The 72,089-nt window shown below is 36.4% G+C and overlaps 1 protein-coding gene across 1 annotated transcript; it reads left to right on the top strand.

Annotated features, from left to right (window-relative positions):
• The first annotated feature begins 30,967 nt into the window (after window positions 1-30,967).
• LOC139126591 (E3 ubiquitin-protein ligase XIAP-like) lies at window positions 30,968-46,797 on the top strand. Its single transcript, XM_070692657.1, has 6 exons — window positions 30,968-31,112; window positions 31,477-32,982; window positions 44,124-44,312; window positions 45,421-45,439; window positions 46,255-46,397; window positions 46,732-46,797. The coding sequence occupies exons 2-6, from the start codon at window positions 31,813-31,815 to the stop codon at window positions 46,795-46,797; spliced, it is 1,587 nt and encodes a 528-aa protein (XP_070548758.1). The 5' UTR covers window positions 30,968-31,112; window positions 31,477-31,812.
• The last annotated feature ends 25,292 nt before the right edge of the window (window positions 46,798-72,089 follow it).

Below are 72,089 nucleotides of genomic sequence, written 5' to 3' on the forward strand. Positions count from 1 at the left end.
TTGTTTCAAATTACAGTGACTGACAGGCAAAAATAACAAAACAGCAAACATGGAATTTAGCCATTTCATTGGCCATTAAAGGACAAAGTCACTCATTTTTGACAAAATTTTGGTTTTCCGTTGAATAGGTATATGCTTTTCTGCTGCTCACTGAAATGGGCTAAATTGCAACCTCTGGTAGTCACAGCTCAACTCATATGCATGCATGGATATAACATGTGGTCACTTAATAATTTAATTTAAGGTATGTACCAAAATTGTCACAGTAAATTTCACATGTTCATGTGCCTTATAAAAAGTGAGAATTGAATTGCAATAACCAGAGAGTGAGCATATTTCAGTGAGAATAATCTATCAAAAGAAATTTTAATGGCAAAATAATGTCAATAATGAGCAACTTTGTCCATTTAATTTGGTACATATCTAGTAGAGATTCTTTTAATTCAAGTGTCAAGCATCATGACCATTGCACTATTGAAGTATTAAAATGGTGGCAATGAATATTTCTATACTTGGTGCGTTGACAAGATAGTACTGTAAAATGTTGCAAAAATAGCTTTGTCCAAAGTATCATAATATTAGCCATTTCTGAACAGGGATGTAAGATTACACCACCATGTGAACTCACAAGTATTTCCAATATGAAAGTGCAGTCCTCTGCCGAGTGTTGAATCAATGTACCGGTATGTTGTACACCGTGGAGGTAGACACCAAGCATAGCATTGCACCTGCAAGCTTAGTCTGGCAGAGACCCTGCGATTCGCGTTCTTCCCTGTTGGAACACGCGCGCGCCCTTCAGAGACGCGACGCGAATCCCAGGGTCTGGACGTTCTTGCAAGCGACCGGTCGGATTTCTGCCTGATCCGGGTACTTTATAGAACTCCACACATCCGTTAATCAAAATAAAATGACAAGTATCATAGCCAAATAAAATTAAAAATGAAAAATAAAAACATACCGCCTATATAAGTGTACCAGCTACTAGTATATATTCTCTCCGCCCAGTTAGAAAGGTGTTTCTTTTGACGACACTACCTTATGAATATTCATATACTTGCAAGAACTGACAGTCGCTGTGTCTGGCAGCGCGTGCTCACAGCTGTCACAGCTGCACAGCCTTCGAATGCAGGCCCATGCATCGCGGCGCGCACAAAACTAGGCACAGCGACTGTGGAGAGTCTACTGCAAGCTTTGTACGTACATGTATTCCGGAAAATGACAGTTCAACGTCATTTTAAGTCAGAGATTCGCCATGTTAGTCATTAATTTCACTCAATTATTTCTGTCCGTTCTACCTGACTGTCAAAATTGATTGAGGTCAAAGTATTGAAAGTACTTAATTTAATGATGATGTTCGCAAATATGTTTCACTTACATCTTGACTAAATTGTCACTTCTTCCAAGTGTGACTGTGAACATCATTCTAAAAATATTCAAATACCTTCCACGCATACAAGTTTGTTTACAACTTTCGTGCTGTACCAAGAAGTTCCCTGGATGTACACTGTACATTTTAGCCTATCATTTTCAAGAAATAAAGGTCTGTATGTTTAAATGATTGACTTATTGGCTTATGAAAAATATATTAAGGATCAGAAGGATGTTGATATTGCAATTCACAAGTCTCGGTGTTGTTTTCCCAAGCAGGAGCGTATCAGTATCACCATGGACCTTGCTCTGCATGGCAGGGCTGTGTGTTACCAGCGTATTACGTACCACGTACCAGCGTATAACGCTGGTAACACACAGCCCTGCCATGCAAAGCTAGGAGCAGTACCACACTCTTTTGGTAGTACCGTGGTATCATATATTGCTTTATGTAGCTGCAGTTCTGAAACTGAAGGGTTCGCCTTTTTTTGAGTTTAAGATTTTAGATTTAGGGTTTGATCAAGTTGACGTCCTACCTAAACAGCAGTCCAAATATTGAGGTACAACGGCAATATTGCCGTTCGCTAGGAGAATATGTGTACCACCGTCGCTACGCCAAGACTACTTACCCAAAGAGCTCTCTCTACCGGTGCATAGGCCTTCGCGTTGCGACTGTGGTTGCACCTGTGTGATGAGTATGCTGTTGTTGGAGGCAATCAAAGCAGCCAATAGCTGAACACTCTTACCATTCTCGTTGGGCTTAGACTGCTACACCAAGTCAATGGCATATATCATGTAAAGTAGGCAGTAAATATGTACCCTTTCATTTTGGCTTTGAACTACAGATGTGGAATGTTATGATTCAACAGACTGTCCAATAATTCCAATAATAAATGCCCAAATTGGCTCATAATGGAATACAGCACACTTATACTCCATTAAGAGTGATTGTGATAAGTAATGCTCTTCAAATGTTTTCTTTTAAATTAATGCACATGCATGTGCCTGCCATTTTTCTAAGGAATTATAATTTAATATTTATCACAATATCAGTGAAATTCATAATTTTGGAATGTATCACATTGACAATTGAGGGAATACTGGAAACACAATGTGACACTGATCTCCATAACAATGATATGTGGTCATGTACAATGTATTGAACAGTTCAGTCTCTACATGGGGAGGAAATATGGGAAAGTACAACATATGTTTAAAATGTGTTCCTGGTACAGATATAGAACTACATGTGTGCATGAACCTATTATTCACTGGATTTTATAATATTCCTGATAGACCTGTGCAGTCAGAGAACTGAAAATACTTGTAAATGTACTGTAATGTGCTCATGCACTCATATCAAATCCAGTTTTACAAAATGTACTATTGTGTTCCAGTAGACAATGAGAAGTTTTGGTCATATTGCCCTGTTTGTGGGGGAAGGTCAACAGAAAGGCTATGCCTATTCAAGCAATAATTTAAGCAAACAATTCAAAGTATCGTAATAGATTGAATGCTATAGTGTGATATTATGGTGTTTTAACATTGACAATACTTTGTCAATTTTTGTGCCCCGTTTCTTTGCATTTTAAACATATCACAGGAAGCAGCCTAGATAAGAGAGGATAGACTGATCCTGATTTGACACAGAAGTGGCAAACACTATTTCATAACCAATCAAGTCTCTATATTCTGAAATGACATTGGGATATCACTGTATTTAATCAAGTTCAATTGTGAATACGTTATCAACATGGCTAATTCACTGTATAAATTACCCACATTAAATTTCAACAAATGTCATATATCCTGCCTTCACAACACAAATGAACACTATCCATTCCAAAGATAGTACCCACGTGGTAAAGCCAATATAAACTTGAAAATGCCACAAGTAGCCATACCAATCAGATGACTGTACCTAAATATTAAAATCACTTTTCTGGAATCAAATTATTATCGCACCAAAGCTTACTCTTAATTTCAAACATAGTATCTCTAAAAACTAAAATTCATGTACCTAAAAAGTGACTGATGCAGGGTGGAGCTTGGCCTTAAACTTTAAAGGGAAGTGGCTTATGAAAGAGAGGGAACTTTTGTTGATCAACAAAAAGTGGAATGAGAAATAATATTGTCAAATAGTGTCAAGATTGACTACATCAGTGGAACAATGTAAGATATTGTGGTAATATTCAGCAGTGTTTTTGTAAAGGGCGGTACCTAGGTAAATGTTACCGGAGTTCCTCGGTCATTTTACCAGGGTTAGCCTTGGTATATCTGTGCAGTCTTACTAGAGGACAACAGAAATTTTACCAGGGTTCCCAATGTTCCCCAACCTTAGCAAAAACACTGTCCAGTGTTTATTAACAAAACACACTACATGTAGGGAGGCCAACTGAAATTTTGAAATGTTCAATCTGCATTTTAATTAATGTAGTTTTTTAGATTTCAATGAGAGAGGCTAAACATTTTTTTAATTTTCGAAATTGGATGAACGGTTACAATTTTATAGCTTTTTAAATCATTCACTTTTACTCTTTCTGTAGAAAGACAATACATATAATAACAATGGGAACAATGGGACAAAAATGAAGGAGTTTTAGCTGAAATTTACAGTAAATTTGCTGTAACTTTGTTAATAAAACATCTTTTTGTTGTACCAAATGTGGCATGGAGATAGATTTCAATGGCACACACAAATGTATCCTAAAATTACGCGATTACGATGGTGGCCATATTGGATTTATCCATGGCAACGGATGAACGACACTTAACGAGAAATGACAAAATGAAAATATTAAGCGCAAATGGCATAAGTGATATATCAAATTGAAGGTCTTTTTGAGCTGATGACACTTTTGAATAGCTCTACTGCATTAAAACTACCTACAAAAAGTATTTTATCCAAATAAAGGCTTTCAAACATCACCACTGGGGCATGTGGAGTTTTGACATTATTTGGTAAAGGCTTCTTCAATTTTATCAGTTTCTGAACAATTTGAAACTTAGAATTTAATTTAAGGATTATTGGTTAAAACTATGTTCCAAAATTATTGATCATCTTTAAAATTCAGGAGTAAATTGAATGAGAAGTCGATGTTTGGAGGTGCTAAAAATTGCATACTTGTCATGGTAAAGTTATCAGCAACTAAGATGGTCTCATCATACCACCTGTCAGACATGCAAATTTCCTTTGTTACAAACATTTAAAAAAATCAATACCCTTTCTTTTGCCAACACAGATGCAACTTATTCCCTTAGTTTCCTTGAAAATATTGTGTATGGCTGTCAAAAATCTATGTCGACAAAATCACAAAATTGCTATCTCCTCTGCGCAAAAGGGATTGATCTTCTCATTATTCACCGTGAGAAATTAGAGAATTATGATTATCAAAACTATGGTCCCAGAATTTTGATATATGGACCGAGCTGTTCTGTGTACAGAAGAAATTTGCTCCAGTTCAATGAGTGATCTCCGTGTGTACGGATCATGGAGAATTGTGGGTATAGCCTCACTTACTGTGAAGCGTGGTAGGGAAGAAATGCACAGAGAGTTGGGAATGAGCACTTAATAGAAAGTAAGAGGCAGTGTGCGAGTGATGTCATGTGAGCACAATTGTCTATAAAAAACAATTTTGCTTTCTACCTTTAGTGCACCGACAACAAGCCCAAAATTTGTGACCCTCCCCCTTAGAGGAGCTCAAAAAATTGTGACCCTCCCCCAAACAGAGGCTCAAAAATTTGTGACCCTCCCCCAAATCCCCCCGGCCCTCCCCCCCTGCTAATTTACGTCCAGTCCCTAACAATTCTGCGACAAATCCGTGGTGTTTCTCCCCGTGAACGTCCTTGAACCCGTAGCCGCGATCATTGTTTTTTGATGTGTTCCGTGCTTGATGATTGGTAGAATTAATGTATCAAAATTTGAAGACACATGTGACTGAATCCTGTGATTGTTAGACAATTGACGGTGTGTAGGGGCGAGACGGAAGGCAACAATCCAAGGACCAAGCTAGGGAGCATCATGCATTGCATGCTTTCTAACAATGAGCCGCGTGTTTCCATATCTATATACGAAATCCGGCTTTGACCGATGTTCCTGTCCTGTTTCGGAGGATAACTTTCGAGCTGCATAACCGATGTTGAGGTTCAGATATCCGAATATCTTTCGTGTTCGAAAGGCTTATTGATTTACAGTGAATACAACTTTTGTATAATTAGTTTACGTGTACATAACCCAGCACACGGGGCAAAGCCAAATACTTAGGTTGGAAAATTTCAGCGAGTCGCTCTCATCAGAGGTCGAGGAAAAAAAATATGTCGGTATTCGTTGCTCCGCCATGTTTATTGTTGTTTGTGCGACTAGTTTGAAAGTCATAGACTTTCTTAACGGTGAAATTCATATTGCCATTCAATATTTTACACACGAAGTCACCTGTCACCTCCATTCGGAAGCAAAAACGTTATAGACTGTTTTTATAGTGAAAACTAGCTCCAGGCCGTGACATGTCTCTAGTTACGAAGAAACTTCGTAAATCAAAATCGACATCAACATTGAGCGGTGATCGTGAACCGTTAAATAAATGCAAAATAAAACATCAAATGGCTAAACTTTTGGGGGAGAGAGAGAGAGGGGGGGGGTTTCTGCAGTCGCGAACTGATCATGGTCTTTAGGATGGATAAATGCAGGGTCGGTTTACACATTTGCGCTGCACAGATATCGAAAATGTACAGATACTTTCCCGAAATTTGACTTATTTTATAACATGAGTAGAACAAAACCAAAAATATTGACGTTACTCTTCGGATGTTTGACTCGCAAGTTTGCTAAAGTTAGATTACATGTATACTTACAGAAAATGGACGCCGTAGTCTTCTGTTCAAAAAATATATGTTCTTCAACACCACGTTTCTTATGATCGGTGATGTCACATTTTATTATTTTTATAAATATAAATTAATGCACCGATTTCAAACCGTAATTATTTTTTCTTGTCGAATTGAGAGAGTTTTTAGTAGTTCTGTAGACAAAACGATCGGAAACAGCAGAGTATCTTGGCAATGGCACAACATCTACGCTATCGTTTAGCTGCAATAATTGTACAGTTGCAGCCAGAGCCCCGGGGTAAGCCGAATTCGGAACGTAATAACGCCAGTTGCAGCGGCGTCGTGGATTGACTGTACCTTTGTCATTTCAGTTGAAGTACACCTATTATTGCTACAAGCATTGTGGGCTTCATGAAACCACAGTCCCTCGTGGATAGAGGGACTGTGATGAAACGTTGTTTCTTTGTACATGTATACTGGTCTTGCCGTCATATTCAGTGTCGTATAATCTGTTGTTTGCATGTCAACACATTGGCCTGTGTACAACCTCCTGTGCACACTAATCCACGATATCTACCGCCAAGTGAGTGTAATCCGTCCCATACAAACATAACATGGTCTCGTACCTCCGAGACTCCGTGAAAACATGTCATATCATTTTTCGAGCTGCATTTTTTAGGGCACGGATATTAATATCCACAGTCTACACTGCTAAAGCGTCCTGCTACGCAAGTGCGACTACTCGATGTTGTGACACTCGGAAGTGTTTTGGCGCAGAGTAAGGGCGCAGTTTGGGCGGCGCAATATACCGGCGCAAAATGGGGGCGCAGTTTGAAATGCGCCGGCGCAGATTGCCGGCGCACTTTGGTGATTTCAGACCGCTTACATACCTGACCTGGGGATGAGAGGGGTTTAACCTCAGAAAATGTGTTGCACACATTATAGACTCTAATTGAGTTGATGAAGAAATAAAGCCGGTGGGCTTAGATCCACTTTGACCACTTTGACCTCACGTTTTCTTTTCAATTTGAAACAATCTGACATTAAATGGCCGTCTTTCTTACAATAATTACAAGAAAGTGTACCGAACTGTTTGTCAGAAGGAGATTGAGACTTGGGATCTGATGATGTGGGAGTGTTACTTGAACTCTGTGAACTGTTGTCATTTGATTTCCTACTGTCCTTTGAAAAATTCTTGGATGAAAAGGACGAGTTAAATTTACCTGCATTGTTTCTGTAGGAAAAGGACTGGATGGTTTGCTGAGAAATGAAGATTTGTGGGTCAATGAATAATCATCGGCCAAACGTGCAGCAACCTCCAATGTATCTGCCTTTTGTTCATTGATAAACGTCTTGATGTCACTCCGGATGCACCTTTTAAATTCCTCAATCAAAACAAGTTGTCGTAATTTGTCATAATTCTGACTGACCTTTTCAGAAGAACACCAATGGTCGAACAGTTGTTCTTTTGTCCGAGCGAATTCAACATAAGTTTGATCCTTCACCTTCTCGCAATCCCTAAATTTCTGACGGTAAGCTTCAGGCACCAACTCATAGCCCTTGAGAATTAATTCCTTCACAGAATCATAATTTGAAGCCTGCTCTACTGACAACTGAATGTAAATTTCTCTGGCTTTACCCACGAAAGCACTCTGCAAAAGCATAGACCAGGACTCCTTAGGCCAATTCAGACTCTGAGCAATTTTCTCAAAATGAAGGAAATATTTATCAACATCCTTTTCTTGGAAAGGGGGAACTAACCTGAAATGCTTAGCTGGTAAAATTGTCTGAAGGGAAGAATTTTCCTGACTGTCCAAGCTCTAAAATTTTATTTCTACCTGTAGTCGCTGTTCTTCTAATCGCATTCTTTTTCTCTCTGTCTTTCTTCCATTTCTAATCTTTCCTGCCTTTCTTTTTCTTTCTGTCTTTCTTCCATTTGCAATCTTTCCTTTTCTAATGCCTGTCTCTCTTTTTCCATTTGTAATTCTTTTTCTTTCATTTGTAATTCTTTTTCTTTTTCTAATGCCAATTTTTTTAACTCGAAATCTGCCTGTATTTCCAATTCTAATTTTCTAAGTTCAAAGGAAGACTCAGGCTCATAATCATGTAAGACGGATTCCTCAAATTGGCCTAAATTAACTAAATGTTTTGCAATGTGGTACTGTATTTCCCGCTTGCGCATAGATCTTTTGACATCTACTTTAAGGAAATTGGCCAGTGCTATGAGGTTGTCTTTTCTAAGGGAATTAAATGTGTCCTGATCAAGGTCATCCATAAATTCGTCTGGCTTGAATTCCGCCATGATTGAATTTCGCTGAGTTCACAGTATACAGTAGTTTTGAAAAGGCTGTCAAAATGTTGTCAAACGGCTCAAAATATTCGTATCCCGGACAAGCCCCCAATTTTGTTACGTGCAGAGAAAACGAACAAAAGGGTGAACTCAGCAGTTTCCGTTTAAACAAAATTTATTACGAAAATAAAACTAATTGCTAAGTCAGGAATAGAGTACAAGCTTTAAAAGTGTACAGACTACTTATCTCAGCTGGGACGGCAAAGCTCCAGTCTCAGAGTTGTAACAGTCAGTCCGATGAATGAATGAACAGTCCTTTGGCTTGCAGGCGTGAAGTTGCACAAAGTCCACAGTATAAATCCAGCGTTGGCAGTGAAGGTCTTGAAAAGTCTTGAGAATGACTACTGCTGGAGTTTAGTAACACACAAGAGACACGATCCCAAAAGTCTGACTGGAAGCTGAGCACGTCCCTTTTATAAAGGCATATAAGAACAATCTAGAACTTTTATTGACATGCTAATTACTGTTCTAAAATTATCTCCCTTACACAACTAATCAACTTTCCAGAACATTCCAAACATGACTAATTGAATTCAAGGTCGTGAGGTCATTAAGGGCAGTGACCTTGAGAATGTTCTAGACTAATTGAACTCAGGTCATGATGAGTGTGGGGGAAATGACCTACATAACAACTGTTATTCTTATTTCTGAATTATTTAACTTTTTTCCACATTGAACTATCTTTAGGCAGTTTATACTGTAGCTTAGAATTATTTTGATTGATGTATTTAATCATCTTTTGGGTTCTTTGGGTCCATAGCCCACCTCATGCCCTACATCATCAACTATTTACCAACAACTCCATGCCAACAACCAATTACCTGACCTGGCCACACATTAGAGAAGGTACAGCGTCATTGACGGTATTTTTATGAATCTCTACTGTCTTTCATCGATACTAACGATTTTATCCCCTTTTCAATAAACATAGGGCCAAAGTCCCTGAAGCTACTGTAGACACGGATACATGACTGTATGAAATTATCTCACTAAGGTCATCCTAGGGACTTGTAAACCAAATATTAAAGCTGTCTGACCGGCAGTTTTGAAAAAACAAGCGACTCAACAGTTGACAGAGCTCTGCTGCGTTATGTAGAGAATAACCTTTTGTGACACATGTATTGATGAAGAAGGTGGATATCTTTGATAGCTCATTTCAGGATAGCCTCACCAAAAATGGACAAAAAAATTCCGTAAAAATACAGATTTGTTTCATCACATTTGAACAAATCTAAGTTGGGTTATCCCTAGGGACCTGTATACCAAATAACAAAGCTGTCTGACCAGTGGTTATGAAGAAGGAGATTTTTTACCAAAAACGCCTTTTTTGGTGCTAATTTGCATATTTTCAACAATATCAAAAAATTAATAAAAATAGTTTCTCAAAATCATATATTTTATCCACACAACAAATATCAAATCAGTAAGTACTGCAGTTGTCAAGATATTTGAGTGGACGGACGCCTAACAAACGGACATACATACATACATACATACATACATACATACATACATACAGACTGACGGTGCACGCCGGACGGATACCCATCGCAATAGCTTTTATAGACTATATTAGTCTATAGTAGCTAATAAACGAGAGTTAATTACATTCTAATTAAAGTAAACAAGACTTGCTTAAATCAAGATTTACGTCATAAAAAACAGCATATATGTATCTGTCAGGTTATAAAGAATCTTAAGCTGGTTATCTTTATCAGTATTTCCATCCTATTAACAAAGCACATTTTAACTTTCAAATTAACATTGTAAGTAAGTTCTGTTGAATAAGTTGAGACTGTACGTACTCAGAGAAAGCACACTGAAGAGACAAATGTTTGAAACTTAAGAAGTTCAAGGTCATCAAAAGCATTATAAGGAATCATGTAACACTTTCATTGTACTGTTTACACAGATTGTATAATTGCTATAAATAGCACATGAGGAATCATACAGCCCAGCTTTACCATAACAAGCGACCTAGCGGCCGATATAGCTCCGCTGTGTTTATGTAGAGAATAACTATTTTTGATACATGTTGATGAAGAAGGTGGAAATCTTTGATAGCTCAATGCAGTGGCCAGAAAAAAGTGGCTAAAATAAGCTGCAAAAATACACAATTGAAGATTTCATCATACTTTGAATATATCACATCGGATCATCCCTAGGAACATGTCAACCAAAGCTATCTGATGAGTAGTTTTTTGAGAGTAAAATTTTTGACCAAAAATGGCAACAAAAATTGCAGATTTCATCATAATTTCAAAAGATTAAATTTGGTTCATCTATAGAAACCTGTATACCATATTTCAAAGCTGTTAGACCAGTACTTTTTGAGAACACATTTTTTGACCAAAATGGAAAAAATTGCCCCAAAAATTCAAAATTGCAGATTTCATCATAATTTCAATAAATACTTTTAAGTTCATCTATAGAAACCTGTATACCAAATTTTAAAGCTATCAGATGAGTAGTTTTGGAAATACACATTTTTTTACCAAAAATGGCAAAAATTGCCCAAAATTAAAAATTGCAGATTTCATCATAATTTCAATAAATATCATTAAAGTGATATGTAGGACCCTGTATACCAATTGAAATGCTATCAGATGACAAGTTTTGGAAATACACATTTTTTGACCAAAAATGGCAAAATTGCCCCAAAAATAAAAATTAAAGATTTCATCATAATTTCAATAAATATCATTCAGTTCATCTGCAGGAACCTGTATACCAAATTTCAAAGCTATCAGATGAGTAGTTTTGAAATACACATTTTTTGACCAAAAATGGCAAAAATTGCCTGAAAATTACAATATTACAGATTTCATCAGAGATTCAATATATATTACTTAGTTCATCTGTAGAAACCTGTATACCAAATTTCAAAATTATCAGACCAGTACTTTTTGAGACATATATTTTTTGACTAAATGGCAAAAATTGCCTTAAAAATGCAAATTTGCATATTTCTCCACAATTGGAACAAATCTGAAAAAGATCATCCCTAGGGACATATGTACCAAATATCAAAGCTATCTGACTGGTAGTTTTGAAGAAGAAGATTTTTAAAGATCTTTTTACCAAAAATGACAAAAATTGCCTTAAAAATACAAATATGCAAATTTCACCACGATTTGAACAAATCTGACTGAAGTCACCCTAAGTCAACTGCATATCAAATTTCAAAGCAATCGGACAAGCGGTTTCAGAGAAGAAGAGTTTTTTACCAAAAACACCAAAAAATGCCCCAAAAATACAAATATGCAAATTTCACCAAGATTTGAACAAACTCAAGTGAGGTCACCCCAAGTGAACTGAACATACAATTTCAAAGCAATCGGACTTGCTGTTTTAGAGGAGAAGGCAATTGTTGACGGACGACGACGGACAACGACGAGCCTGAGTCTTCCTGTATGCCGTGAAACAATCCTCAAGTCATTATAGCAATCATAGTAACATTGGATTGCGTGACACAATTGAAATCATCCTCAGTTACATTACTTCCGCTTTCAGCAGAGAAAACAAAATTTAGTGCAGGGAGATTGAATTACGGTACATTGAGGCATAGTTATTGGAAAAATATTTTCATTTTTTAAGGTCTACTCATAGGTATGATTTATCACGGTCTGACCGGTACCAATGTGATCTGAAACTGATTACCGCGGTACATGCATTCGAGGCAGCATTTACATTTTTCCAATCTCCCGGCATCTATCAACATTTTGCACTTTTGGACAACATAACGTCTTTTCAATCTAGTCTAAAGTGTTTGGCTTTGTATCACTCGTTACTTCAACTGCTCCCCCCTTCAGTTGACATATTTTTATGTAGGCATGAACAAGATTGACTATCATGACTTTAAAAAGTATGAGCCATCTCGGTATAGGACTTACTGATTATATTTCACAAACGGCCCATGGCCCATAACGGGTGTGACTCTGACCTAAAACTGATTACCGCAGAAGTTCACGTTTAGAGAACCATTGAATCTCCCATCGCCTATGGACATTTTTCACTATTAAACAACATAATACGTCTTCAACATAGTCTAAACTTGTTTCTCATTAAGTCATTTATTGAAAACCTAATGGAATAAATAAAAGAAAGTCGGCAGATACCATGCTGAAATTACCCAGCAAGTTAAAAGTTCAATGCACTTTCTCTCTTGCCACACTTACAGTAACACGCTCGAGAGAAGGTTTACTATTACGTTAAGAAATACAGCTGGACGTCCCTCGGTATGAGCCAACTCTCTATTATAGCCGTATAATTTCCACTAAAATTTGTTTTTGGTATATAAGGCCCGGCGTAAATATTGCAGCTATTGAACGAATCTTCCACGGAAATTCACATCAAACACTACCGTAGCTGGGTGCCAGTTTATTTCCCGATGCCGTAAGCTTAAACCGACTATTTTTTTAAATCTTTACTGTCTTTCATTGATACAAACGATTTTCGCCCTATTGCAATACAAATCATATGAAACCGATATCTGCAAAGCGCAAGTGCCATTTTCTAAGACAACATCAATTAAGCAAATATAACAAAGTGTGTTATGTGATCACACAGAAATGAGGTACTGTATTAGGTAGGTCGGACATGTGTGATAGTAGTCATCACAGTCGCGCCGGACTGCTCCTATGACATAGCGAAGTGGCCTTTTCTACCATGTCATAGGCAGTCCTGTATGCCGTGAAACAACGCTCAATTTAATCATACTAACATCGCATTGCGTGACACAATTGAAATCATCCTCAGTTACATTACTTCCGCTTTCAGCAGAGAAAACAAAGTTTAGTGCTGGGAGATTGAATTATTGGAATCGTATTTTTTCATTTCATTTCTAAGTTTTACTCACAGGTATGATTTATCACGGTCTGACCGGTACCAGTGTGATCTGAAACTAATTACCGCGGTACACACGTTCGAGGCAGCATTTACGGTACATTTCTAATCTCCTGGCGTGTATCAAAATTTTGCACGTTTGGACAAATAAAGTCTTTTCAATCTAGTTCAAAGTGTTTGGCTTTGTATCACTCGTTGCTTCAACTGCTTCCCCCTTGGATTGACATATTTTTATGTAGGCGTAAACAAGATTGACTCTAATGAATTTGAAAGTATTGATCCATCTCGGTATAAGACTTAACTGGATATATTTCACAAACGGCCCATGGCCCATAACGGGTGTGACTCTGACCTAAAACTGATTACCGCGGAATTTCACGTTTAGAGAACCATTGAATCTCCCATCGCCTATGGACATTTTTCACTATTGAACAACATAATACGTCTTCAACATAGTCTAAACTTGTTTCTCATTATGTCATTTAAATCAGTTTACTCAAGTTACAGTCATCCCCGTTGTCGAATCTGCAAATGAAATTGTTAAGGATTTTTTCTATAAAGTTAAATCTTCGAAATATGAAGGTCAATTCTGATCCATATTGACAGACGTGGGTGAAATCGGGAGAGCCAGAACTTGGACATCTCGGGAAAACACGACCTTTGAAGATGACCGTAGTAAGAAAAGCAAGCATTTTAATAAAAAGTTCTACAAGACTGCATTCCTGATGAGATCATGAACTAATAAAGTGTTCTGATGCGTTCATGTACCATGTATCTCGTCCGGTCTGAGTTATCATCGGCCGGTTGGCTGAGCCTTACCTTTGTATGCGTTGACAATTACGTGTTGTTCAGTTTTGCAACCATTGGTCAGTTTGCATGTGAAAACTTGGTAATTTATCGTATATTTTATCTAATATTATGTGAGAATTTTTATCAAATACTTCAAGAAAAAAATTTATTCGATTATTAGTTCGGTTACCATTACATGTCATCTCCATTATCCCTATGACAGCAGATGAATTTTTTAAAGTTTTGTTAATTCCTCGAAATGTAAAGTCGGAAAAGATTTCAGGTTCAGAATAATATATGGCACGACATCGGAACATTTCTTGTGATACTAAAAATGTACAGAGCACCGTCTTTTTAGAAATAAATGCAGTGATGGCAACGTCAAAAGGAAATTTTGACTCATAAAAAGTTATTACAATGTCGGTACATTTGTCCTGGGTGAATATCGAAAAAAGGCCTATGGATGTGTAAATTAAATGCGTCAACAACAAAGTTGCATGCCATTTTCCTTCCAAAACAAATTGCGACATAGGTTAATTGATACCAAACATTGCAAACATGAAGGCCCATGGGTTTGGAAATTAAATACATTGATAAAGTCAGAAGAGATAATTGAACATTTGAACACGCGTCCAGATATCAATTGAAAAGGCCCTTAAAGCTGTAAATGAAAAAAATTGATGTCAAAGCCGGCAGAGGCTTTTTTGGTTCAGAAAAGATAATGCGACACAATGATTGGTTAATTCACCCCACTTGAAAGTAAGTAAAGGCATGGGTTTGTACATTTACTACATCGATAACAATGTTGGGAGGATTGTCTGTTGAAAAAATGACAAGCTTTTGCGACGTGGGTAACTTTTTCCGAACTGTGCCAGTAGAAGTAATTTTCGATAACTAAGGTCGGAAATCATCCATGTTAAAATAACACGTTACTTAACACTAAACCGTCAAAATCCAAAGACAGTGACGTTCCCTCTGCGTGAAATAATACAGACAATAAAAACAAGCATGTTACGTTCATGTATTTTATTTCTTTGATCACACGTACCCTGCCAAACTGCTCAAGATGTGCACTCTTCGCAATTGTTGACATGTCGTAAACTCGTAAACTTAGCTGCGATGATCGTAGAGGTAAATTCATCTGAACAAAGATATTATCGGAGACAGACGCAGATATACTTTGAGACAGTCGCTGTTGGGACTTGCGACAAAAGACTCGCGAGTTCAGACGTACCAGTCGAAGATAGAATTCTTAGGCACTCTTATCTGACATAAACGCAACACGTGTGCAACGTGATCAAGTGCGGTACATGGCCTACCGCACCACCACCTACGCAGGGTAAAAATGGTCCCACGTAGCCTACCCATTAAATGGGTGAAACTATCGCCCATGGCATGGACGGATCTTACATTTAAGAAGTACAGAATACCAACAAACTTCATAACATTAAAAACACTTCAGTAACAAAATGAAAAGGAGCGAAATGTGTTCGTAAAATGCAGGGCCATATCTTCCAGGTAGATTTAGAATGACAACGGTATGAACGTTGAGGGCGTGTTCCACCAAACCTATACATGATTTTATCACGCAGGTAATTGTTCCGCGGTATCTTGTAATCTCTCGTGTTTACATATTTGTTCACGCGGACGTTACCGCTAATTGATCTATATAAACATGGGGTATTTCCGCGTGACGTGGTCAACTTACATCTGTCCGGTAGGTAGTCTCTGCAGGTGTACCGGTAGTAGTCTCTCCCGGAGCAGCCGGGAGAGAACCACTGGCAGCCGGTGACTCATCATCATCGTCGTCGGGAGAACGGTTAGTCTTACGTTTACGCTTACCACTGGGTTTTCAGCTGGCATAACTTCAAATAAACAAATAAACTATGAAAATGAAAGGTACCGGTATGTCACAATTGTCAAAGTCAATGTCCAGATTAAAACAAAGTAGCTGTGTATTGGTAAAGCTGTGTAGTCAACGTTATGACATCCTCTTTATTTCGAAATCACTAAATAACTACTAACATTGAGTCCTGGTTTAACTCTTTAATTTGATAAAAAATTTGAGCCAATTTTCTGCTTAATAATAAAGCTCCATAACTGAAACTCACAAAAATTGTAGTTAGTCTCATGAAAACAAATTGAAGCTGGAGCTTCATGTTGCCAACACAGTTTTTTCAAAGCAATATTTCTCATCAAAGATGACAAGGACACCCCCTTATACTAACTATATACCGTATATTTTCAAAAAGCAGAGACTATAGTATGGTAGCAGCACTTTACTTGAAGGATGAAGTGGGTGTATATTTTGGGTAGAAAACTTCAATTTTGGTATTAACAATAAAAGTTAATTTGAGTCAAAATCTTGACACTCTTTCTGAAATGTAATATTTCATTTGAAAGAAGAGTATACCGTATATGTAGGAAAGAACTATTATTTTATTTTGCATTATCTGTCCTGATAAGTTCTAAAATGGCAAGGGTTGAAAGACTGACACTCAAAAAAGGGGATTAAAATCATAATTAGCAAAATTAAAATGCCTCTCATTCAAAATGTAAGAATTTTATTGCCAAACAAAACCAGATATGAACTGAGTATGCTCACGTGTTTTACAACAGGTTCATTAATAGTAGTACGCTTCACAGAACAATGAGATATATGTTATCACTATATGTAGCAGGTTTTTTAAACTTCGCACAGTACTCTCAGAGTTTAATCACTAATTACAAAACTTTATTTAATATGCAAATGAGCTGTTAATTAACTTGACACTGCTCAATGCTTTATGGGACAATTAGATAACCATCAGATCAACATTTGTAGCACGTTTTATTTAATTTAATGCTGTAATTTTAGAGTAATGTCACTAATTACAAAGTTCATTAAATATGCAAATAAACCTTAAATTAACTTGACACTGTTCAATGATCCATAGCACAGTTAAATATTTATCAAATCAATATCTGTAGCACGTTTCACAAAATTTTAGTGCCGAAATTTCAGAGTTATATACCTAATTACAAAGTTTATTAAATATGCAAATGAACCCTTAATTAACTTTACACTACTAAATGCTTTACAACACAGTTAGATATCTGTCGTATCAGTATGTGCAGCAGTTTTCATCACATTTGATGAAGTTATTTCAGAGTTATATGACTAATTATAAGACTTCATGAAATATGCAAATGAGCTAATTATTAACTTGACACTGCTCAATGCTTCTGAGTACAATTGGATATTTATCAGATCAACATCTGTAGCAAGTTTCATCAAATTTAACGCTGTAATTTTGGAGTAATATCACTAATTACAAAGTTCATTAAATATGCAAATGAACCCTTAATTAACTTCACACAACTAAATGTTCTACACCACAATTAGATATCTGTCGGATCAGTATCTGCAGCAGATTTCATCACATTTGGTGCAGTTTCTCCGATTTAAAGATAATTCTGAAAATGATAGGATCAATCTGAAAATGTTTTGCGAATATAAGCAATATAAAAAAAGCATTTCTTAACTGCCACATTTTGTTTACAAGACTGAAAAATGTAAGGTGGGTAGGATAGCCCCATTACAGTAATTAATAAAACAATGGCCCATCAACTTCAAAACGTGTCAAGTTTGTTTTGATTTGCAATGGTAAAGTTTGATTTATACAAGAAAAATTCAAATCCAGTACAACACATGTATTGTTTAGAAGGTAACATGGACAATGCCACTTCAATGAAGACAAAAAACAAAAAGAGGGGTAGAAAAATTTATCAGCAAAAGGCATGACAGAGGAAAGGGTACAGGCAGCAATAGAGATAGGGGTCAACCATTTCCATAAAAAGCTATGTTAGAAAACTATATCGTCAAATGCGCCCCAGAGTGCTAGTCATACTTGAGTAATTTTTCACAAGAAATTTTCATTACTAGATGTTGATCAGTGGTCTGTACAAATTGTATCTTCTCTATGACTTGACAGTTGTTGAGAAAAATCTTGAAGAAAGATTAGAATCTCAGAAGACAAGGTTTGCACATCAGTGGTCCGTAAGTGTTATGTGCATCTTTATACATATCTTTACTGTGGCTTGTAGTATCATTCAGGTCAAACTGCATACACATTGATGGTTACATAGTATGATAGCACATTCTTCCTGTTTCTTGCTGTACCACTGAGTAACACGTAGGTATAATCTACTGTGTTATCTTTTGAGCTGTCAGCTGACATTTGCTATACCTATATAATTATATGGTATGTCTGTCATAATTCAGTCACCATCGACCCATCGTTTTAACATCTTGTAATGGTTTCTTTGAGCTGAAAAGTAATTTTACCAACTGTAACTACCCATCGTACTTGCAAACCTATCTGTATTTGCAACTAAAAATATTTTTCCGTGTTCCGGAATCATATTCTTTACCATAATTCCTGTAACTCAGAGCAAAAACTTTACAGCACAATATTTAGACAGAATAATGCACCCTTCATCAGCCTTCTGTATTTGCATTAAACTAGGGAAGGGCCTTATTACGGATGTAAGCATTTTCAACAATCTTCTGAAATTAGTGGGTCTTATGCATGAGCAGGGGCTTATATTTTGATAAGTAATATAAGAAAAAGGTTATTGCAATAAGTCTTCCTTTTTCCTTTGTTTATCTTTACTGTCACCTTCTGATGATATGACAGCATTGGAGCTTTGTTGACATAGTACCCCATACCAAAGAGGAAAGATTGTTTGAGTCAAATTTCTCTAGATCAGAAAAAGGAGAAGAGGAAAGATTGTTCCAGTCAGAATTAAACTTATTTCAATCAGACTCACAAGGATTATATGAAGAGGTAAGTAGATTAGCACTTCTGTCACTGTTGTTTTTGCTTGATGATGTGTTATCTTTTAGATGAAATTTCATGGGTATAGAAGGTGCAATATTTGTAGTGGTCCTTTGAGTTACATTCTTTGATTTTTAGCTACTATAGACTATAGTCTATAGAAGCTATTGGGATGGGTATCCGTCCGGCGTCAGTCTTTATGTATGTATGTATGTATGTATGTATGTATGTATGTATGTATGTATGTATGTCCGTTTGTGAGGCGTCCGTCCACTCAAATATCTTGAGAACCGCAGTACTTACTGATTTGATATTTGTTGTGTAGATGAAAAATATGATTTTGAGAAACTGGTTTTTTAGCTACTATAGACTATAGTCTATAGAAGCTATTGGGATGGGTATCCGTCCGGCGTCCGTCGTTCAGTCTGTATGTATGTATGTATGTATGTATGTATGTCCGTTTGTGAGGCGTCCGTCCACTCAAATATCTTGAGAACCGCAGTACTTACTGATTTGATATTTGTTGTGTAGATGAAAAATAGATTTTGAGAAACTATTTTTTTTAATTTTTTGATATTGTTGAAGATAGGCAAATTAATGCCAAAAAAGGTGTTTTTGGAAAAAAATTTTCTTCTTCATAACCGTGGTCAGACAGCTTTGTTATTTGGTATACAGGTCCCTAGGGGTAACCCAACTTAGACTTGTTCAAATTGTGATGAAATATGCAAATCTGTATTTTTAAGGAATTTTTTGTCATTTTTGGTCAAAATTTGACTTACATTGTATGTAATTCTTGTACTGTATAAACCCTATCAATTCACCCAGAAAAAAATAATTAATATGATTTTAAATAATGAATTAATTAGGAAATCATCAAAGCCAAAATATTTTAGTGTAGAATTATCAGAAAGTTCAACTTTTTTGACAGTTCATAGTGAAATGCTTACCATCTTGGAGGATTAAAACATGTAAAGGCAACTTTCCTGAATCCCAACTTTGACATATTCTGAACCGTCATTTATTGTGCCCTGTATGTTATCTAAAAGAAATTGCTCAAAATAGTCAATAGAGATAGAGATAGAGATAGAGAAAGTTCTAATTTCCATTTATGGTTGACTTGGTAAGGATAAAATAAAATTACTTTTTGAGGAAAAAAATAGAGTGGTCAATTAAAAGAGTGGTCAAAGTGATAGGGTTTTTATGGTAAAGCTGGGCTGTATAAAGATTCCTCATGTGCTATTTATAGCAATTATGCAATCTGTGTAAACAGTGCAATGAAAGTGTAACATGATTCCTTATAATGCTTTTGATGACCTTGAACTTCTTAAGTTTCAAACCTTTGTCTCTTCAGTGTGCTTTCTCTGAGTATGTACAGTCTCAACTTATTAAACAGAACTCACTTACAATGTTAATCAAAGATATCCACCTTCTTCATCAATACATGTGTCACAAAAGTTTATTTGCTACATAACTCAACAGAGCTCTGTCAACTGTTGAGTTGCTTGTTCTTTCAAAACCGCTGGTCAGACAGCTTTAATATTTAGTTTACTTGTCCGTAGGATGACCTTAGTGAGATAATTTCATACAGTAAGGAAATACTTAATTTTGTATCCATGTCTATAGTAGCTTCAGGGACTTTGGCCTATGTTTTAATTTTTAGCTACTATAGACTATAGTCTATAGAAGCTATTGGGATGGGTATCCGTCCGGCGTCCGTCGTCAGTCTGTATGTATGTATGTATGTATGTATGTATGTCCATTTGTGAGGCGTCCGTCCACTCAAATATCTTGAGAACCGCAGTACTTACTGATTTGATATTTGTTGTGTAGATGAAAAATATGATTTTGAGAAACTATATTTTTAATTTTTTGATATTGTTGAAAATAGGCAAATTAATGCCAAAAAAGGTGTTTTTGGTAAAAAATCTTCTTCTTCATAACCGCTGGTCAGACAGCTTTGTTATTTGGTATACAGGTCCCTAGGGGTAACCCAACTTAGACTTGTTCAAATTGTGATGAATATGCAAATCTGTATTTTTAAGGAATTTTTTTGTCATTTTTGGTCAAAATTTGACTTACATTGTATGTAATTCTTGTACTGTATAAACCCTATCAATTCACCCAGAAAAAAATAATTAATATGATTTTAAATAATTGAATTAATTAGGAAATCATCAAAGCCAAAATAATTTTAGTGTAGAATTATCAGAAAGTTCAACTTTTTTTGACAGTTCATAGTGAAATGCTTACCATCTTGGAGGATTAAAACATGTAAAGGCAACTTTCCTGAATCCCAACTTTGACATATTCTGAACCGTCATTTATTGTGCCCTGTATGTTATCTAAAAGAAATTGCTCAAAATAGTCAATAGAGATAGAGATAGAGATAGAGAAAGTTCTAATTTCCATTTATGGTTGACTTGGTAAGGATAAAATAAAATTACTTTTTGAGGAAAAAAAATAGAGTGGTCAATTAAAAGAGTGGTCAAAGTGATAGGGTTTTTATGGTAAAGCTGGGCTGTATAAAGATTCCTCATGTGCTATTTATAGCAATTATGCAATCTGTGTAAACAGTGCAATGAAAGTGTAACATGATTCCTTATAATGCTTTTGATGACCTTGAACTTCTTAAGTTTCAAACCTTTGTCTCTTCAGTGTGCTTTCTCTGAGTATGTACAGTCTCAACTTATTAAACAGAACTCACAATGTTAATCAAAGATATCCACCTTCTTCATCAATACATGTGTCACAAAAGGTTATTCTCTACATAACTCAACAGAGCTCTGTCAACTGTTGAGTTGCTTGTTCTTTCAAAACCGCTGGTCAGACAGCTTTAATATTTAGTTTACTTGTCCGTAGGATGACCTTAGTGAGATAATTTCATACAGTAAGGAAATACTTAATTTTGTATCCATGTCTATAGTAGCTTCAGGGACTTTGGCCCTATGTTTTGATATTGTTGAAAATGGGCAAATTAATGCCAAAAAAGGTGTTTTTGGTAAAAAATCTTCTTCTTCATATCTGCTGGTCAGACAGCTTTGTTATTTGGTATACAGGTCCCTAGGGATAACCCAACTTAGATTTGTTCAAATTGTGATGAAATATGCAAATGTGTATTTTTAAGGAATTTTTTTGTCATTTTTGGTCAAAATTTGACTTACATTGTATGTAATTCTTGTACTGTATAAACCCTATCAATTCACCCAGAAAAAATAATTAATATGATTTTAAATAATTGAATTAATTAGGAAATCATCAAAGCCAAAATAACTTTAGTGTGGAATTATCAGAAAGTTCAACTTTTTTTGACAGTTCATCGTGAATGAGGATTAAAACATGTAAAGGCAACTTTGAATCCCAACTTTGATACATTCTGAACCACCATTTATGTTATCTAAAGAAATTGCTCATAATAGTTGTCATGATAGGGTGGTCAAATAAATAAAAATAGAGAAAGTTCTAATTTCCATTTATGGTTGACTTGGTAAGGATAAAATAAGATTACTTTTTGAGGAAAAAAAATGGAGTGGTCATTAAAGAGTGGTCAAAGTGATAGGGTTTTTATGGTAAAGCTGGGCTTTAATATTCCTCATGTGCTATTTATAGCAATTATGCAATCTGTGTAAACAGTGCAATGAAAGTGTAACATGATTCCTTATAATGCTTTTGATGACCTTGAACTTCTTAAGTTACAAACATTTGTCTCTTCAGTGTGCTTTCTCTTAGTATGTACAGTCTCAACTTATACAACAGAACTTACCGGTACTTACAATGTTAATTTGAAAGTTAAAATGTGCTTGGTTAATAGGATGAAAATACTGATATTAAAAGATAACCAGCTCAAGATTCTTTATAACCTGACAGATATGCTGTTTTTTTATGACGTAAATCTTGATTTAAGCAAGCCTTGTTTACTTTAATTAGAATGTAATTATTTCTCGTTTATTTGCTGTTATAGACTAATATAGTCTGATGAAATATGCAAATCTGTATTTTTACAGAATTTTTTTCCATTTTTGGTCAGGCCATCCTGAAATGAGCTATCAAAGATATCCACCTTCTTCATCAATACATGTGTCACAAAAGGTTATTCTCGACATAACACAGCAGAGCTCTGTCAACTGTTGAGTCGCTTGTTTTTTCAAAACCGCTGGTCAGACAGCTTTAATATTTGGTTTACATGTCCCTAGGATGACCTTAGTGAGATAATTTCATACAGTCAGGAAATACTTCATTTTGTATCCATGTCTATAGTAGCTTCAGGGACTTTGGCCCTATGTTTTAAGCTCCTATTTGGTATGTATATAAATACCAAAAAGAGCTTATATGGTGAGTCGGTAGCATCTGTATGTATGTATGTGGGTATGATTTATGTATGTGCGGATGTATGTCTGTCACATGCAAAGCTCCCAAACCGCCGCACGTACCATCACAGTATTTGGTGTACAGGTAAACCCAGGGGTTGAGATGTGACGTTGTTCAAACGAATGTGTCTGTATCAAAAATATGCAAATGAGGCAAGAAAAAGGGGAAACAGCCCACACATCTGAGTTGGAGCTTCTGTGATCTCTAAACTATTTATATACAGTGTACATATTATGTGTAGGAGTGGTGGCAGTAACTGAAACAGCCTACTCCACTGTTCTTGAGTCATTTCCTGTCATTGTTCATGAACTGATACATATTGGCAGACCTGCTGAAACCATGAAGGACAGTGTTGAAACATAATTCCTCTGCTAAGCCTGTTCCTAAAGTTTACCTCCAGTACCTAAATTTCAGACGTTATTTGCTTTTGTCATTCTTGTTTTCTGGTTTAAATATTTCTTGATGGACCAATTCAAACCAAATATGAGCACACTGTCCTTGACGGTATTTTTTATACCATGTTCCTTAACCACTGAGCTACCCAGTAGTATGTTTAAGTGATCTGCTTCAGTAAATAATCTGGTCAACCTATGTAGAAGTTGGTCATGCTGAAGTCTCTTGACACTTTAAGCCAGTGATTTCCTATTGGAAGAATTTATGCCCATATTTGTGATTTGGGTTGGTCTTAGCATTGTAGTGGTACAAATTAAGACACAATGCCTGACAGTTCTGTTTAATGAAGGACCACCGGGAATGTCTTTTCACACAAACATTTTCTCTTGGCTCAAGATCTAGATTTGAATACCCTTCAAGTACGCTAAACCTCTCTTGATGATCTATCATGGGAATAATGAAGGAAAATGCACTTGGAACTATCCATGATGTCAACATTTCTCATGCTGAATAATTATGAGCCGGTAGATATTAAGGCATATTTTTAGCTACTATAGTCTGCATTCTTAAATGCAATCAAGGATACCTTGTAAGGCAGTTTTTGAAAACATTGAAAATAATGTAGTCATTTTTGCTAGCAATTTGTGAATTTTGATCTAGAAAACAAATCTGAGGTTACTTTTGACCCAGTGGACCAAGGTTAGAAAATATTTCATGGAGAAAACTCAAGCACTGATAAGGAATTGGGAGCAACAAGAATGCAAAATGACAAGATAACCCAACTGTGAATAAAGACTCCAGTACATTTGTCTTACAATTATTGTGTTCAATAGACATACACACTGCTGTCAGGTCATTGATTGATAAGTAAGTCATCACAACATGGGGTCCAGCCAAAGGCAACTCATACATAGGATTAATAAAATGAGCAATTATCAAATCACTCAAACTACACAAACAGAATAAACAAGAATGTTGATTACCTATCGGTCTGACACCATATAAATTTGCTTCTTCCAAGGTTTGAATTTATCAGTGATCATTGGACAAATGACCCATGGTTTTCTGTTTCTGATCGCAAATTTCAACTTGCAGTGGAAAATGTTAATTTCCAATATATTTTGCTTACTATATTTGTTAAATCATAGTTATACATTTTTATCTGTACCCAACAATTATTCATATTTAATGTTACTCATACTACTCCCACAACTAGGAAATAATTGAAATCTTTCCTGATTCTGTACATTGATTCAATTTGTGTTGAGGCATTTACATTGTACATCATAGGCCTTAGCTGCTGTAATTCTTTATTACCTTGTAATTCTTTTTCGCTGAGTAAGGTCACCATTACATGATTTTCTATGCCCCCTACCCTTTTTGTTTCTGTTCTCATCAGTAATCTGTGGTGTATGATAAACAATACACTTTGCTTTATGTATGCAACTGCTCTAATGAGCTACATGAATTGTAAATAAAAGCTATAGGGGTAGATCTGTCTGTAGTCCATCATGTGTCTGTTTGTTAGGCCAAAAAAAAAAATTGTGCTGTTCCGATTACATGGTTTTCAAAAATAGGGTAGGTAGTTTTTTCATTTTTTTTTTATTTCTCATGTGCATTTTGTATGCTTTCAAACAAACTACCAGTGAACAATTTCCTCATGAAATGCACTCAAATTGAATACCAATTTATTTAAGAGTGGCGGACGGCTCATTAATAAGCTTTAATATCCCTAAAAATTGTAGCATATTCCCTCATGCTTAAATATTCTGTATGTTTGTTTGCAATATTCTGTAAGTTTGCTTTCATAGGGCTTAATATACATTCAAACATAAAAATTAACAACAGCCAGCCATAATATTAGGGTTTATTTGTTCTGAAAAATGAGTCAGTGTCTGTTCACTGAATTCAAAATCCGTGCCGATGTGCCCATTGACACCACAGCTTGCTTCAATGCTTGTGCAGTCTGCACTGAGCACGTTTCTGTACCCTTAAAGTCCAATATTAAGTCCAATTTTTCGTGTCAATTTTGCTATCAGAATTATTTTCAGAGTGTTATGGACATTCATATGATGCACAAAACCTTCAGTTTGTCTCCTTTTCTCAATTGTGCAGAGATGACGTGACACAGAAACCTTATCGGGCTAGGGCAATGAACTTTTGTGAACGTAACTCTCAACTGGCTGATAGGCTTTCATATGCAAAATCAGCGTACGGAAATTTACGCGTGGTATTGTTTCAACAGCATTTTATTGAAGTAGATCAAAAAGTATCAAAATCGAACTAAAATTAGTTTCATGCGTTTCACGTTTTTCATATCATTATTTTTACTTCCGGGTTTACGAAGCTCTAAAAAGTCTAGGGTCAGGGGATAAAATTTGGGTAGATCGGGTAATCGGAACAGCACATATTTTTTATTTAGGCCTTAGTATATACATTATTGTAGCCATCCATTCAGTTTTCTTGGAAATGACAGCACTAAACAACTTCATATTGTATGTGTATATTTATTTTGGGTCAAGGATAGAGTTTGTAAGATCTTAATGTCATTAGCTCAATAAATGCAGCAATAATATAAGGCCGGAACTACCAAAGCCTAGACCGTTATTATATTGGTGAAAATTCTTTAACTAAGAAAATACTTGTGCAGGGACTGTGGAAGTTCATGAAAAGCTCCAACGTTTGATGCAGATTGGGTTTATCAAACAAAATTGATCACATGACATGGTCACAAATTGTACACTAAAATGGTGAAAAAGTCCAAACTCAGGAAGTGCTTTGTAACAATTGCATAAAAATATTACTTACCCATATGTAAACACAATTCTGTTGAAGTAAAAGTTGGTGGAATGACTGACATGCAAAATGAGCAATATATTTGTGACAGATTGTCAAAAATTACTGACTCAAAAACTCTGTCCTAGAGTTTTGAAATATAGTAGTTTGAAGCAAATTTAAATGTTTGCAAGCAAAGTTGTATGGCAATGATGCAAAATAAATTTTTAATTCTACATTCAAAAGTTCCATTTTTACCTCACATTTTGTATACCAACGTGAGGTAGTCGTATAAGCTGAAGTCGATGGGGTCTGTATGTACCGGTATGTGTGTATGTATGTATGTTCATACGTACAGTATGTCCGTCAACATTAAAAACACCCCAACTGCTGCACTTCTGGCTTGGTATTTGGTTTTTGGGGATGCATCCTGGGCTATAGATGGGATTTTGTTTAAATGAAGTTTGCATCACCAAATTATGCAAATGAGCTAAAAAAATTTGAAAATTGTAAAAAATAAATAACTCAAGAACCGCTGTTTTGATTGCTTTGAATATAAGTATGCAAATACCTTAGGTGGACCTTATACAGTTTTACGTATATCCTGAAGATACCTTGAATTTTAAATTTTTGCTGAATGTTTTGGCTATTTTCCTCATTTTAAAGTAAAAATTCTTCTTCTCCGAAACTGCTGGCCCAATTGCTCTCAAATTTTGGTTAGATATTTGCAAGGGTGTTACTCTTCTAATTTGTTGAAGTTATGACAAAATTGACAAAATTACTGTTTTGGGGCAATTTTTGTTATTTTTGGTCAAAAAATTGTAAAAAATCTTTTGTTTTTAAAACTGCTGGATAGACAGCTTTTATATTTGGTATACAGATGTCCAGGATGACAAAACTTGGATATGTGAAAATTGTCCTGAAATATGCAAATTTGTATTTTTAAGATAATTTTGTCATTTTCGTTTAAGAAAACATATTTTTAAGGCGATTTTGTCATTTGTGGTCAAGAAAATTTGTTTTAAAACTACTTGTCTGATAGCTTTGTAATTTGGTATAAAAGTCCTGAAGGATGTTATTAGTTAGATAAATCTTCTGCTCAAGGAAACTCCCAAATTTGTATAATTTAGGTAATGTTCTCAGTTTGTGACCTTAAAGACCTATACCAACCCAGGATGTGTTGTGGGATAGTGTTTAAGGCTTTGAACATAATTTTGTCCTATTTGGTATCAAAAGTGAAATTTGATCCAGAAAACAAAGCTGATGTTTAATTTTTCATTGCAGATCAATTTTGCAACTTTTCAATGTAAGACACACAAGAACTGATAAGAAATTTGGATCCAGGATAAGTCCAGATGTCATAATCACCCCCACAGTGGAAGGCATTTCACTATCTATAATTAAAAGTGCTGTTTACATTTGAATGACTGCACTGATAGCATTTGAAAAATCCCAAGGTTGTAAATAGCTCACCAATTTTAATTTCCTGCCATACGGTAAATACCAAGGGGTGGAAAATTTGATATCGGGCAGGGGGGGGGGGGGTGTAGAAGATTGATGAGGTAGCATTAATTTTTTTACCTGATCCTTTTGTACATTATTTTTCCCCACTCTCACACTCTCCTACCTTTTCTTTTTGTCAAGCCTTCTCTGGCTGATTTTTTTATTGACATTAATTTTGCTTATGTATGTAGGATCTGCTTGTCCCATTACTATAGAAATTGATAGATATGCATGTTTCTAAAGTTTACCTCCAGTACCTAAGTTGCAGATGTTATTTTCTTTTGTCACTCTTGTTAGCTACTATAGACTATAGTCTATAGAAGCTATTGGGATGGGTATCCGTCCCGCGTCCGGCGTCAGTCTGTACCGGTATGTATGCATGTATGTATGTATGTATGTATGTATGTATGTATGTATGTATGTATGTATGTCCGTTTGTGAGGCGTCCGTCCACTCAAATATCTTGAGAACCGCAGTACTTGCTGATTTGATATTTGTTGTGTAGATGAAAAATATGATTTTGAGAAACTGTTTTTTTTTTAATTTTTTGATATTGTTGAAAATAGGCAAATTAATGCCAAAAAAGGCGTTTTTGGTAAAAAATCTCTTCTTCATAACCGCTGGTCAGACAGCTTTGTTATTTGGTATACAGGTCCCTAGGGATAACCCAACTTAGATTTGTTCAAATTGTGATGAAATATGCAAAGGTGTATTTTTAAGGAATTTTTTGTCATTTTTGGTCAAAGTTGACTTACATTGTATGTAATTCTTGTACTGTATAAACCCTATCAATTCACCCAGAAAAAAATAATTAATATGATTTTAAGTAATTGAATTAATCAGGAAATCATCAAAGCCAAAATAATTTAGTGTGGAATTATCAGAAAGTTCAACTTTTTTTGACAGTTCATAGTGAAATGCTTACCATCTTGGAGGATTAAAACATGTAAAGGCAACTTTCCTGAATCCTAACTTTGATATACATGTATTCTGAACTGTCATTTATTGTGCCCTGTATGTTATCTAAAAGAAATTGCTCATAATAGTTTGTCATGATAGGGTGGTCAAATAAATAGAGATAGAGTAAGTTCTAATTTCCATTTATGGTTGACTTGGTAAGGATAAAATAACATTAATATACTTTTTGAGGAAAAAAATAGAGTGGTCAATTAAAAGAGTGGTCAAAGTGATAGGGTTTTTATGGTAAAGCTGGACTGTAAGATTCCACATGTGCTATTTATAGCAATTATGCAATCTGTGTAAACAGTGCAATGAAAGTGTACATGATTGCTTATAATGCTTTTGATGACCTTGAACTTCTAAAGTTTCAAACATTTTTCTCTTCAGTGTGCTTTCTCTGAGTACGTACAATCTCAACTTATTCAACAGAACTTACTTACAATGTTAATTTGAAAGTTAAAATGTGCTTGGTTAATATGATGAAAATACTGATATTAAAAAATAACCAGCTCAAATTCTTTATAACCTGACAGATATGCTGATTTTTTATGACGTAAATCTTGATTTAAGAAGTCTTGTTTACTTTAATTAGAATGTAATTAACTCTCCCTTATTAGCTACTATAGACTAATATAGTCTATAGAAGCTATTGGGATGGGTATCCGTCAGGCGTCCACCGTCAGTCTGTATGCATGTATGTATGCATGTCCGTTTGTGAGGCGTCCTTCCACTCAAATATCTTGAGAACTGCAGTACTTACTGATTTGATATTTGTTGTGTGGATAAAATATGATTTTGAGAAACTATTTTTATTAATTTTTTGATATTGTTGAAAATATGCAAATTAGCGCCAAAAAAGGCATTTTTGGTAAAAAATCTTCTTCTTCATAACCACTGGTCAGACAGCTTTGGGATAACCCAACTTAAATTTGTTAAAATTGTGATGAAATATGCAAATCTGTATTTTCACAGAATTTTTTTCCATTTTTGGTCAGGCCATCCTGAAATGAGCTATTAAAGATATCCACCTTCTTCATCAATACATGTGTCACAAAAGGTTATTCTCTACATAACACAGCAGAGCTCTGTCAATTGTTGAGTCGCTTGGTTTTTTCAAAACCACTGGTCAGACCAGCTTTAATATTTGGTTTACAAGTCCCTAGGATGACCTTAGTGAGATAATTTCATACAGTCAGGAAATACTTAATTTATTTGTATCCATGTCTATAGTAGCTTCAGGGACTTTGTCCCTATGTTTTTGTGGTTGTACTGTGCAGAAATCATTGTCCTAACATCAATGTAGAATTTTGCTGCACTGAACAACATTCATTGTTGATCTTTGGTACCCATACTAGTATGTACCAATTCCGATCAAATGTGAGCGACACTGTATCATTGGCGGGTTATTTTAGACTTTACTTGTCAGAAGTGTTCTTAGAGGCATCTAGGTTCATGTTACTTTAATTAAAAGCTGGAAAAATGACTGATACTGAAATGACCAAATAAATGTGAAAATGGTGAAAAATTGAAAACTCACAAAGTTCTGGCTGTAGATATTCAAAATTTGGTAGAAATATTCCTACTTGATGCAAATTCTGGATTATTCAAAGTGAACTGATAAATAATGCATAAATTAGTAAATAATTCATAAAAACTGTCAAGTCAAAATAATTCTAAACTCAGTCAGTACTTGCTCATTGATTTCAGTACTTGCCAAAGATGGCCATAATCTTCAAGTTTCAACAAAGTTGATAGAATGTCTGATATGCAGACTAGAAAAACAGATGGATTACCACTCAATAAACTAATTTAATTAATGGCCCTTCTTCTATCAATGTCAGAATGCTCTGAATGCAAAGCTTTCTAAATGAAGTGAACATTTCTGATATTTTCACATGTTGTTCAACTGGAAGAACAACTTCCTTTGGCATGATTTTTAGATGGATAGTACATAAATCAACCACTTCTTCAAAATTAAATGTGCCATTTTTTCAAATTTTTAGATCCCCCTTTTTGTAATCATCACAAAGCAAGGGACAAGAGTTTACGCTATCCTACCAGTTGTGCAAGTTTCAATAGAAATTCCAAAGAAGGTTTTTGAAGTTTCTCAAGATACGAAAGTAAGTGACTTTTGTGATAGCTTTAAATTATAAAGGCAACTTTCAGCATATCTATTAAAGTTTCTCTATTGAGTAATACAATATCAGCAATGCACCCTTCACGTACTCCTTTATTTCTGTGGCAACATTTGAAATATTGTTGACAAGAAGTTTTTCACCATTCACAGTAATGTGTTTTATAAGGTAAAACTTTTAAGTAGACTGGTCAACAAATATCTAATGTTGAAAATAAAATTCACAGATGGATTCTTATAAGTCAGGGAACTTAAACATAACTTTATCATTTAAGGAAGTATACTATATTACATTTTTAAAGCTCATGCACTTTTACAGAATGCACTTTCCTTCCTTTTTCTCTCCTCAGGTCGGGGAATCTGGTTGGTTGACTTTAGTGTGTACAGTGACATAGTGACACTTGAGTACAGTTTAATTTTAGTCAGTGATAAGTTGAACTGACTAAATAATATTTCGATCAAAGGGATTGGCCATTCGTTAAGTAGTTGCTAGTTTTGTAATCATATTATCCTATATTTCATTTAACCTTATATTTCTACTCTTGTTGCTGTCTGACAACTAAGTTTCAGCTTCAAATAACATTACAAATTGTTAAAATCATATTGATATAGATCTAGGAGGAAAAGAAACCTGTCAAGTGTTGGGTTCAAGTAATTTATCAGATTTTCATAGTGGAGATATTCACATGATGGCCGCGTCAAATGCTGATGGGTACAACTCAGCAGATGCTGTGCAACTTGGTAGTGGTAATGAAGTAGTTTGGGGGGCAGTAGGAGGTAGTGATGGGAAAGAGGGCGAAACATGCACATCTATGAATGGAGCTGCTGAATTTAAAGTTGTAGTTGATATGGGATCAGAAGCTGTGAGATTAGCATCATACAAGTCATGGCCACATTCTGCACCAGTTAATCCAAGTGCATTAGCCAGAGCAGGTCTTTTTTATACAGGAAAAGATGATGTTGTGCAGTGCTTCTCATGTGAAGGTCAAATGAAAGACTGGGAATATGGAGATACGGCCATGGGAGAACACAAATCATTATTTCCAAATTGTGCATTTGTCAAAGGTACAGATAGTAGAAACGATCCACTGATTAAAGATATGAGCAGATTTGCACAACTAAATGTTAGCTCATCTCAAAAAGAAAATGAGGATGATGACAAGGGGAAGGGTGGTGCCAAGGAAAATTCAGGGGGGAAAAAGGGAAAGAAAAAGAAAGGGAAGAAGAAAAAAGGTAAGAAAAAGCAGAATGATGATGATGATGACGACGATGATGACAGCTCAATTTTCAACGTGGAAGACGATCCTCAATTCATAGAAGCTAACAGAGTTCTTAAAAGTGAATACAAAAGATTGTTAACTTTCATCTACTGGCCAAAGAATGCACCTGTTTTACCAGAAGATTTGGCAAAGGCAGGATTTTACTACTGTGGATCAGATGACAGAGTGCAGTGTTTTTGTTGCTATGGTATTTTGAAGAACTGGCGGCCTGGTGACTCAGCAATGAATGAACACAGGAAATACTTTCCATCGTGTCCGTTTGTTAGAGGGGAAGATGTGGGAAATGAGCCGATGAGATTGGTGACAAGGCAGGGCAATGTTGATGATACTCCAGTCAAGCAGACTTCACGAGATCCAAACAGGGTGGAGAATTTTCAGAACCAGCAGCAAAATCAACCGCCACGGAATGTTTATGGTGCAAGTAACACTGCTGCCCCACAAAGATCTCAAACCCAGAGTCAGCACAGACATCCTGAATATGCCGATGAGGATAAACGCATGGCTACTTCAACCATTGGCCATCTTCTGATATTGTATCATCACAAGAATTATGCAGAGCTGGATTTTACTACACTGGTAAGGAAAAGAAAAGATTAATTTTATGTTTTGGTGTCAAATATAGCATGAAAAGTATTGGTTTGCTGTTGCACCTATTGGATTTTGTTATTGTTTACCAAGGGACAGATATTAAGGGTACTTTGCATGGTTGTAACAATGTGTAGAATAGATTTGTAGCATTTTGATTTGGTTGCCAAGTTGTATAATTGGTTGGATAAGTAACAAGGACAATGCTGCAGCATGAGGGTTGGCCATTTCACTCCGTGTGTACCGGTATGCAGGAGAAAACACAGGAGAAAGATAGAATCAAAGGGAGAGAATTTCAGGGTTTAAAAATATAGTTATTGTCAGTGTGCCCTGTATTAACAAACATTCATTTCCAGAAACTTTGCATTAGTCTGAGGAACTGTGGAAATTCCTTTGTATCAAGCCATGTAAACCATTTAATGAAACCAATGTTACATGTGAACCAAAAATTTGCTTGTGTTACAGGCAATTTGTGTGCATCATGGTGCATCATATTGACTAGGAGGCCACACTCGTCTTTGTACATAAATTTATTTGCCTCTGGAGATGTAAAATTAGTTTCTTTTCCAGAGTATTTGAACGGGCAACCTGCTGTACTTGCTCACCTAGGAAAAGAAGGGTTCTAAAACCACATTTCTGCATCCTCCACCTTAAGAAAGGTAGTGCAATACAGTGCAAGATTGTTCAAATTTTGGCTGTGACCTTCTACACTGGCAATCTCTGTAAATATTTTAGTTCCATACAATTGTTTACAAGCAAATTGCGACATATGAAAAGAAGTGTTTATAATCAAATCATGCAGAACACCGAATTTTATTTGCTCACATGTTCACACACATGAGCATATGTCGCAGCGATCTCTGTCTGTCTGTCTGTCTGTCTGTCTGTGTGCTCGATATCTCAGAAACGGCTCATCAGATCAGAATCAAATCTGGTACATAGATTCAGTTTGCAAATGGCAAGAGTTGATTAGATTTTTGGCGGGTGTGGCTTGCTTACTTTTTGCTCATTTGCATAATCAATGATTTTAGAAAAAACGGATATACATTGAGAATGACTGAACACAATCTGATGAGATTTGCTACAAATGTTGATCACACCAAAATGTATCAGCCGTGAAAGATATTAAGGGTTGACATGAAAGATAATTGCTAATTTGCATATTTAATGAACTTTCCTAATTAGGGTATAAATCTGAATTGGCTAGGTTAAAATTGACGAAACTTGTTATGTATATTAAAGATACTATCATATTAACATTATTGAAAGTTATTAAGCATTTTTATTTTAGCCAATCCTAATATGCATAATTAATGAACTTTCCTAATTGGGGATATATATCTGAATTGACTAGACCAACGTTAATGATATTAACTACATATATTGAAGATACTATGATAAAATATTCTCGAAAGTCATTAAGCATTTTTTGCTCACGTTTCACACACGTGAACATATGTCGCAGTGATGTCTGTCTGTCTGTGTGTGTCTGTCTGTCTGTGTGCTTGATATCTCAAAAATGGCTCATCAGATCAGAATCAGATCAGAGTGCAACAAAGTGCAAGAATATTGAGATTTTGGCTGTGACCTTCTACACTGGCAATCTCTGTAAATATTTTAGTTCCATAAGCAAATTGCGACATATGAAAAGAAGTGTTCATAATCAAATCATGCAGAACACCGAATTTTATTTGCTCACATGTTAACACACATGAGCGTATGTCGCAGCGATGTCTGTCTGTCTGTGTGCTCGATATCTCAAAAACAGCTCATCAGATCAGAATCAAATCTGGTACATAGATTCAGTTTGCAAATGGCAAGAACTGATTAGTTTTTGGTGGGTTTAGCTTGTTTACTTTTTGCTAATTTGCATAATTAATGATATTAGAAAAAAACAGATATATATTGACAACGACTGCACACAATTTGATGAGATTTGCTACAAATGTTGATCACACCAAGATATATCAGCTGTGAAAGATATTAAGGGGTGACATAAAAGATAATGGATAATTTGCATATTTAATGAAATTTCCTCATTAGGGGTATATATCTGATTTGACTTGATCAAAATTGACAAAACTTGGTTTGTATATTGAAGATACTATGATTTAACATTATTTGAAGTCATTAAGCATTTTTACTTCATCAAACTCTTAATTTGCATATTTAATGAACTTTTGAAATTAGGGATATTTATATGAAATGACTTGACCAAAATTGATGAAACTTGCTATGTACATTAAAGATACTATGATCTTACATTTTTGAAAGTCATTAAGCATTTTTACTTTAGCCAATTCCTTATTTGTAAGTTTAATGAACTTCCTAATTAAGGGTATTTATATGTCTTGACTAGACCAAAGTTGACGAATTGCTTTTTACATTAAAGATATTATGATACAACATTATTAAAAGTCATTTCACATTTCACTTCAGCCAATTCCTAATTTGCATTTTAATGAGAACATTTCAGTCAATTCCTAATTTTCATATTTTAATGAACTTTCCTGATTGGAGATATATACTTGGCTTTAGAATTAATCTGTAGTGAATATTACTTGCTCATGTGTTGACACACGTGAGCATATTCGCAGCGATGTCTGTCTGTCTGTGTGTCTGTCTGGCTGGCTGTCTGTGTGTCTGTCTGTCTATGGGCTCAATATCTCAAAAACGGCTCATCAGATCAGACTCAAATCTGGTATATAGATTCAGTTTGCAAATGGCAAGAACTAATTAGTTTTTGGTGGGCGTGGCTTGCTTACTTTTTGCTCATTTGCATAATTAATGATTTTAGAAAAAACGGATATATATTGACAACGATTGCACAAAATTTGATGAGATTTGCTACAAATGTTGATCACACCAAGATATATCAGCTGTGAAAGATATTAAGGGGTGACATAAAAGATAATGGATAATTTGCATATTTAATGAACTTTCATAATTAGGGATATATATCTGATTTGACTTGATCAAAATTGACAAAACTTGGTATGTATATTGAAGATACTATGATTTAACATTATTGAAAGTTATTAAGCATTCTTACTTCATCAAACTCTTAATTTGCATATTTAATGAACTTTTGGAATTAGGGATATTTATTTGAATTGACTTGACCAAAATTGATGAAACTTGCTATGTACATTAAAGATACTATGATATAACATTGTTGAAATTCATTAAGCATTTTTACTTCAGCCAAATACTTATTTGCATATTTAATCAACTTTCCTAATTAGATCTGTATAGACTGTGCCAAAATTGATGAAACTTGCTATGTACATTGAAGATACTATGATATAACATTGTTGAAAGTCATTAAGCAGTTCTACTTCAGCCAAATACTTATTTGCATATTTAATAAACTTTCCTAATTAGATATATAAATCTGAATGGACTTTACCAAAGTTGATGAAACTTGCCATGTACATTGGAGATACTATGATACAACATTATTGAAAATCATTAAGCAGTTTTACTTCAGCCAATTCCTTATTTACATATTTAATGAACTTCACTAATTAGGGATATATATCTGAATTGATTCGACCGAAGTTGATGAATCTTGCAACATATATTGAAGATACTATAAAACAACATTATTAAAAGTCATCGTTTACTTCAGCCAATTCCTAATTTGCATATATAATGAACTTTCCTAATTAGGGATATTATCTGTATTGACTAGACAAAATTGACAAAACTTGCTATGTACATTAAAGATACTATGATACAGCATTAAAAGTCATTAAGCATTTTTACTTTAGCCGATTCCGTATTTGCAAATTTAATGAATTTTCCTAATTAAGGATATTTATCTGTCTTGACTAGACCAAAGTTGACGAACTGCTTTGTATATTAAAGATACTATGATACGACATTATTGAAAGTCATTTAACATTTTTACTTCAGCCAATTCATAATTTGCATATTTAATGAGAACATTTCAGTCAATTCCTAATTTGCATATTTTAATGAACTTTCCTACTTGGGGATATATACTTTGATTTAAAATTAATCTGTGGTGAGTATTATTCATTATGTTGATCATAACACTTTCAATGAAGTTGCAAACATGTGGCAAAGGTTCAAATTTACACGTAACTGCAATATATAATGAAATACGTGAACATTATCAGTTCCTTTCTGGTTACTTCATCCAATCACAATTTGCATATGAAATAAACTTTTGAAATTAGGGATTTACATTTGAATTGACTTGACCAAAATAAATGAAACTTGCTATGTACATTAAAGATACTATGATATAACATTATTGAAAGTCATTAAGCATTTTACAGCAGCCAATTCCTTATTTGCATATTTAATGAACTTTCCCAATTACTTATATTATCTGAATTGACTCGACCAAGTTGATGAAACTTGCTATGTACAGTGAAGATACTTTGATATAACATTATTGAAAGTCATTAATTAGTTTTTTCATCAGCCAATTCCTTATTTGCATATGTAATGAATGTTTCTAATTAGGGATATATGAATTGACTTGACCAAAGTTGATGAATCTTGCTACATATATTTAAGATACTATAATACAACATTATTGAAAGTCGTTAAGCATTTTTACTTCAGCCAATTTCTAATTTGCATATTTGATGAACTTTCTTAATTAGGGATATTTATCTGTATTGACTAGACCAAAGTTGACGAAACTTGCTATGTACATTAAAGATACTATGATACAACATTATTGAAAGTCATTTAACATTTTTATTTCAGCCAATTCCTTATTTGCATATTGAATGAGAACATTTCAGTCACTTCCTTATTTGCATATTTAATAATGAACTTTCCTAATTTGGGATATATACTGTGATTTACTTGATGAAAGTTGACAAAATATGCTATGTACATTGATGATTATACCAGATTATAACAATATTGAAAGTCATTTCACATTTTCATGTCAGTTAATTTATAATTTGCATTTCAAATATGCTTTCAGTTTGGCATATATAGCTTGAAGGACTTGACCAAAGGCAATTACACGTGCTATATTAAGTGGTGATACAATGACAGTACTCAAAGAAATTAATTATTTTTATTTCAGCTAATCACATATTTGAATACTTAATGACCTTTAGAATTGATCTGTGGTGAATGTTGTTCATTATGTTGATTATAACACTTTCAATTAAGTTGCAAACATGTGGCAAAGGTTCAAATTTGCACATAAATGCAATATAATGAAACACGTGAGCATTATCAGTTCATATCTGGTTAATTTTTCAGATCTGTTTCTTTTTAGCTCTCATATATGCATATGTATATATGCAAATGGGAGGTATTCTTATAAGGTGGCAAAATGGCGTCTTTGTGTATGTATGTATGTATGTCTGTTAGTCCGTCCAGATCAAAAACTCCTAAACCGCAACAGCTGCTGTCTTAGTATTTGGTGTACAGGTGCACCTAGGGGTGGAGATGTGAATTTGTTCAAATGAACATGTCAGTGCCAAAAATATGCAAATGAGGTGAAAAAAGCAAAAATCCTGCAAATGGCTAAAACTCCGTAAGCGTCAGTCAGATTGGGTTGAAACTTAGTATGTAGATTCCTTTAGGTATTCTAAATTATGTGTGCAGAAATTTGGGTGAAATTTGCATGTTTGTATTTTTAGGGTATTTTTTTCTGTTTTTAGTCAAAAAATCTTGTTCTCTGAAATCGCTCGTCTGATCGCTTTGAAAGTTAATAGTCATGTTCCTTTATATTTTGGGGGCAATTTTTGCCTTTTTTTGGTCAAAAAATTTGTTCTCCTAAAAATACTTATCTGGTAGCTTTTATATTTGGTGTACAGGTTTCTACGGTTCATGTCAATAAGATATACTGAAATTAGGATTAAATCTGCAATTTTGCATTTTTGGGGGGCAGTTATTCTCATTTTTGGTCAAAAAGTTTGTTTCTCAAAATTTACCAGTCTGATTGCCTAGATATTTAGTAAACAGGTTCTTAGGGTTTATGTTAATATAATATATTGAATTAGGTTGAAATATGGAATTTGAATTTTTTGGGTAACTTTTATGTCAATTTTACAGGGATATCTTTCATTTTGTATTTTTAAGATTTTTGGGGGTAATTTTATACCTACTGGAACTAAGCGTATATACCCTTACGAAAATTATAGCCTTGCGGCGAACAGTTCTGGTAAAGTCTTCATAATTGCCCGGTAAGTTTACCACAACATGTTGTGGTAAGCTTACGCATAGCTTGAGATTTTCGCATGTTGATGGATTTTGCGGCGCACATATTGTGGTATGCTTACCACGACACTCAGCATGTCCTGGTATGTTTGCCACAAAAGTTTAGGCTTTGCAGAATTTTTTTGCGGTATACTTGCCACAAACAGGATTTACGGTATACATACCGCTATTGAAGCTGACCCTATGGGTAGCCCCACCCCCAGTAGCATACCCCTACCCTTCACACTTTGCCACGACCACTCACACTGTAGCTACTCATTCTTGTGCTCATGTATTAAAGTTTCAGAATGTAGCCACAGGTACAAACACTCACACACATTCACAAACAAAAGAAAATCTTACCAGGTTTTTCATTGAATTCCTACCTTACATTTATTGCAGATGGAAATGTTAACAAATGACACAAAACAAAAGAAATCAGAAGGTCATCAACAGTTCTTTCACAGGATATCTCCCCTAGTCCTTGGCATATTCATAACGAAATGTTGGCATATCCAACAATATCTTGGGTACAGTTACTTTTGATCCAGTTGATTGTCGCATCTCTTGATTTAATTTGTGTAGACTGCAGAAAGGGCTAAAACAAATAAAAAAGAAAACCAAGAAAAGAAACATGAATGCAACCACATATACCAGTACATTTCAGTACAGTAGACAAAATGCCAATAGAACAATCTGCTACAGCATGTAATTGCAACTGCCCTGGCATACCTTTCACAATTAGTCTTGCACATGTCATGAAATGGAATCCTAGTCACTAACTTGTAAAGATATTTCAAACGGTACTTACACTTATATATTTGCCTTGGCAAGCTTGGTTACTCTTTGGGACCAATTTGGTTTATGAGATTGGTGATGTAAAGTTGTCATCAGCATTGCTTTTTCTCAGCATCCTGTTGCCACAAAGACATGTCGTCACTTCCAGCTACAAATAAGAAAATGCAATGGAATAAAAAGGAATGTAAAGGAAAAAGTCCCAGTGATTATGTTTGGTGATTTTGACTACATGTGACATGAAAACTAGTTTACTACTATATCTGTGAATCTAAATTACTTTTAGATGGGGGGGGGGGGGGGGGGGGACAACGCTACCAGTGATCCACAGCTACAGAAAGATAACTGAAAATATTGTATGCATGTTTTGTGTTGTAAGATTTCATGTAGAACTTCAATGAAATATTGTAAATCAATCATTGATTTGGATTTCGCTTATAATATGCCAGCAAAATATTTACGGGTAACGTTGAACAAATGTCAAAATACATTAATGAAGATTTCAAAAGAAACTTAAGTGTCAAAGACAGAGACGTCCAGCATCGTCCAGCATGATCTTATAAATAGACGTATACCAAATTTCATGACATGAAACACGTGTACAAACGATACTAGGTCAGAGTTTAAGAACTTAATTCTTACCTAACCATTCCTAAATGTATTGTTTTTTCATTGTTTTATATCGTACATCGAGGGAAATTTGTATACATATAAGCAAAAGTTTCACCCTGGGTACAGTCCCCGAGGACTGTGCCTTCGCCAAAGTGTATAGACACTATCAATACATCGGTATGAACAGATAAAGGCCACTCCTTTCACACTGTTCACTCAACGTTCAACCTCGGGAGTTATTCAGACAATTGGACAGTGTTACTCGAGAATTGCACAGAACAAAAAACAGATAAAATTCGTCGTTACGTTGCAGAGAAGGATACTCGAAAATTTACTTACCGAAATTCAAACGATCGCCTTGATCCTCAGCTCGGCCAGCTCAGGGTGTTATCATGGTTATAAGAATGGTGACCATTGTTCACAAGCCGATCTCCACACGCCGATCGTGACGACGATGACATGAAAATTAACGCGTCTTGAACATTGCCTATAGGTTGTACATTCATAGCTAGGGTATACGAAGCTGTCAAGGTGATGTCCAACGGCAAATTTCAGTGAAATTTTGTCAAAAGTCGAGTGAAAAAACAGCGACAATGCATTCAGCAATTCAAAAGGGTCGTAACTGCCTTTCTGATATCAGATTTGCCGCTGAGATTTGACCTGTGACACGCCAATCTGACCAATCACAACGAAGTCTTCACATGATCTATGATGTCATCAGGCGTGATACTATTACTTCCGATACAAAGTCCTTGCAATCGCGATCGCTGTACACGTACGTAACATAGCATGAATCGTAGTGGAAGTTTTGTTAGAAGTAATTCATTCAAAAGTAATTCACTGAAAACTTACAGCTTTCGACGGACTATATCCAAGCAAAAGTGTATTGACAGCACCAGTGGCTATGACCGGTCGACCCAACACTAAGCCCCACACTATGTAGGCCCTATTACATAGCAGTTAGCACAGCAGTGCCAGTGGCGCCTCGATCGCGGGGCTAACCGTGCAAACCCTTCATAGGCACTATACTAGCACTATTTTATAGTGTGCCTTCCCTGAGATACGGGAATTCAATTTCGATAAAAACTGTGTTCTATACGACAGGCGTGAGATACAAAAAAATCCAACATACCAGTTCAACAATTTCTTAGATTTTTGTTCGGGCGCGTTTCTCTGGAGACACGTACGTACGTGTCCACGGCAGGTTGAGTGAGATGTCAATCATTTGTACAGTGGATGGCAATACGACTAATAATTCCCTTGTCTTTCTAAGTCGGCGATATAGTAACTTATACCATACCTACCTCCATGCTTATACTGATCATATGATGGCTTCGGAAAATAATTGTCGAAAGACACAAATAGAATGAGTGTTTTCTCCGACCGCGGTGACTGACATGCTCTGTCCGCTTATTATTACCTACCAAACTGTGGCAAAGTTCTTTTCCTTCATGGATTACGGCGATTTTCGAGAGATTTTCGTTGCTGCCATGAAATTGATGAATTTAACATTGAATTATCGTGCAGATCATTGGCTCAAAACGTTTCCCGATGGACAGGGAAAAATGGTTTCATGGGATTTTTGTGGCTGCCTACAGTGTAGGCCTATGTATGAAACAACATTGTTATCAACAGAATACCCGTCTTATTAGATCAACTTCGTCACTTTTCTCGCCTCGATCACACCATAGGGCCTATAGCTGCTAAATCGCTCAAATTAAGCTATTTTGGCAATCCAGCGATCCCGCACCTTTACATATGTGCTATTGTTCAATTATGTAATCTGGATTCGTAAAATCTTGTCACTGTGTATAGAAGTATCATTTGGAGAGTCAGGTACTTTTGTATGTGAATTTCCTAATTTCTTGGAAACTGACTAAGATTTGTCCTACAAATATGTATTCACGTTTTAACATCCCCATTTTGAAAAATCAATAAATATACTATTTTGTTATTAAATTTAGAGTGCAAACATGTATATTCTTTATTCATGCATATGATATACGGTACATCTACAGAAGCCAGCTGGGCACACACGTTCATTTGGCTGCCCTGTCAGCCTTGAATTCTTACACATGACTCTGCACAGTCTGTGCTGTGTGACCATTGTATTTACGTAAAGCCTTCAATGGCAAACATACCACAAAGCAATCTGCAACTTTGTTTACTTCAGTCTTGTGGTAGACATACCAAGAGAAAGATTGCTAATCACCACAAGTGCACCACTAGTGGTGACTATCGGCGCAGGATGGATAGAGAGTTGTGGCACACAAAAGTATGCGTGGTATGTTTACCCAGAGCTTGCAGCATGTTTACCACAAAAAATCTGTTTCGTACGGGTAATGTGGTGATTTAGTATGCATTTGATATGGTGGTAAACTGTATTTGGTATTGAAATGCTTTAAAAAATATCATTTAAGAAAACATAGCTGAGGTGATTTTAGCAGTTTGGTTTCCAACAAATATGTTCAAAAATTTTTTCAATGTTTAGAGTATCAAGGTTGTAAATAGTTAAACACTTCCCACGATCTGGTCATTGTATATCTCATGCAAAGATGGTCAATACAAAGGGGTGGACCATTTGATATCCTGGGGAGGGGGTTCCTGGCAGATTTTGAAAAAAATTCCGAACAAATGTCAATAAAAAAATCAGCCAGAGAAGGTTTGACAAAAAGAAAAGGTGGGAGAGTGGGAAAAAAAGAAAGTACAATTGATTGGATGAAAAAGATAATGTACGGTACCTCATCAATCTTCCAGACACCCCCTTTATCAAATGGTCCACCCCTGATGTATTTTTGTGCACAATTAACCATGCAGTGTATTTTAGTTTAAGATGTCAAGTTAGGTAAGGATTTTAAAGGAATAGTCAAGTTCACCAAAGTTAAATTTCTTATCTCTTGTGTCATCATCCTGTTAAGTTTGTAAATTGTTCCAGATGTGGATGCACCAGTTGTTCTGGAAGAAAACGATGTTTACTTTTCCCTGTAGGGTTTCTGAGTTGATGATTGTATGTTGAAATCTCTCCATGTATCAGGTGTATGGGTAAAATGTAAACATTGGTTGCATGTTATATATTTCAGTCTTGTCAAATATTATAAATGAAAAATCCAAGAACAGGTTTCTGTGTGCTTGTAAAAGATAACATATTTGTCTGATGTCGATACATAAACTTGCCTTGCAGATTGATCGTCTTGAAAATTATCACAGAAGTAGAAATAGGAAAAGAAACTAATCAAACTTGCTGTAACATATTCACCTTCAGTGCCTGTAGACCTATATTTAACTATTTTATCGTTACATCCAGTTGTTTCATATATCTATATCACTCTCCATTGGTCAAGGCACACAAGGGGACCGATATCATTACTCTCCCAATCTGTGTATGTCAATCTATCTGTATGAATGTCCATGTTTCATACAATTGTTGGCTTGTTTTGATAACTATATGGGAGCAAACAGTGGCATTGCCACTATTTTTTAAATATAAAGTTGTGTATTCAAGGTGCAACTTTTGATTGCTGCAGGAATCAAAGACAACGTCAAGTGTTTTCATTGTGATGGTGGACTTAGAAATTGGGAACCAGCAGATGAAACCTTGGACTGAACACGCAAGATGGTTTCCAAAATGTGAATACATTTTGACAGAGAGGGGAAGTGCCTTTGTCAACTATGTGACTTCTAGATATCCCCGTGTACCAAGTTCCAATCCACAGGTCTGTTCACTGATTTACATGTGGTGCTTTTTCAAAATTTAGCTTCAAACAAATGGAAGATAGCAAGATGAACACTATATTCACTATATTTTTATAGTTTTTAAAATAGCGTCACATGCATTGTTTTGCCAGACTGATTTGTTAACTTTCTGCCATTTTCAAGGACATTTATTTGGAAATTCTACCCAACATGCCTGATGATGGAGAAATTCCTATTTTTCTCCCAAACTGAAATTCAGATTGTTTGCATATGAGCAATTGTATCTTCTGATTCAATTTATTAGTTTACATTTCCTTTGACTATCAATCACATTATAATTATATCCTCTTCATGAAACCTGCAAAATGAGAGCCTCAAAGAAATAGTTAAGAAGCAATACCAATATAATTGCAACCTTTTTTCTATTGACCTACATGTACACCTTTTATTGGTATGTCATAGTGACAATTCTTGGTACCTTAAATACAATTTTGCCATCATGAAAGTCAGGCAATCTACCGGTACCATGTTTTCAACATGACAGAATTCTGCAGGTAAAACACATAAGATTAGAGAAGTCATAGAACGGTCTTTGTTCCACGAGAATTTCATACCAAAAATGCCTAGAAAGATGACAAGGTGCATGGATTCACTATTTCACAAACAAACAGAACTTTTAGCCATGAATACAATTGCATTTGCATTAAAAGCATTTGTAGGATCACTATCTCAAACCGGCCTTGCCGTGGTGAGAAGTCAACTTTTCACCCACAATGCATGGCAATGTCAGTCTTTTTGCTAAGGTTTGGGAATATCAGTAAATTATTTGGGAACCCCGGTAACATTGCTGCTGTCCCCTAATCTGATTGCATTGATATACCAAGGGGAACCCCGGTAAAATGACTGGGGAACCCAGGTAACATTTACCGGGGTACCGGCCTTAACAAAAACACTGAATGTCATGCAGTTTGACCCCTTATCAGAAGACGAGCTATATAGGATAGCAAGAATAATGTAATGCCACATTTTTGGTAAAGATACAAAATGATTATGTAATAGATGAAAATGTGATAGTCATTTAATATTCCTGACAAACTCTTTGTCTTTTATTGTTACCTTGTATTTCAGGCATCAGGCAGGGGACAAGGTAAATATGAATGATACTTAGTCATATCTTTATACTCTTCCAAATATTTTAATAAGCCAAACACCCACTGGTTGACTTCAAGCCTGTTCGTTATGTTGAATAGAAGTGGACATATAGTTCTGAAATCCTGAAATCATATTCACAACCATGCTTTTGTGTATTCAAAAATCTACACGTCCCTACAATTTTAGGACAAAGTCCAGCACAGAAAAAAGAACCATCTAATTTTGGAAAGGAAGCTACATGGACATTTGATATTATTGAAATCACAAAGTGATGTCAGGTCTCCTGAAAGGAGTGAGCAGATCCTGTACACATGTTGCACCAAATATAAAGCAATGTAGCAGTTAGAGTCATGGATAGAAATGATCACATTTTAAAACCATTATGTTGTAAATGATATATTAATTGATTTTGTAAAACCTTTATTGTACTTTATGATCAAGATCCCACTGCGATACATAAAATTTCAAAAAAGGCTTACTTTACTTTACTTTATGATTTTTCTGACAGATATGCTACAGTTAACATGTTTTGTGAAATGTTTCATTAAGTGTCATAATCTGTTATCTGTATCTGTTATCATTTTCTAACAGACATGCTACATTAATATGTTTTGTGTTTCATTAAGTGTCATAGTCTCATCATCAGGTCGACCCCAAGTCAATGATGTCATGAGGACTGACCTGGTGCAAGTTGTTCTGGATATGGGTTATGGAAAAGAGCTGGTAAAGAAAGTGGTGAAGCGACGAATAAATCAAACTAGTGAGAGTTTCATACCACTCATGATTTGATACTTGCTGTGTGGGATGAAGAGGAGAAGATGTCTCGTAATAGATCACATTCTGACGCCCAAAGTGACGATGAGGAGGAGAAGATCAAGAAGATGAAAAACCTGGTGATGGCGCTGCAGCAGACCCATTTAGATCCAACAGTGAAGTGTCTTTGTCAGCATCAGGTAAGTTTTGTATCCTCATTTCAGACTGTTGGACTTTGCTGTGATGTCAGGTCTCATGAAAGGAGTGAGCAGATCCTGTACACATGTTGCACCAAACATGAAGCAGTGTCAGAGTCAAGGGTAGAAATTGTTACATTTAAAAAACCCAATGTTATACATGGTATCTTATATCATTTTCTAACAGACATGCTACACTTAACATGTTTTGTGTTTCATTAAGTGTCATAGTCTCATGATCCCCCGCTTTCTGTATCATGGTTGAAACATATTTAAACATGGTCAATAACCATGTTTGAACATGGTCTTGACCATGGTCAAACATGATTGACTATAGTTGGGCAATGGCACCACGTCCAGACCATGGTCAAACATTGGTAGTCTGAGACCATGGTCAAGCTAAAACATGCTGACCATGGTTAAGATTTGGCCATGATATCATGGTCAATCATGGTTCGATTGGGACAGAACAGACCGTGATTAACCATGGTCAAAGTCCATGTTTAATGTGTGGCCATGGTTTACCATGATTAATCATGGTTGAATTGGCCAGCATGATCATGTTAGACCATGTTCAAACATGGTCCTACACACGAGAGAAATTGTGTGACCATGACCAAACATGGTTGAACATGATGGCAGAACCATGATTAACCATGGTCAAACAATGCAAGGTATTGTTGCCATGGTGTATTCTAACATTTACATTACTATGCAGAAACATGTTATAGCTGTCATTTTCGCCCTCTTTTCACTATTTTTGCGATTAGTAGTTAATTATTTCTTGTTCTATTCCAGATCAGTTATTACATCAAAGTAGCCAGTTACCACTTTCTGCATTTGCAGCAGCATACCCTTTTACCCCTACACCAGAAACATGGCATTCACTCTCCTGCCAGCTTCCATAACTTTTTCATGTTTACACTCTAGCTGGCATCACTGATTCTTGTGCTTATATCAGTTTTTCACACTGTTGACATTGATTGGTATAAACACTCTCACACATTCACACACAAGATGAAAACTTACCAAGATTTTTTTTTGTTAAATTCCTACCTTACATTTATTGCTGGTGGAAATGCTAACAAATGACACAAAACAAAGGATGTCAAAATTTAATAATGGTCCTTTCACAAGATATCTGAGTCCAAGGCATCTTTCAAACGAGGTCGTTGGCATATCTGAGCATGTCCTTTGAAGTTACTGTTGATCCAGTTGATTGTTCCATCTCTGGGTGTGTTCTCTTAAATTACTGTCCATTTACTGCAGAGAGAACTAAACAAACAGAAAAATACAAAAAAGACATGATTAATAATGCAATCACATACACAAGTTTATACAATATCAAGAGAACAATCTGTTACAGAAACTGCCTGGGCATAGCATTACAGTTTGTGACAAATATCATAAATGCAATTCAGGTTATACTTACACTCCCATAGTTGGCTTTAAGGACCATTTTGGCTTGTGTCAGATTGGGTTTAAGTTGTCATCTGTATTTCCTTATCTCAGCATCTGTTGCACCACCACAAAAATAAGTTATCAGATCCAGCTACAGATCAAATATGGAATAAAAAGAAATGTGAACGAAAAAAGTCATCAAGTAACCATTTTGGTGACTTTGATGCATGTACATGCAAATGAAAACTAGTTTCCTAGCAACATATATTTATGAAGAAAAATTACTTTTGGATGGGGGGGGGGAGGGGACAAATACTTCACTGCATCTGAATTCTGATAAACAGTTATAGAAAGATATGACCAAAAATTGTAATGTAAATGTAATGTAAGATTTCATGTAAAACTTCAACGGAAATATTATTAATTAAATCAATTATTTGTGGGTTATACTGTAATAAGATGCTGAATTTCCAAAACACCTAGTAAGTCTTTAAGTTAGAGACATTCATAAAGACATGACTGAAATAATGTTTTGCTTTGCAATATTAAATCTAGGCAAGTGCCCCTCTAAACTGTGTCCAAGTTCGAGAACTTAAAATTTGTTATGAAACAATTCCTACTTGATGTTTCTTCTTAGTTGTGTGTCTTCAACAGAAGTAAATGTTTGTATAATTGAGCAAAATTTCATCCTGGTTAAGGCACGAAGTATGTGGATATAATATCAACATGTAGGTAATAGACATCAAATCAGGTCCAATAATCGTTATCATTCAAGGTAACTAAGAAAGTTACCAGGTCCAAGGAACATATTGAAAATGACAAAGGCAATGGGGTCATCTTGAACCACAAAGTAGTGGTGGTACCAGGTGTCCGGAATGGGTAAGCGTACCCTGCCAGCTAGCCGCACCCGTCAAGATTGACCCAAAGCGACAAATCCATTGTTATTTGGTGAATTCACCAAATTACTTTTGTGAGTCAAAATTTGGTATGCTGTCACTCATCATTTGAGTAACAGACAGATCATTATTTTGATACAACATCTCCGTATCTACCGTAGAACTTCTAAATGATTTCACTAATCTACTTTCTGAGAACCCTTGCCTCACTAACTTTTGAGCTAATAGGCTGTGTCTAACTCGAAAGTCTTCATATGAATTGCATGCTCTACTGTATCTAAGAAGTTGTGAAATATACACACCATAAGCTGGAGATGATGGTATATTGCTCGACAAAAAGGGAAAGTTTATGATTTCAAAATTGAAATCATCTCTTTTGTCATACAGCTTAGTATATAGTGTATTTTGTCTAATTTAAAACAATACGTCTAGGTATAAAGCGGAGTGCACACTTTCAGTTGTTTCTTTTATTTCTAAATCATCTGGGTAGATGTGGTGTAGATAATTGGATATACCAGGATTGTTTTAACTGATGAGATCATCAATATATCTGTAGGTGTTGTTAAATCGCTTGGCAATCCTTTTACATCCAGATTCTGAAGTGATGTATGAACTCTGCTTCATACGAATACAAAAAATAAGTCTGCAAGAAGTGGGGCGCAGTTTGTGCCCATGGGAATGCCTATGGTTTGCTCCACATTGTTGTGAACACTCTGTATGCAGCTACGTTCACGAGTCACCTATTTACGGTAAACTAATCGCACAATTGAAGTGTGTTACTTGAGAATAACATCGATAAAAGACACCAAAAATTTAACGTAGGCAATTTAAAGAGAATGCACATTGGAAATTACTTACCGATATGATCGCTTTGATTATAATCCACGCCACGTCCACGGGGAGTGATACTAATGATGGTTACCATTGTGCAACGCCACATTTCTCTGCACGTTGATCATGGCGACAATGACATTAACGCACCATAAACATCACCTACGGTTTAGATACATAACTGACACTTACTTACGTTGCCGTCACGATGACGTTCAACGGCAATTTTACGTTAAATTCTGTCAAAATGATGATGAAAAACAGCGGAGTTTCACTCGGCAATTCAAGAGGCGCAACTGCCGTATTTCTAATCAGATTTACCGCTAAGATATGACCTGTGACGTTTTGCCAATCTGGCCAATCATAATGAAGTCTTCACAGGATCTATGATGTCACCAGGCGTGATGCAGTACAAAGTCCATATACGATCGCGTTCGCTGTGCAGCATGAAAACAGCTGAGCTCCACCGCATTTGAAATGCAAACGGATAGAAAATTCATCAAAAACACGTACTATCGGCTACCCAAGCAATACTAAGGCAATTATTACGATGATCGGACTGGAGTGATGGGCAGTTACGGGCAGTAATTTGTACCCGGAATTTGTAGGACCAGCAATAGCGTTTACCCTGACTCACGAAAACCTATAGTTATACCGTACATCGTATTTCCGGGTTTACATCCATAAGTTGGCGATTCAGTAATGGGCGATCAAAGTCAAATGATGGTGTCGAAATGATTGTCAATGTAGCCTAGATAATTTGAGTCGTTGAAATTGAAAAAGCAATGCAATGTTTATTTTTATTGCGGACGTGTTTTGCTATCGACATTGGTATACAACTCAGGCGGCAACTATTTCGCAGTCGGCTGTTCTGTATATCAGAACTTAATTACTACACTAGAACATCAGTCTCTTCGAGGACAGCGGCAGATTTTCATTGCTGCCATGAATTTAATTTGGAATTTTGTAGTGGCTTGATTTATCGTTTTAGCAAAGTTTTTATGGGACCTTTCCTGCCATATTATAGTATACAGCACAGTCCCTCCGTGACCCTGGGACTGTGTGTAACGCTGCCCGGTAACTCTTACGGAAAATTATACTCTTTCATTGCTGAAATATTTTTTAACCTTCTGAAATTGTTTGGACACGTGGCACAAGCTATGTAATCAAATTATTCAGCGGGTTTAGTGTGAAACAAAGTTTAGAAGACGATCGACATGTCTGGCATGCCCGAGTACAAAAGTAATGAATTACAACGGACGATTCTATTGGCTACTGCAATACCTGACTCCTATGTGACGACCTTTCTATCCGCCAATGAAAATGTGTGTACTTTAACTGCCCGCTCTGATTAGCTCCATTCAAAATGGCCGGTCGCAAGGTCAAATCGCAGTACGATTTCAGGTTTTTGAAGCGTACCAAGGAACAAGAGAAATGTAATTACGTGGATTCAAACGGTTTTCAAAGGCAATGGCCTGATTTTTTCTCACAAAAACTTCCCGATTTATTAAAGTTAGAATTTTAGTAGGTCCACGTGAGTTGCAATGCCAATGTATATGCACACCAGCTGATCACAAGGTCAAACCGTCAAGATAGATGAAGTGATGTGCACAGTATAATGCCAGGCCATCGCGTATTTTAGGAAATGATAGATTATATTCATACAAATTGCCGTTGTCATTCTCAAAAATTTAAATTTGATTTTTAATAAAGGGAAAGTGGTGTCACGTTTCACCTACTTTGTCTTGTATGTGTTTCTGTCTGTTGTGTTGTGGCTGTTCAGTGTGAAAATTAACATGTTTGTCAATTAAGCCATTGCAAGCATTATATGTAATAAAGAAAAAATTTTCGTTACAAAGCAAAAAATTTTTCCCTGGTAATCTTTTCATGCATGTACAACTATTAACTTTTGATAATCTAAATATAGACTAGGCTCAGCTTTTGAAATTTCACAACATATTGCTAGTTATATTTTAAAAAGTAACTTGAGAAAACTACATGTATCTAACAAACATATAATCATAGCCAATTTGATGAACATGGAAAATTAAGCTGACATCAAACATTCAGGGTCAGACTGGTCAAACTTAATGGTTGAGGTCTGCACCCTATCATGACTATGATGAAACAACTGTGACAGTTAACTTTTTCCTTGAACATGTTCAAGCATGGTCACCATTGTCAAGTTGTCTGCTGTGACAATGGTCAATCAGCAGTACCACGGTCAATTTTGGCAATGATCACAGAAAATTTGGCTGTGATCATGTTCAAACATGGTCACCATTGTCAATTTTGGCAATGGTCGCACAAATATTTGCTGTGATCATGTTCAACATGGTCAACATGGTCAATTTTGGCAATGGTCACACAAATGTTTGCTGTGACCATGTTCAAACATGGTCACCATTGCCATTTTTGGCAATGGTCACTCAAGTCTTTGACACCATGGTCAGTTACCATTGTCATATCATCGACAACCACGGTTAATCATGGTTGTCGATGAAAAACCATGGTACCATGGTTTACACCATGTCAATGATGTCATGAGGACTGACCTGGTGCAAGTTTTTTCAAAGTGATGATGATGAGGATGATCAAGAAGATGATAAACCTGAAGTGCCGCTGTCAACATCAGGTACAATTTTTATCCTCATTCCTTAATTTCTGACTTTGGTTCAAAGAAAGATGTCAATATAAATAATATGCAAAACTTCAACTGGATGGGTTTCAAGCCTGTTCTTCAGGATTGACAGAAGATCACATATGGTTCCAAAATTCCCAAATCATAGTCACAGCCATGTATTTGTGCAGTCAAAAATCTACATACACCTACAGTTTTTAGGAAAAAGTGCAGCACAGAAAACACCAAATTTGTTGTTCATTGATGTTTTCAATTAAGGATGTAAGTTTATTTTAAAACAACAAAATACGATGGTAGCATTTGCAGGGGAAGACAATGTTGATAGTGAAGAACATGGAGTCATTATTATAACCAGTTCATTTATAATGGAAAAGAATATTTGATCCCAAATACAATTGATTTCATATCTTTATTAAAGCATGTGTACCAACAGTCCTGCAAAAAAAAAAAACAACCTAGAAGTTTTACCCATTTTTAGCTCACATTTGGTATACCAATGTGAGGTTATCATATAAGCTGAAGTCAGTGGCGTCTGTATGTGTGTATGTATGCATAGTATGTCCATCAACTTCAAAAACTCGCGAACCGCAGCACTTTTTAGCTTGCTATTTGGTGTATGGATGCATTCTGGGCTATAGATGGGGGATTTGTTCAATTGAAGTTTTCATTGCCAAAATTATGCAAATGAGCTTTAAAAATATGAAATGATCAAGAATTAATAACTCAAGAACCGCTGTTTTGATTGCTTTGAAAATTTGAGTACAAGTACCTTTGGTAAACCTTATTTAGTTTTATGAATATTGTGAAGATATCTTGAATTTTGTATTTTTGCTTAATTTTTTTTGTTATTTTTCTCATTTTAAGTATAAATGCTTCTTCTCTGAAAAAGCCAGCCCAGTTGCTCTCAAATTTGGGTTGGATGTTTGCAAGGGTGTTACCCTTCTAATTTGTTGAAATTATGACAAAATTGGGAAAATTACTGTTTGGGGCAATTTTTGTCATTTTTGGTCAAAAAAATCTTAAAAAATATTTTCTTTTTAAAGCCACTGGACAGACAGCTTTTATATTTGGTATAGAGATGTCCAGGGATGACAATAGTTAGATATGTGGAAATTGTCCTAAAAATATACAAATTTGTATTTTTTAGACAATTTTGTCATTTCAAGTCAAGAAAACTTGTTCTCAAAATTACTTGTGTCATAGCTTTGTAATTTGGTACAAAAGTCCCAAGGGATAAATTTGCTGCTCAAAGTGTTGGGAAACCCCAAAATTTTTATATTTTCGGTAATTTTCTCAGTTTGTGGCCTAAAGGACCTACACAAACCCAGGATATGTTTTGAGACAGTTTTGAAGGCTGTGGACATAATTTTGTCATATTTGGTATCAATTTTAGTAAAATTTGATCCAGAAAACAAAGCTGAGGTTAATTTTTAGCGACGAAGTTACGTAACTGAGGAGCTTATAGAGTTGGGAGAGGCGAAATTGACGTCATTTCCGTCAACAACTTTCGTAAAACTATTTTGTCCACACCACGTGATCAGTGTTATTTAACGACTATAGCATACCTCCATGGCATACCATTCACGTTGCACACTCACTATCAGCGAAAATGCCAGATCGTGTTGCATTGACATTATAATTGAACTTACAGCGTACGTGTGTTACACTCACACTATGGAAATCCGGTCACGACATGCGACCTGCGACTTCAAAACTGCGACCTGCGTCCCGCGAGTTTGAAACATGCGACCTGCGACTTCGGCATTTAGACCTAGGTGTAACCTGCGACTTCACAACAGCGACCTGCGTGTTTGTCAAACTGCGACCTGCGACAACAACACGTAACGTTTCATGGTGTTTTCCTCAGTATTAGATTGGAGGCGTCTTGCGTGAACTTTAATCCTTTGAGCGCCAAAGTCTATTTTTGTCCCCTTTATATAATAAACCCCTGTCAATTTTTCTCCAATTTTTGCAAAAAAATTGGGAAAAACCTGTAGCCAATGAAATGTGATGTCGATTTGGTCCAAAATTATCAAAAAATTACAGAAAATTCATACAATTGGTAAAATTTTGCACTAAAATTTTGGTTGGAGAAAATTACAGCGCTCAAAGGGTAAAACGTGGAAAGGAGATTTAACGTTCAACATCTATCAATTAATAAGCCATTGCTTTCGCTTTGGTAAATCGTTCACCAAGTCTGGCAAAACTCAATTCATGTACACACCAGTTCGCTCATTTTCATCTGGAGAGATAATTTATGACTGAAATGTTGACAGTCCGTGTTAATGCATGGAAAATAATGTGCTACGTGATAGGCATTTATATGTTTATATCATAATTTCAAATTATTTTAGATATTCTTCGTCTGCCTTACCTCGCTCCTTTCCTTATGTTATCGACAAACCTTTTGATTTTTACATATCTCTGGTATTTATCCTCATTTCACTGTGGTATAACCATCTAGCTGTCTGTTTGATTCATCAGTTGTCCCCCCTGTATCATAACTGAGTCAGTGTCATTGCAAACATTAGAATTTTCAGTTATTGTCGTTCATTTTCTAACATTTCCAGTTTTGTTCCAATTCTCCAGTGATTGATCATCGGATGTTGCCGTCTTTTCATGTAATTTCATTTTTACTTTTCGTCAAAAAATCGAATTGATCCAACTTTTGTACAGTTGAAAAATAAAAATATCCTTACTGGTTTACTTCAGACTACATTTGTCAACACAAATAACATATGCAAAGTAAAGCAGTTAAAATAATACTGATATTGACAGAAGTGCAATCCAAACATAATTGCTAACCATGAATAGCCAGTGACCGACTTTCTTTATAGATAACGCGAGTTAAAACTGTAAAACAGGACATCATTAAACCCTCCTACAATCCTATTTTCAGTGTTTAAGCCCAATATGTACATACTATAATATGTAAATGTTATTTTGTGTGTGTATATAATATTTTAGATCATGTGGGCAGAAAAGTTCCAGAAACTAACTCTGATGTAGACGTTTAAAACCCTATTGCTATTGCATTATTTCAGATCAGTTTGCCTTTCGTAAGGAGGAAAATAAATTTGTGCTCTTCGTTTGTGGAATTCTCTACCGTCACAGCTTCATGCACTTCTATCGCTGGTTGAATTCTTTCGCTGGCCGATTTTTGCGTAGGCCAGCGGTGCGAAAAATTATGCTCTGGTCGCGAGAATGTGGTAAACCGGCTGTTTTAATACAGTGCAATGGTGTCCCTCGTGTGTTTCAGGCTCGTGTTCAGAGCAATGGTGCGAACAAATCAAGACTGATGTCGCAGTTTTGGTGGCGCCTATCGACACGATCGATCGTGTGAATAGACAAAAAAAAAAATGCTTACCGACACGATGATCGTGTGAATAAACAAAAAAAAATGCGTACCGACACGATGATCGTGTGGATAACGTGGTTTTCTTACCTATCCACACGATGGTCGTGTCAATAAGACGCATTTTCCACTTATTTGCACGATGATCGTGCAAATACACAGTTTTCTTACTTATTTGCACGATGATCGTGTCTATAAGATGCATTTCCCGCTTATTTGCACGATGATCGTGCGAATACGCAGTTTTTCTTACTTATTTGCATGATGATCGTGTCTATAAGACGCATTTTACGCTTATTTACACGATCATCGTGCAAATAAGCGGAAAATGCTTCTTAAAGACACGATCATTGTTTTGATAAAGATCAACACATACCGACACGATCATCGTGTAGATAAGAAAAACAAACGGATAATCCACACGATGATCGTGTCTATAAGAAGTATTTTCCGCTTATTTGCACGATCATCGTGCAAATAAGCGGAAAATGCTTTTTATAGACACGATCATCGTGCAAATAAGCGGTTTTCTTACTTATTTGCACGATCATTTAACTTTTCCTGAAACGTCCTGTTTATAGTTTTTTTACATCTCAAGACTTTAATTATCATCTCAATTAGAAAATTTGAATATTGAATATAGAGAAAATATGTTTCTTAAAAAAAATATGGGCGTACTCGGTCTGGTCATGGAGTTAGGAAGGTTTGCATGTTTGGGTGACTATGTCCGCGACTCAATGGCGACTCTATCCCTACAGCGTGCAACCCCCTAAATTACATATAAATAAGCTGAATGCAAAAAAAAAGTACGCGCGACGTTTCAAACTTGACGGCCATCTTTTATCCTGGAAATGTCGCAAACGAGTGATGGTGAGTTCCATACATCGGCTGTGTACGTACTGTGTGTACTAGTATGGCGCTTTGCTTGAGGGTTTGTTAGTTTGACTCAAATTACTGGCAGTGGATTGGCAGAGATTGTCAAATGCAATGAATTTAGTGAGAAAATAGCAAAAAATAGGAAAGGAGAGTAAAAGAGCGAGAAGGGAAAAATTACAAAGTAACTGACAGAAAATAAAGAGGGGAAAAAAAACACGTGACTCCGACCAGGAATCGAACGTGCATCTCCTGAAGCTTGGCTTCCATCGTTCAGATGTGATCACTCTGCGTTCCCGATGTGCCATCGGGTTATCGATGCAAACGGAGGAGAAAATAAGCAATATAAATAGAAGAAGTATTGTTGTCTCTTTCAAGCTGCGATTTTGTTTGTTATGCTAATTCAATTTTTGGCAGTTTGAGCCTCGGAAATGTGAAATATTGAGATCGCGAACAAGATTTCATTGGTGGTTTATTATAAAACGGCAGTGGATTTTAGCAAGCGATGCCAGCAATTCAATTGTCAATTGAACACGTGGGCCTAAGGCTAAATTATGGAGAACACACTTTTTGTCACACGAGGAAATTTTATTTCAGCTCGAAAGCCGTACATTTGAGACCACTTGATAACGCAAAATGGTGACATAAGTGTACAATTTGCATTTGATCGCAATTATCATGATCGTGTCGCTAAGTTGCTTTTTATTCCTGCTTACCGACACGATCATCGTGTCGATAGCCACAGCGCGCAGTTGACAAACACGCAGGACGCAGGTCGCTGGTGTGAAGTCGCAGGTTTAATACACCTTGGTCTAAATGCCGAAGTCGCAGGTCGTATGTTTCAAACTCGCAGGACGCAGGTCGCAGTTCTGAAGTGGCAGGTCGCATGTCGCATGTCGTGACCGGATTTCCATAGTGTGAGTGTATTGGCTTACATGAAAATGCGATAGACAATGATGCATTTACGTTAGAACGTCCATGCTCGATCATATTGTTTTTGTTCTGTCAGTGTAAATTACGAGATTAATGGATGTTGACGGACAATATCATGCGTGCGTTTTGGTCCTGACATGCATGTCGTTTCGATCTCCTTTTTACTGTGCAGGGGGAGAATGAATTACATTCCTCATGGGTTTCAAATATGTCAAAAATACGAAGTTTTGAGTGGATTTAACGATTTCGTTTGTAAATTACAAGCGAAAATTTCAGCCTCCCATTTCATCGCACGACGGCGTGCAGAACCTCAGTCTCCTACTACCTCCATGCACATCGTTTGGAGAGCTATTCAGCGCTGGGACTATTCGCCCCATAGACGAGTGCACAGAAGCGAGAAATACCCCAAGTCTGGAAACCAAACGGCTATTTCTATAGGGATTATCGCACCATGTCACATTCGTGTTCGATTTCACTGTGAAAATTAGCAAGTTCATCTATCATGTAACCGTCGATCGTTCCCTAGCATTCTCAAAATTCATACCTGGTACTTAATTTGCTTCAAAAACGCTCGTTTCGTGTGATTTTTGGCTGAATTCGACGGACACATCGCCAAAACATAAGCGTGAGCAACATTCCGGTCACCTCTTGGGCACCTCCACTTTACTGACGTTGGCGCCGCCTACCCATGAGGGGTGACTGGAATGTTGCTCACGCTTATGTTTTGGCGAGGTGTCTCTCGACCTCAGCCGAAAATCACATGAAAATGAGCATTTTGTAAGCAGATAAAGTATCAGGTATGAATATTTGTGTGATTTTCGGCCGAGTTCAGAAGACACCTGGCCAAAACATAAGGCGTGAACAACCTTCCAGTCACCCCTCATGGGTACGCGGCGCTAACGTCAGTAAAGTGGAGGTGCCGAACGTTCACTGTGAGGTGACCGGAATGTTGCTCACGCTTATGTTTTGGCGATGTGTCCGTCGAATTCGGCCGAAAATCACACAAAACGAGCGTTTTTGAAGCAAATTAAGTACCAGGTATGAATTTTGAGAATGCTAGGGAACGATCGACGGTTACATGATAGATGAACTTGCTAATTTTCACAGTGAAATCGGACACGGAATGTGACATGGCGTGGTTTTTATAGCCATTCTGTTTCCAGACTTGGGGTATTTCTCGCTTCTGTACACTCGTCTATGGGGCGAATAGTCCCAGCGCTGAATAGCTCTCCAAACGACTGTGCTCCGTGTTCACATGTTGTACCACACGAACATGAAAGGCGTGTGGAAATTTGCGTAGTGTTTTTTCTCATTTAATTTGGCAAATTATCAGCAAAAACCTCAATAATTGAAGTTAACCCTTTCTTCTCAATCGCTTCCTGGAGTTTCAAAGTCATACCAACGAAAATGAGTGAAAAATTTCGATGCAAAAATCGTGCATCGGCGAGAGTAATATGCGTAAGCTTAAAGAGACTGAGAGTATTCATAGAGAAATAGCCCATGATTCGAGCTTGGTTTTCCTGTTTTTCGTTTAAATGTTGGCCAAATAGTCGCTTTTTAGCTGGTTTTGAAATTTTTAAAGCATCTAAAAATATTAAAATGACTTTTCATTAACAAACGAAATAAAAAAGTAAGAAATTCAATTATTTATCTACAAAATAAAAATATTTTGGCAGGCTGAATCATGCAGCTAAAAAGTGAACAATCAATGTTTTGGACGAGTACAAACGTGTGAGTGATTTTTCGCGGGGATTCCCCGACCGTTCATTGCTGTGGCGCTCGAATACGCAGTCAGTTTCTGTGAAACGGGATGAAATTTTCTTTCAGGCGAGGCGTTTCAAGTTACTCTTGAGAAAAGTTACTTATTTATCAGTTGTTGTTTTACTGTTTCATGCATGACACATCAGTGTTCGAAATAATCGGTGCCACCATCACCGAGAACTGTCATCTGCCACAAAATTTTTTTTCTGGTGGTATTTTTCTGCCACTAAATTTTGGGTCATCATGTCATCGATCCTACGGCTTGAAGGAAGGAACACTGAAGGAACACGCGTTGTCTGACGGCGGAAAAACTCATTAGCAAAACAAAAACAAAAACAAACTAATTGCGACATTTTGGCATGAATGAAAACATAGCGTGAATCCAAACTTGTGATTGGCTAATCTCCATATCGATGACAGCAGCTTTTGTACACTTGACATGTCACGCGATAGTGTAATTGCATCATGTGCTTGGTAAATGGATGCAAACTTATTTGAAGCCATGGATCTCGGCAATGCTTACTGTTCAACGTAAATCAACACCCTGTTGAAAAAGTACAAGTTTACATCGTAGTCGAAACGGGCTCAGTCGACCAAGGAGGCCACACATTGCAGCAAGGTTGTGCGTGAGATGCAGACAGTTTCAAATTACGTGACCTTGGTTGTTAGGGATCGACTCTCACTTACAGAAAACAAATCTGCACTGAAGAGTAACGAAAACGAAACTTGAATCTGCTCTCTTGACGAATGCATTTATCAAAATGAAACTTTGGAAGACTGCTGTGCTCAGTGAGCAAACCTGTAAACAGTTAAAAGGGTTGCAGATGTACATGTGCGTATGCATTGGAAGATAAACACTACTACTAGCAGAGCAGTTGTTTGTGATCTCAGCTTGATAATAAGAGCAGCAGCCAGCCATGCACATTGTAAATCACACAAGCTTATTACTCTTATGCAAAGATTTTTAATTTGGATTAGGTTGTGGAAAAATTCCAAATTCAAAGATGTTTTCGAGATGGCCAAATCTACAGAAAAGACTAAAGTATTCTCACATTTATTCTGCTACATTTCAGATTTGGTAATAGTCCTTCATTTTAACGAGATGTACATGTAGTTCATGTTTGAATCTGTTTTTTCCCTCTTTTAATTCACTTCATATGGGCCAAACTCTTGCTCTCTGTTACAAATTACAGGTACAGTTATAAGAAATTTAGGGCAAGTAATTTTTCCTTTCAGACAAGTAAAAATGAAATTCACGTGTTCCACGGTTAGTAAGTTTGAAATTTTTTTTTCGAGGCCTGCAGTATGGGTTGACTTTTTGTGACATGTACTCACCATATTTTCAAGAATTTATAAATTAGAATGAGTATGTGGCAATGACAAAATGTATTATACCGATCACATGATGTGTTACACTGCCACCAGATTTTTCATAATTGCCACCTGATTTTATATCCGGTGGCAAACTTTTGCCACTATAGAAATAAAAAAGTATTTCTATCCCTGCACATGTTTTTGATTCAATCACTTGTTGACCTGAAAAACAACGATATTTAGTACTCTTTTTCAACAGACTTTTAGTAAGTAGCCGCGGTACAGCTGTCAAATTTTGACACTCAAATACTATCGTTTTCAAAGTACATTTTGAGTGAACTTTGTAAATGAACATTCTGAACCATCGTGTAATGTTATGCTTGGAATTTTGTTGCTTTTGAGGTTTATTCGTGGTTTTTTGTTTCTTTTCATCATCAAACATTGACAAGTAAGCTTGTAAAACTAGCCTTAAATCACTTAAATTAGAATTATGTGTTACTTTCTGGTTTTGTAACATGTAAAGAAATAAATAAGTTGATTTCTTTTGATCCTTCCCCTATTGGTATTTTTTTCCTGGTTTAAAGTTACTAATATCCTTAACCTTTAGTCTCTACAATCTTAGAAAAAATAAAATGATTGATTTAATAAAAGAAACTTATTGTGACACAGTTCAGTCATTTTCATAACTCTGGTTAAAAATTCAGTGTGCTATACTCATATCTTGGCAGTGCTGAACTCTTCTATCATAGTATCTGCAATTGAAGAATTACGTCACATAGAATAATTTGTAAATGTAATCAGTGCTGTTGAAGATTATTTAATTGTCAGGGTGTTGCCAAATCTTGTGTGTATATAAGTATGTCCGGTTCTGAGATGAGCTATATTGGCATACAAAAGGAATTTGTTGATAACTGACAATTTAATTAATACAGTCAATTTGAAATTTACTCAAAACTTTTGAGACTGAATTTGAAATTTTACTAAGAATTTTCAGTAGCTAGGGGGAAACATACCAGTGTGATGCGGACCAGAAGAAAGTCCATGGAAATCAAGCAGGTTGTTCTTACATGAACATTGCTGTTTGGTGTGTTGATTTGTTTCACACTATGCTAACATGTTTCAACACCCAAGGAAACATTTGTAACTTTATAGTCAATGCGACATATTAAGAAAATTATTTTAATTTTTGTATCGGAATATCACAAAACAATATTGTGATCATCGCAGTCCAGCTAGCTGTTATGAGTAAGCATGTGTACTTGGCTGCACCGATCAAGTTTCTGCAAAAAATCATTTCACCATCAATGACAAGCTAAAGTGACGTCTTAAATAATGTGTCCATTCAATATCCAGAAAATCAAGGCTATCAATGACGCGAAGAAAGTTTGTTTAGAATTATATTTTCGTTTTAAACTACAGTTCTTTGATGCAGTGTGGTCGTCTGGCAATCCACCATCACGGCAGATGCATGCAATACACAGTCCACACTGTCCAATCATGTCGTGCTTATTTTCCTGTTATAATTCAATTGAGTCAGAATTTTGTAGCAAGGAACATACAAAATCTTGCAGATAAATCAATTTGGATGATCTGTGTTGATCTATGCAAATTCCAAGTTTGGTGGACATGTGAAAATTATGGTTCTTGCCTTCATGTACAAGATGGCATGTTTACCAAGCTGGACGCTCACTGCTAAAAAAACGATAGATTTTATTACAGTTTCACATTTCAACCCTTCCTTTGCATCTTTCTCAGCAACATTCCCCAAACCCCTCTCCTTGCTACCGCTAAATGCACTGAGGAGCACAGTGTCATATCATAACGCTAATTTTTTCCATACGGACCAATTTTTGCAACTTTTCCATGTAAGACACACAAGAACTGATGAGAAATTTGGATCCAGGATAATGCCAGATGTCATCATACCCCACAGTGGAAGGCATTTCACTATCTGTAACTAACTTAAGTGCTGTTTACATTGAATGATAGCACTCATAGCATTAATTAAAGAATTCCCAAGGTTGTAAATACATTTCCTTCCATCTGGCCATTGTAGGTCTTATGTAAACATGCATGGTCATTACCAATGGGTTGAACATTTGATATTTAGGAGGGGTAGGTTCTTGAAGATTGATGAGGTATTACCCCGGTATTACTTTTTACCAGATTCCTTTGTACATTTTTTCCCCACTCTTTATTTTCCCCCCACTCTTTCAAACCTTTTCTCTTTATCAAGTTTTCTCTGGCTGATTTTTTTGTTGGACATTTGTGTTACGGTCAAAATCAGCATCCCTTTATTTGGCCTAAGTTCAGATTCAAAGTCAATTGAAATGAGTCACATCCGCTACTTCATGTTTATCTTTTGTATTACGAAATGCGCACATGTACACATTATAAGCACGCCTTTAGCACATTTTACGTTAGACCTTCGGACAGTAGTCATGTCTCTGAAGGCAACCGGCTATAGTTCTCGCCAAGATTGCTTGTAAAGACCATTTTGATGGAACAGCTTTGAACCTGTTGATGCAATAGTTATACAGTTCTACATAAAATTGGTAAGCCATTTCTTTTGTGACTTAAAAGCAGACATTCTTGAAAGAATATTGAATGGACTTGTTCCATTGTGAGACTATTAGCACCTGCGCCTAAAAAAGGCCAAGGACTCATTGAAGTATGCGAACAATGAACATTATAATGTACACATTCAACGGACTCTGATTAAGTTTTATAGTACCTTCCTCTGAGGCCTTTCAGTTAAAGTAGTTTCAGTGATTGTATTCTTATGCAACTTTGAGTTAGTGATTGTTTCAAAGCAGCTAATTGTTCACTCGTTAAGTCAAGGCTGCTTTTATGCAAATGAGATTTTGTCAACAAAAGTAAACGTTCAGTCACCGTTAGAGGGCGTTTACTGAGGTGGGTCACGTGACCACCCCACCTATTATGACCTTTGCCCCCTGAGTCATCTAAGAGGGAGTATTACTTCCTGTTAGTTACTTCCTGTTTCCAATTTCCTGTGTCATAGAGTGTATTTACTTCTGGTCAAAGAGATATTTACTTCCTGTGTCATAGTGTGAACGTAGCTAAGTTCTCACTTCCTGTATCCTTTTGTTTTGATTTGTTTTCAGTTAATCGTTCCCAAACGTTCCCAACGTTCTCAATGTTTGTAGTACAACATTCTACTCAGAGAATTTTTTGTTCTCAGTCTGGAAGACATGCCTATATTTGAATAAACCACATGAAACTTAGATCTGATATTTGCTTCGTCTTATATAAGAGGGAACGCATTACGGAATATCAGCTGTAGAAGACTATTGCAAAGTAGTTGCAGACAAATATTTTGAGTCTTAAAGACCAGGGCTGGGTATAAATAGCTAGCTGCCCCCGTTTGAGTTAGTTCATGCAAAGCGTGGCTTGGGTGGCGTCACGCTCGATTGCTCCGAAAAACCATGCCAAAATGGTCACAGGCGAAGAAATTTAGGCATCCATGCACCTATACCTAACTATGAATGTCTAGTGATTGAATGTATTGATACAATTTATGATTTAAGCATAAATAAGGCTGATTTTGATCGATGAAGGTATTTCTCTTTGTCTTCAACTAGCGTGGCAAGCGGCCGTAACAAAGGTCTGCAAGCTGCCACTCAAAAAAGGACGCGATACAGGGGTGTTAAGCGGTAAACGTTTGCGATGTCAACATGTTAGATACTCCACATCATTGTAATTAGATGGAGCGACCGCAGTGCAGACCCGCAAACACAGGTGCTATGTAGCTTGGGAGTCTGCTAATAGATCGATTTTCGGCTCGATCTATCGATCCCATAGTCGATATGCCCACGACTGCAACCTAAACACTCATTTAGGTTGCAATGCAGGCATGTCCGAGTACGGGATCGATAGACCGAGCAGAGAAGCGATCTATTTAGCAGACTACTCCAGCTCGAGCGCCTGTGCCCGCTAGTATGTCACTCAAGCCATAGCGCATTCTTGGGTAGACGCCGTACCACGACATGCCTTCGTTTCTTCCACAGAACTGTCATGCAAAGTTCAGATTCAAGTTCTTTTAGATTTTGCTGTCGTCGGTGAAAAGTATTATTATTATCGTCTTGCCGTATTAAAGAATTTTTGAGGACTTAAACGACATCATGTGTTGCTCCATTGCCATGGAATCCGATGTCAAGGAAAAGCGGTGACTTTTTTCAAGTTGAATATAATTTCCTTTCTGTTTGCATTAGTCAATTCATCGAAATACTTTTGTTCACAATTGAGTAAACTATAGACAGTGGACTGTCTCGATTCTCCCGTCTATGATTCGATATTCACTGACTCATTCTTTCTCTTCTTTGTCGATCGATGAAAGTAATTTCATCTTCAATACTCTGTCCTAATTTGACAGATGTAATATCCAAACCTATATTGTCATTATTTTGACCAACGTACAAAAACTTGGTCCGTTCGCCAAAGCACATATCTGACGAGATGTTTTGCGAAACTGAAAAATATATTGGATGAACAGCCGTACTCTATGCATTAGGAGATATTCATGTTGCAGTCTCTCCGAAAAAAAAACTGGGGATGTTTAGGCGATAACTCAGTATATAGTTGAATAAAAAAATTTTTCAGACATCATATTTTTATCTATTAAAAGCGTACACTTGTCGGTTTGATGTGCGACGCCGTACGCAGATCGCCCATATTCTCCTAAAACTAGTCAAAACAATTCCGCGACAATGATGGTGTCTCTTCGTGAACGTCCTTGAACCCGTACTCCGCGACCATTGTTTTTTTATGTGTTCCGGCATGGTTGATGATTGGTAGAATTCATGTATCAAAATTTGAAGACACACGTGATTGAATCCTGTGAATGTTAGGCAACTGACGGTGTGCAGGGACGGCAACACTTCACGGACCATGGGAGTATCAGCAGTACGCAGTACATTGCATGCTTTCTGAGAATGAACAGCGTGTTTCTATAGCTACCATGCGAAATCCGGCTTTGACCAATGTTCCTGTCCTGTCGTAGGATAACTTTCGAGCTGCGTAGTTACTGTTGAGGTTCAGATATCCGAATCTTTCGTGTTCGAAAGGCTTATCGATTTACAGAAAATGCTAAACTTTTTTTATTAGTTTACATGTACATAACCCAGCACACGGGTAAAGCCAAATACTTACCAGGTTGGAAAATTTCTACGAGTCGCTCTCACCAGCGGTCGCGAGGAAAAATACGTCGATATCATTGATTCGCCATGTTTATTGTTGTTTGTACGACTAGTTTGAAAGTCATAGACTTTCTCGACGGTGAAATTCATATTGCCATTCAATATGTTACGCACTAAGTCACCTGTGCATTTAAATACGTCCAGCAGAAACGTTTACAGACTTTCGATGGTGATAACTAGCTCCATGCCGCGCGTGACATGTCTCCAGTTACGAAGTTTATCCGGTAAACTTCGTAAATCGAAATCGACATTAACATTGAGCGGTGATCGTGAAGCGTTAAATAAATGTCGGCAAAATAAAACATCAAATGGCTAGACTTGGGAGAGAGAGAGAGAGAGAGAGAGAGAGAGAGAGAGAGAGAGAGAGAGAGAGAGAGAGATGGTTTATGCACTCGCGAACTGATCATGGTCTATAGGATGGATGGATGCTGTGTCGGTTTACACATTTGCGCTGCACAGATATCGAAAATGTACAGATACTTTCCCGAAATTTGACTTATTTTATAACAAGAGTAGAACAAAACCAAAAGTGTTGAAGATACTCTTCAGATGCTTGATTCGCAAGTTTGCTAAAGTTATATTATACTTACAGAAAATAGTCGCTACAGTCTTCTCTTCAAAGAAATATGTTCTTCAACACCACATTTCTTATGATCGGTGATGTTACATTTTATTAGCGACGCAGTTACGTAACAGAGGAAGTCGTGGCCATGCAAACTGAGAGAAAACAAAGTTTTTTTTATTTTTTTTCTTGTGGCCGGTCGTGGGGTCGTGGCCATGCAAACTGAGAGAAAAGAATCTATTTTTCAAAGTTTTTCAATTTCCACCGGTCGTTTGGTCGTGGCCAAGGTTGTCGGGAGAAAATAAAGTAGTTTTTCAAAGTTTTCCTTGACGACCAGTCGTGGAGTCGTGGCCATGCAAACTGAGAGAAACGAATGTATTTTTCAAAGTTTTTCCTTCACCACCGGTCGTGGGGTCGTGGCCATGGACATGGACAGGAAATGAAATATATTTTCAAATTTTTTCATTCATGACTGGTCGTGGGGTCGTGGCGATGGCATGTTGAGAGAAAATAAAGTAGTTTCTCAAAGTTTTTCATTCACGACCGGTCGTGGAGTCGTGGCGATGCATGTTGGGAGAAAATAAAGTAGTTTTTCAAAGTTTTTCCTTCGAAACCGGTCGTGGGCGGTGGCGATGCATGTTGAGAGAAAATAAAGTATTTTTTCAAAGTTTTTTCTTTAGAGCCGGTCGTGGGTCGTGGAGTCGTGGCAATGCATGTGGGAGAAAATAAAGTATTTTTTCAAAGTTTTTTCTTTAGAGCCGGTCGTGGGGTCTTGGCTATGGACACTGAGAGAAAACCAAGCATATTTTCGAAGTTTTTCCTTCACGACCGGTCGTGGAGTCGTGGCGATGCATGTCGGGAGAAAATAAAGTATTTTTCGAAGTTTTTCCCTTCAGAACCGGTCGTGGGGTCGTGGCCATGGACACTGAGAGAAAGTAAAGTATATTTTCAAAGGTTTTCCTTCGAAATCGGTCGTGGGGTCGTGGCTGTAAAGTGTTAAATTTTTCTCCGACATTTTGATCCACGACCGGTCGTAAGGTCGTGGCTCATACGCAGAGATTGTTTGATTTATTGTCGTACTTTGGACACAAATATTTAACATTTTCACTTCATGGAGAAAAAGACAAATGTACACGTCGACAAATACACGTATTTTCTGTTCCGTGTGTTCACAGTCCCTCTACCATGGCATGAGTAGAGGGACTGTGTTATGTTGCGTTCCGTGAACTTGACCTGCTGACCTTCGGACCTCTGACCAACATGGCGCCTTGCAGTGGAGTTTTGAATGTGCCGTGTATAGGTATACATTGTCATCGTTTGTTGTCTTATTATATCATAGCAATAGCGAATGCATAACAGACAAACACCAGAAACACGATGCTTTGATTAGGATGCCACCCAACCGCCTATAAACGGCGTAAAATACTTGACACCGACTCTTCTTTTACGTCCGACACTTCGGTGACAGGAGGTGATTGCAAGCGATCCGTGTTCGGCATAACGTGGTTTTTGAAAGCAACGGGTAGAGTTTTTGCAGGAACTGTAATGATGCGGCTATTGAAGACTATTTCTGGCCCCATTGTGATAGAGCAAGGCTGTTGTCGAATCAGATGTTGTCAGCTCTCGAGTTCCTCCCCTATGTTCCCAAAACCCTATGTTCCCATACGCGACACATCCCCCATATATGTTCCGACACATAGTGTCAAAATGTGTAAAATCCTATCGGAAAGTCCATGTTTAGAGGGCAGGTGTACATTTCTACTCAATTTAAGTATTTTCAGTTCTATTTAAAAAACATAAATGTACGAAAAATACTCAATTAGATCGGTCTGTACCCAAACCATAGTGTTCAGATATTACATTTAAAAGAGGTGATTATACCTAGGCTATATCACAGAAACCAATTTCAAGATGTACACATGGCGGACTTTGTTACCGATTTCAAAACAGACAACGCATGCCCACTGCATCCTTTGTGCCCGTTGTACCGTAAGTGAAGATCAATCGACCGTTTCACAAGTTGATTTCTCCCTCAAAGTTTTCAAATCGGCGGAAGTGGAAATCTTTTTGGTCTCCATAAAAGATTGATGAAAAAAATTCATGACCGATTTAGGTTCGAATAAGGAACGGTACTGAATTTCCATCAGCTTTTCCACGATCCACTATTGATCACGATGTTGGATCTGCACCGTGGCAAGCAGGTACCGCCAGTGAAATATTCGTTGTTGAATGCTCCAAATAGTTCGTACGCGGTGGAAGTTGCCCTTACTTTGAACATTTTTTTCTGCTAAAAAACGATTTGGACATTTTATAAGTCCGGATTAGAATTCAGTTTTCAAAATAGCAATGGCCATTCGGCATTGCTGTCTTGACAAGCAGAATATTTAGCATTTTAGTATGCAATAGCGTCAGTTTTCTGTCATTAATATGCAAAAATAACTATTAGTCCGCATTTTCGGCAAGAACGATGATATCAAAACCTGCTAGTGTTATAATGAATACAAAAACTCACACTAATTCCTATGAATTTATGGCTCAGACTACAACTGAGCTGCAACAAAGACCGCGCGCATGCAAAAATTTGTCCGAATTTCAGGCAGCGGTGTCTGAAGTCGCGCGTGCAGCTATATTTAGTAACAAACCTGACATCGCGATCAGCGCTATTGGAATTCGGCTAAAAAATAGTTGATACACAAAATTCAGAATAAATAGCCTTTAAAGTAACAGCTAATGGAGCATTCAACTCGACAGAAACAGTGATCAGGACTAGTATTTAGGAGGATTTGTACACGAGGCTGTTATAATTTGTTCAGCTACTCACTCTTCTTACCGTAAAAATTGTAATTTTATGGAAGGGATAGTAGTTTCACCTTTTACCAAGATGTTAGCATTTTTTTTCTGAGTGACAACTACATACCGTACTTTGTTATACTCAGTAACTTTTGCAGTTTTATATTTGGAATTTTCAGGTTTTGCAAGAACACCTTTTTGTTCTAAGCTTACCCCAACATGTTGAAATACATAGTGTACAGTTGTCAAAACAACTGTTACTACTCGTTTTTCTCCTATTATCTCATTACCTCATCTTGGCCTGCTTTTACTCATGGATTCGTCTTAGCTTGCTGAGAGGAGCTGGTAATCTTCGATTGACCTACACGAGATGTTCAGAGTTCGTTGGTACTACATAGACATCTCATTTCTCGGTAGACAAGCTTGACAGCTGCCATCGCCCAAGATGCGCTTCTCCAGTTGTCTGTCCTCCTACCCTGTCTGTTGTATTTTTACCTTCTCGTGTCTATTTATAGACAGAGAAGGTATTAGAGTTGAAAACCAATATGCTGCTGTCAAGAACTTCCGTCTGTCAAGACTTCCGTCTGTCAAGATCCGTTGACGTCATGCCATTGTGATGGGTCATATCATAAACTGGTGGGGGTGTTCATGGCTCAGGTTGAGGTGTGGGAGAACGATTTTGAGCTATGACAAAAATCAAAAGGGACTTAGCGGCATAGCCACAGTGTTAAGCCTTTCTCCAAGGTTTCTTAGTTGACGACAATCTATTACAGACTACTGAGCTGACGTTAGGGGTACTCACTTTGTGTTTGCTCACTCTGTGAGCGCTAGTGTTTGGTACTGAGTTGCGTGGATATCCCCTCATGGCCTCATGTGATCTGGGCCTGTTGCATAATCTGCAGAGATGATCATATGCCTCCGAGTCTGAAAACTGTCATTGTGTAAGCCTGTCGGCATTTTCCTTGCATTTTTTCTCATTTAATTTTGCAAAATATCGGCGAGTACCTCAATATTTCAAGATAACCCTTTCTTCCCAATCGTTTCCTGGAGTTTCAGAGTCATATGAACGAAAATGAGTGAAAGTTTTAGACAGGAAAATCGGACGTCGGCCATGTTCAATGTTTACAGTACAATCAAAAGTTTACGTGGAGGAATTAACCAACAAACACAGGAGTGTTCATGATGCCCGCCCTCTAGAGGCAGACCCTCCTATATGAAGTACCACATTTGATGCTTGTGGAAAGCTTGACCACACAATGGAGCATTTAAACTTTTAGAAAATGACAAACTGAATAAGAAGGTATTCAGAAAATGTCAAATACTGAGGAAAAATGCGCAAATATTCAAAATAAACAGGTTAACTGATGGTCAGCTATAAAAAACAATGAAAATGTTTATGATCAAAAGTTTTGAGATGCGCACATTTTAACAAATACAGAAATTATTAACATTATAAATATAAGACCAAACTATTTTTTCAGGGATGGGACAGGTTGGAAATGAGGGGTGAGAGACAAAGGCACTCCTATTGCTGCATGTGGATGCAGCCACACCATTTCATTTACAGCATACTTATTCACTGTGTTGTGTTCAAGTTCCATATTGTACTGACTGTCATACAAGGATAACATAAGCAAATCAAATCAAATTAGAAAAGGATCAATGCTGTTGTGTGGATTTTGCTGAACATGGCTGATATTTCGCCCTATATATTTGGTCAAAGTCAAAGTCAAAATTAACACTACATTGCTGACAATATATTTTACCGTTTCTGCATGAATTTTTCTTTTTTAAATTATAGTATATTAGTACTTCAAACAGATTAACAGTTATCGTGATGTCAACCCATAATTTTACATCACAAAGACTGTAATTCTGCCATTTTTTTTTTTTTTAGTCATTTTATAAATTTTGCACTGCACAAGATGATTGAACAAATTGCAATGTTTGAATTTGTCACAGTAAACTCAAAGAATAAAAATCCTTTGGTCACAAATTAAATTATTTTTTGAAAAGAAATTTACTCTGAAACACTTTTAGCATATATTCTTTACACGGTCATGTATTTCAAGGAAATATGCCTATTAAAAACAGTAATTTCTTCACTTTCAATTTTTTTCAATACTATGACAATTATCAGCCATGAGGTTATACAAACACAAGACCAGATAAGCGTTTTTCATCATTTCCACAGGACTCTTTGGAAAATCCATTAAAAACAGTTAAAAGTGACTGGAAATGATCACTTGGTATACATTTAATTTACAGATGCCAGGTTGTGTATTTCACATGCACTCAGGTCAGTAAGGAAGTGCGTCATTGCTATTTTGGACTGTTAATTCTTATTTCTGAATTGTTTAACTTTTTTCCACATTGAACTATCTTTAGGCAGTTTATACTGTAGCTTAGAATTTTTTTGATTGATGTATTTAATCATCTTTTGGGTTCTTTGGGTCCATATCCCACCTCATGCCCCTACATCATCAACTATTTACCAACAACTCCATGCCAACAACCAATTACCTGACCTGGCCACACATTAGAGAAGGTACAGCGTCATTGACGGTATTTTTTCTCTCTTGTCCTTTGTATTCCCTTTCCCGTATTATTTTAGAATGGGATTTTAAACGTTATGTTTAAGGCTTGGTTTGGATCATATGATAGATATGAATTAAAGATGGAAATATACGTCCAATCGTAAACATCAATACAGATCTCGATCTTAAATGTACATGTCATAATTAATATACAAATGTCACTTAGACACGTTGCAAAATTGAAGCCATTGCGTAAACGGTGAAGTTCTTATGTTCCTTCATTAGGTGTTGATTCAAATATATTTTGTTTTCTTCAAAACTTCGTAAACATCGTCGTAATACGTAATTTGCATCTTTTACATTTGTCGCAAATATGCTTTGTATTCATAATTGAGATCTTGTTATTTTAATTAATAGTTTTACTCTTGCCTATGACTACCTAGTGCATAAACCTCCGTCAGAGACAAACTATAGATCTGCGTAACACAACCAGTTGATTACTATCACACTGTACATGTGGTACATTAGGGCCTATGTACTGGTATAGTGTTTATTGCCATTGTTTATTATGGAATTTTTGTTCAG

Source organism: Ptychodera flava, unplaced genomic scaffold (assembly GCF_041260155.1).
Source record: "Ptychodera flava strain L36383 unplaced genomic scaffold, AS_Pfla_20210202 Scaffold_104__1_contigs__length_263549_pilon, whole genome shotgun sequence".
NCBI classification, from domain to species: domain Eukaryota; kingdom Metazoa; phylum Hemichordata; class Enteropneusta; family Ptychoderidae; genus Ptychodera; species Ptychodera flava.

What these genes read in the sequence shown, in the direction of transcription:
- LOC139126591 (XM_070692657.1), top strand. Translation starts at nt 31,813, where the DNA reads ATGATGGCCGCGTCAAATGCTGATGGGTACAACTCAGCAGATGCTGTG. An exon ending in AGCTGGATTTTACTACACTG is followed by an intron (nt 32,983 to 44,123) that starts GTAAGGAAAAGA and finishes TGATTGCTGCAG; the next exon opens with GAATCAAAGACAACGTCAAG. An exon ending in AGTGTCTTTGTCAGCATCAG is followed by an intron (nt 46,398 to 46,731) that starts GTAAGTTTTGTA and finishes GATTGACTATAG; the next exon opens with TTGGGCAATGGCACCACGTC.